The sequence below is a fragment of the Schistocerca nitens genome, chromosome 2, assembly GCF_023898315.1.
Source record: "Schistocerca nitens isolate TAMUIC-IGC-003100 chromosome 2, iqSchNite1.1, whole genome shotgun sequence".
Taxonomy (NCBI): domain Eukaryota; kingdom Metazoa; phylum Arthropoda; class Insecta; order Orthoptera; family Acrididae; genus Schistocerca; species Schistocerca nitens.
Genome location: NC_064615.1, coordinates 677126962 through 677199050, shown reverse-complemented (window position 1 = coordinate 677199050; position 72089 = coordinate 677126962). Strand labels below are relative to the sequence as shown.

General features: G+C 41.4%; 2 protein-coding genes across 2 annotated transcripts in view; both read right to left on the bottom strand.

The window, feature by feature from the left end:
• Positions 1 to 24017, bottom strand: part of LOC126236804 (uncharacterized) — a 27716-nt gene extending 3699 nt beyond the window's left edge. The window contains exons 1-2 of the mRNA XM_049946394.1: positions 23879 to 24017; positions 13835 to 13987 (exon numbers count right to left, since the gene is read on the bottom strand). Coding sequence (XP_049802351.1) covers positions 13835 to 13987; positions 23879 to 23953 — 228 coding nt within the window. The 5' untranslated portion in view covers positions 23954 to 24017. The remainder of the gene's footprint in view (positions 1 to 13834; positions 13988 to 23878) is intronic.
• Positions 24018 to 45403: 21386 nt separating this feature from the next.
• Positions 45404 to 71257, bottom strand: LOC126236801 (uncharacterized). Its single transcript, XM_049946391.1, has 3 exons — positions 71124 to 71257; positions 58170 to 58325; positions 45404 to 46377 (listed from the first exon to the last, which is right to left on the bottom strand). Exons 1-3 carry the CDS (start codon positions 71169 to 71171, stop codon positions 46078 to 46080), a joined length of 504 nt encoding a protein of 167 aa, XP_049802348.1. The 5' UTR covers positions 71172 to 71257; the 3' UTR covers positions 45404 to 46077.
• Between the last annotated feature and the right edge of the window lie 832 nt (positions 71258 to 72089).

The following is a 72089-nucleotide window of genomic DNA, read 5'->3' as shown; positions in this document are numbered from 1 at the left end:
TATCAGTTGAGAAATGAATTATTGCCTGTTATAAAAAAGTTAAGAAAACATATGCCCCAAGGAAAAGGGGGTGGGTTGATTGTTTCCATTCTGCAGAGCCTTCAATGCAACAAACTATTGTGCTGGTAAAACATTTGGTGGAGTGTAGAACAGACAGTGGATATTAATTAGGAGACGTGGCAACCAGTGAGTGAGACTTGCGTGATGGATACTGCTGCACAGTGTGCAGTCTTACTGCATATGGTGACGTGACTGCTGCGGTATGGGGTGATACATCAGCAGGAGGATGAGTAGATGCACGCAATCTTTTAAAATTAATTGAATGTAAATTCAAGAACTGGAGATGATTATAAGTTTTGTTTGATATCGAGTACTTTAGTCCAGTCATTGATCTTTTGAGGATGGAAATGCAATGATAAATGCATGCTTAAACGTAAATGCAGAGGCTAGCCAAGCCTGCAGGTGACATTGTTGTATTTGATCACAAACAGAACTTGCAGTGCCCTGAAGATGTTGCAAGTGTCAGTTGTGGTCAGAAGAGTGTTCTCTGTGGCTGTGAGTGCATTATGTCAGAAGTAACTGAATTTTTTGTCAGGGATACCGAAACAAATTATAAACTGACTCATATTAAGTGGACAAATTATTAGTCAATGTGAACCAAGAGATGCCTTACTCACTGCTGGTCAAAAGTAATGAGGGAATCTTGGCAGTAAGAACAGGAACCATTCCCATTTTGACTGTGGTATTTAGCACTCATATGTATACATCTGAAGATTTTATTGTCATATAGGGTGTACAGAACTGATGAAGTCCATAATGTGGGCAAATTGTTGGTGCTCATATGGTAGGTGCTTCTGTAACAATGTAGCCTAAGTGTTTGGTGTTTTGTTAGGTACTGTATATCAGAGAGTTATACCACAAACAGGGAAAGTGGAAAAACATCATTTGCTAATTCACAATGCTGACAAAATTGTGTGCTGTTGTTGGAGGGAATCAAGACGACAAATAAGAGAATGATAGCTGCAAAAGTCACTGCATAACTGACTGCTGCACTCACGAACCCTGTCAGCACCAAACCGACATAAAGGGAGCTTCATTAACTGGGTATTGCAGGGCGAACTGGAATTCCAAAACCACATACCAGTGATGGAAATGGCTGTAACAAGAAAACATGTTGCCAATGCCATAAAACCTGTATTATGGAACTATGGAAGAAAGTTTTTTGCAGAGTTGAGTCTTGTTTCATGCTGTCCCCAACTGCAGGCTGAGTTTGTCGGGCATATGCGATCCCAAGCCTACAATGCAGATTGCTTGCTGCCAAGAGTGAAACATAATGAGGATTTTGATAATGATATAGACAGCCATATCGTGGCATTCCAAGGTCCCCATGGTGACTACAAGGTAGCATTACTGCCAAGTACAGTGTGACGGTTTTGGCTGTTCATGGTCATCCAGTGGTACAACATTTGTTCCCCAATGCTGATGCTGTGTCCCAAGCCAAGAGCCACGTTTACATGCCTCACATCGTCCAGGACTGGTTTTGTGATGATGAGGATGAATTGTTGCATCTCCCCTGACAACCACAGTCACCAGATCACACATCTTACTCTCCAAAGTAGGCCACAGAGGCTCAGTAGTATTGGGATTGTTATCCACCTCTTTCATCATTGCCTGAGCTTGCCACTATTTTTCAGGAAAAGTGGTATAAGATTCCCTTGAAAACCACATGACGCCTGTATTTGTCCATTCTGAGATAACTTGAAGCTGTTTAGAATGTCAATGGTTTTTCTACACTGTATTAAGCATAGTAATGCATTGTGTTTGTGGTGTTTCCTTATTTTTGTTCACCCCCTGTATACACTGTTATGTGTGAAAGCACTGCAAAGATGTGTAAATGGGTAAGATTTCAGATGGATCAGTAGATACAGAAGGTTGAATTCTCAGTTCATCCTTGGATTTTTTGTAGTTACTTATTATTTCTTTCATCTCTGTCAACAATTTGTTTAAGGGAAAAATGGCAGTTCGCAATGTGGTTTGAAGTTAATGTGAAACTGTTGGTCCTGCTATAACTGACTAATACGCCCATTCAGAAGTCGAAGCAAGACAAGGAAGGAAGATTAGGGTTTAATGTCATGTCGACAATGAGGTGATTCACAGAAAGATAAGGGCACGCCACTTCCATCAGGGCCATTGCTAACAATTCACCATTGTGTTATACTTTATCCTCTTGTTGATGAGAATTTTGGTCATAAAATAGAAAATTTCTGCATCGGGCAATATAGGTGGAAAATTATTTTCTATTTTCCCCTTTTTGGTCAATTAATTTTGTCTGAAGTATTTCAAATGATCGAATTCCATCCATGATGTAAGATTCAGGAAGGTCTGTAAAGCACCCATCGACAATTGCCATAACCACTTAATTGTGATTGAAACTTTCTCCTTGCACAAACTCCTCTATATGTGGGAAAATGTCACTGTGGTGGATGTTCCAGTAATTCACACGTAAGATCCCATAGATTTCCTGTTGCATGCACCCAGACTTGCACAGTATAGTTTGTAGCTAGGCACAGTGGACTTTCAGTTTCATCCACAGTACCAAATCAGCACAAAATAATTTCATTGGATTCTTTGTAAAACAGTCCAAATTTTTGCTAGTAAATTTGTATTTGGATTTTCCTTTGGTACACCCTTAGTGAATGCAGCACCCATATCAAGTGAAGCTTTTTTATAGTCAGTGGTGTGTTTCTTGTTATTCTGCGAAGCTGGTATTTCCATTTTGTGCACAATATGTGGAAGAACGACCCAGTCATCTTATTCAGGTGCTACGAGTTTTTTTTATTATGTGTACTTCCTAATCATTATGTTGGGTGGCTATGGGAGGACCTTTACCTTTGATGAAGTCACTTTTGGTGTTGTTACACTTGACTTTGAGAGCGGGTATCGTGTTACAGCAGAGGTAGTTGGACATATGAGGTGACTTCTACTTTGACAGGTAATGTCAGACACGCGCGTTTTACACACACACACACACACACACACACACACACACACACACACACACACACACACCTCCAGTGCCCTTTGGTCCAGTAAGAAGGCTTAAAAAAAGGTGGGAAACTGTGATAAAACGGAATTGAGCTTCTTCCGTCCCCTCCCCCTTTTATATTAAGAATCCATTTTTGTTTGGATCCTCCTCATTCAAGGACTATTCTGCATAGTAAAAGTATGAAACATTAGCAGAGGGATCAGCCAGAGCCAGCAGGCAGAATAAGAATAGGTGTCTTACATTTGAATGTGAGTAATTGACCTTCCGGTATTATTATTGTTATTTATAATAATAAATTTGTTTATACTTACAGTTTGCTTTTTTTTTTTTTTTTTCAAGCAACCAATGTGCTTATGATAAATAGCAGAACTACTGGACAAGGGCACACAAACTATTGTCTGTGCTGCTGCTGTTGCTGCAGCAGCAGCAGGAGGTTGCCAGCAAGCTTTCTGATTTACTGAACCTGGTGTCGTTCAACTATTTGGTGCTAGTTACATTAGAAGTCACTTCCGGAACTATCACAGCTCAGTGAGCCACAGCTACTTAAAACGTGACAGTGAATGGATATAAGTATGTAAATGGGGGCCTATTACTGGACTGTGACTTTGACGTATGGATACAAGTGAAAAAAACACTGGCACCCATATGTAAGAGGTGCGTACTATGAATTTGTTGAGTATTTTCCCAGTAACAGAATAAGTATGGACCAAGCAGAGCAATGTATCAGTTCTTATATTGCCCACGTATTTAAATGTCAAAGTGGATGATGAGTTCACAAACAGTACTGCATGCATGTGTTCACGCCTGTTGGACAGAATACAGTACAGGCAGAATTTAAGGCTTATAGAAGGCCGCTTTTTACAAAATACTGTGCTACCACTACACAATGAAATTTGTGACAGTGTATAGAAAGTAATGAAATAATTTCTTTCGCCTGAAAAGTTGTTACTTAGCTCCCATGTCCAAGCCATATGGATAGGATGTGGGAGCTAAATAACAAGTTTCTGTAGGAAATACATGTATTTTATTATATTATATATACATTGTCACAAATCTCATGACTAAGTGGCGTGTAAGTCACATAACCAGATAAGTATGCTTGAATGCAAGTATTAAATTATTTAATCATACATTCACACCCAAGTCCAACCGCTACATGTGCAGCGATGTATGTCGTCTGATGACGTCACAAGTTCAACATTTCTCATCCCTTTTTGGGATATTCCCAAAGTATGCGACACCCTTGTGTGTTGTATTAAATTGCTTATCTCGGTGTCGCTTTGGTAGTTTTTAAGCATTAATAAGAAACAGCCCTTATATATACAACTGGTACCAAGAGTTAGCACCACCACTGCGCTCATGATCGTCAAAAGCCTATACTGGAGCACTGTTAGAGATAAAGCTGAGCATGCCCTGTTGCAAAATGCGTGCCTGATAAGCATCTGTCACGTATGCATAGCTTCGCAATGGCTGGACCATACGTGGAGTACTGACTGGTGTGTGTATTGGTTTTATACGTTTCAACAATAGTGCTGCTTCAAATGAAGAAGACCACTATTTCCTCTCGTCAAAAATCGACTAGATTTCCAGTCTGGTGAACAATGTTCAGCTTGAGATTGAGCTAATGTGTGAACAATCACTGGGAGGTATATCAAATTGTTCGGAACTTCAGCGAGTTTGCATCATCTCTCCAAGGTAGGGAAAAATCCGCAGATAGTTTATATTAATTGGTCATTGAAATATGAACTTGTTACAATATTACACTCGACATGGATCGTGCTGACATGTGAAATATCCACTGATCTGATTTGTAAATTTTCTGGATGTTGTTAACCAAACTTGACTCCTCGAGAAACCCAGTATTGATCCTACTGAGCCTTCCTGGCTGAAGTCTATTGTCTGTGTTGTCGTTTTTGTCCCATTTTAAATGTATTAACATTTGTAAGTAAGTCAAACCTTTTTGTAGACACTAGTCGAATTCACCAAAGTATTGTGCAAGATAATAGAACTGAACTTCCACAGTATCTGTAATGCAGATGGTGTGCCCTAACACTGAGAGTGTTCTTAAGGGGGTGGAGGTTTATTTTATTCCCCCTCTGTGCCTCCCCTACACACACACACACACACACACACACACACACACTCTCTCTCTCTCTCTCTCTCTCTCTCTCTCTCTCTCTCTCTCTCTCTCTCTCTGGTGACACATGCACGGCTGTTCTAGTGTTTAACTTTAGGGTTTCATAGCATTCCTTTATGCGAAGTTGGCATCCTGTAAGGTGTTCTTATGACATCTTCAAGTGAAGTTACAGTTGCTTGTTCTGTCTATTCCGCACTGTTGTCAAAGTGCTGAGAGGTGCTAATGACCTAGCTGTACTGGGCCCTCAATACACTATTATTATCACCAAAGTGCTGAATCAGTTGTTCTTGGCTCCCCTCTCATACAGTCTGATGAAATGATCTCACAGCTTGTTCGTACTGTGCGCAATCCACATTCACACTCAATTCAGACACTGTTGTATAGCTGGCAAGTTGCCCCACTTCGCCATCTCCATTGAATTTAACAAAATGTTATTCCTTCTCGTACTTACTATTCTACTGTGTAACAGTATATTGCGTGATGCATATTTGGATGCAGTCATTTTCTCAATCATCAAGGAGAATGGTGACTAAAATTTATGTGTATTTGAGAAAACTGCTTAACCCAGTCACTCTAGATATCCTCGAATACATTATTATTAATCCACTGCAGGACTATCGTTTGCAGGAAGTGGACAATTAACGAGTTACTGCTCATCACATTTTTGAGTGCCTGAAATCAAGAAATGTAGGCAAAGTGTTTCAGTCGTTTATAAGAAACTTGCAGGAAGATGCAGTGGTTTGAATGCTATTGATTATTACCTAGAGAGCTTATTCGCATTCCTTTGCTGTGTATGATTTCAAATAAATTTAAACTGATGCCTCAACTGTTTAAAAAGGATATACTTTCCTTGAAGTATGAGCCGTGCTATAAATATGATGATGAGAATGCACACTGTCAGATTGGCAGGACTCCTGTTAAACTGTACTGTGTTGGTTGTAAAATAGAACTGAATTATTGCTTTTCTTCTCATTAAAAATTATATCTAAAATGACCTAGATTTCCCGCTTTATACGAGGTGTCTCCTTAATCATTTCGGCTATCCGTGCATGACCAACAGCCAAAGCCAAATTTATGTACATTGTCATTCATGCTTCACAACCTGCACTCTATATTACATCATTACTGTACTGGGGGCCCCCACGGGTCTAAAACTCTTTTGTGGATACATGCGTGGCGAGCATGGGACCCCGAGCTCGTGCAGCTCTCTTTGTTTTCCAGGCTGCATACCTTCCCTTTCTACATCCCTCCCTGTCCGCGACCCACCCCACTCCCCCTGCCCCTCCCCCTGCCCCTGTCCCTTCCCTTTCTCTGGGAGTATGATTTGTGCATACATCCAGAGACGGACACTTGTGAATAAATGAAGAGGTTTCTCTTCTTTTATGTCTACCATGTAAAGTACCTATTCGTACTTTGTCCTTCTCTTTCCTTGATTATTCTCTTTACCTTCTTCTCCACTGCAGCATTTGAGAATTCTTCTCTTCTTTCCTTTTCTTTGTTACTCCCTTTTTCTTTCATTCCCCCCTGTGCATGTCTGAAGGCCGACCCATGCATAGTTGGTGATGGGGTAACGCATAATTCTCTGTCCCCAATAGACAAGTAGGACACATATATACCCTCTGGTAAAGGCCAGGCTCAGGGAGAGGTGATCACCCTAGCTGGTACCTTCTGAAAATTCCAATTGGTCCCTCCGTCCGTTTCTTAGGAGATGTGACCTGAGGTGTGGACAATCACCCTCGGAGAGTGCCCCCACAAGGAAGGAGCGCACCATCGGAGATGCCGGTAATCATGGGGGATACTTTCGTGACGGTTTCTTCTACTTCTACAACTTCTGCACACAAGAGAAAGCAAGATGAGTCTCTACCACAGAAAATTCTGCCATTGTCACCAAAGTTACTAGTTGTTTCTTGGTCTGGCGAAGGTCAAGACTTCTCAACAGTCAACCCTTTCATTATTCAGAAAGGTGTCGACACAGTTGCAGGTCCTGTAAAGTCTTGTTCCTGCTTACGAAATGGCACCTTGTTGTTAGAAACAGATAGTGCCCTCCAGGCACAAAAATTGCTTCAAACTACAATTACGCACCTTCCCTGTTCAGGTGGAATTGCACCATACTTAAAACTCCTCACACGGTGTGGTTTATACAAGATCACTCGATGGATTTCCAATGAGGACATTCAAAATTACCTATCTGATCAGGGAGTAACGGCTGTACATCGAGTAATGAAAAGGTTTGAAAAGGAATTGGTACTGACTCACACTCTCTTCTTGACATTTGACAGAATGCAACTTCCATCAAACATTAAAGCGGCATATGAGATCATTTCAGTTCGCCCTTACATCCCCAACCCAACGCGTTACTATCGGTGTCAAAGGTTTAATCGTACCAGCCAGTCGTGTTCCAATATGCCAAATGCGTTAACTGTGGCAGGGATGCCTATGAGGATGATGGTCCACCTCCATCCCCTCGTTGCATCAACTATAAGGGCAACCATGCTGCTTCCTCTAGCAGTTGACCAGTTTTTAAAGATGAAAAAATTATTCAGGAAATCCAAGTGAAAGAAAAGGTGTCTTCACCCACTCACTTATCGGCTCCTGCTAAATCATGAACCCCAAACATTGGACACCCGGACTTCCATAGAAGAGCCTACTCGTGAAGATTGTTTACCTACGTAGACCTCACAACCATGAACTCCTCCTCCATCTCAACGTCCTGCTTCCAAGAAAGCTCATAAGGCAAAAAGTCCCTCTCCTTCTTTGCCATGGCGTGTTTCTTCTACACTGCCACCAAGTGGTAGCTGCCCTCAGCCGTCTTCCGTGTCGCCAAGACACACTGCTGGCAGCCAATCAACTAACTGATCACTGGCGGCAGGAGCTGCCCCCAACCAACCTATGGATCCGGAGCGTCTGCCTCTGGCTGAATGCAGTTCCACGCCGTCGGCCACTGGCTCTCGGCGCTTGCTGAGTTGACAGCAACCGTGGTGAGATTTTTCGTTTTTTCGTCCACCCTATGTCAATGATTCATTTGCGGAATTCGCTTGTCGGGATGAACTGTCAATCCTCTTACAATCCTACTCTCCGGTCAACTTCTATCTTCAGGAAACAAAGCTAAGTTCCCAAAATCGCTTTGTTTTCCCTCATTTCCAATCAGTCCGGTTTGATCTTCCCACAGCTGCTGACATTCTGGCACACGGGGGACTTATGTTTCTTCTCCATGATACTATCCATTATCACACAGTCCTGTTACACAGTTCCTTCTAAGTTGTCGCTGTACGTCTTTTCCTTCCTGGATTCAGCTTCTCTCCTTGTACCATACACATTCTATTGTCTGCACCAATGACAAGAGCCAATCTTCATCCCCTTGGTCAGCTCCCACCCCACTATTTGCTGGTTGGGGACTTCAACGCCCACCACCCGCTTTGGGGATATCCGCGTCCTTGTCCAAGAGGCTCTCTATTGATTGACCTCTTCCACCAAGTGGATCTTGTTTGCCTCAACACTGGGGAACCTATTATTTGTGTCTGCCTCCACATCAACGTACTCTCATTAGGATCTTTCGGTCGGTACTGTTCAGCTAGCTCAACGCTTTGAATGGTTCGCTGTTGCTGATACCAACTCGAGTGACACATTTTCCATGTGTCCTTTGATTACAGCCACAACTGCCATCTATGCGCCAAGATGCTGGAAGTTTTCCCAAGCCGATTGGACACTTTCCTCCTCTCTAGAAACATTTGATGCTCTTTAATTTCCTAGCATCAACGATTAGGTCACTCATGTTACGAAAGTTAGTCTTACAGCCTCGGAATGTTCAATACCACGTACCTCCCCTTTGCCCCGACGTTCCCCAGTCCCTTGGTGGAACGAGGCGAGCCGTGACGCAATACGCGAGTGGAGACGTGCTCTTTGAATTTTCCGCCATCATCCTACGTTGGCCAACTGTATCTTCTATAAGCAGTTTTATGCATGATGCTGTTGCATCATATGCAATATCAAGAAGGCAAGCTGAGATTTCTTTACCAGCTCCTTTAATTCCTTCAGTTCCTCATCAGTAATTTGGATTCAAATCCGACGGATACCCGACACGTCCAGTTTTTCCCCGACCTCTGGGCTAACTGTCACGCAGGATACCTTAGTGGAGCCAGTCGCAATCTCTAACTCACAGGGTCAACACTTTGCTAAGATTTCGAGCTCTTCTAATTACTCACCAGTCTTTCTCCTAAGGAAACAGTTTTTCGGAAGAGTGACCTCTTACCTTTTGCTCTCAAAATCGTGAGAGCTATGATGCCATTTTGTCTATGCGGGAACTCAGCCATGCACTCTCCTCCTATCGCTCTTCTGCTCTGGGACCGGATGGTATTCACATCCAAATGTTGCTGCATCTATCATACCCTAGTCTGTGCTAACACCTTCGCCTTTATAATCGACTTTGGGTCGACAGCACTTTTTCCAGAAGATGGCGGGAAGTTATCGTCATTCCTGTTTCTAAACCTGGAAAGGACAAACATCTCCCCACCAGCTATCGCTCAATCTCTCCCACGAGTAGCATTTGTAAGGTTTTGGAGCGTATGGTAAATTGCCATTTAGGCTGGTGGCTGGAGTCCCGAAACCTTTTAACAGCTGCCCAATACGGTTTCCGAAAGCATCGTTCCACAGTTGACCAGCTTGTTGCTCTCTCCACTTAATTCATGAACAATTTTGTCAAGAAATGCCAAACGGTAACTTTATTTTTTGATCGGGAGAGGGTATACGATACCTATTGGAGGACAGGCACTCTCCGCATACTGTTCTCTTGGGAATTTAGAGGTCGACTACCACTCTTCATCTGTGAATTTATGTCAGAGCGTACATTTAAGGTGGGGGTGAACACTACTCTATGCCATACTTTCTCCTAAAAAAACGGGGTGCACCAGGACTCTGTGCTAGGTGTTGTACTGTTTGCCATCGCCATTAATCCAACTATGGCTTGCCTACTTCCCGATGTCTCGAGCTCCCTCTTTGTCGATTATTTTGCAGTCTACTACAGCTCTCAACAGACCAGCCTCCTTGAACGATGTCTTCAAGAGTGCCTCGATCGCCTCCACTTATGGAGCATTGAAACCGGCTTCAGATTTTCTCCCAGTAAGACCATCCGTGTAAATTTTTGGCATTGTATGGAATTTTATCTACCTTCCCTACATCTAGGCCCTGTTGACCTTCTGTTCGTGCACATTGCCAAATTCTTGGGACTTACGTTTGACAGAAAACTGTGCTGGTGTTCCCACATTTCATATATTTCAGCTAGCTGTCTTCGATCCCTCAACACCCTGCATGATCTGAGTGGTACCTCGTGAGGAGTGGACAGAAAGGTCCTCCTTCGCCTATACCGCTCCTTAGTGTGCTTGAAATTGGAGTATGGAAGCACAGTTCACTCCTCTGCACGGCCGTCTATTCTTCGGTGTCTAGAGTCTGTCCACCACCGTGGATTTCATTTAGCGTCTGGAGCTTTCTACACTAGCCCCATGGAAAGCCTTTACGCTGAGACTGCTGAACCTCTGCTGTCCAATTGGTGAGCTGTCCTTCCGAGTCGTTACACTATTCATCTGTTTACCACGCCTACTCATCTGACGCATGCTCTTTTTTTCAACGCGTCCGTGAAATGTATTTGCAGTTGCTGCTTTCAATTAAAATGTCCACCCCCTGTACGGGAATTACATAAGATGTATGTGTGCAGGTTGTGACGCATGAACAACAACATATGGAAGTTTAGATTTAGCCATAGGTTATGCACAGATAGCCAAAGGGGTTAAGCCAACTGTTCACATAAAGTGGGAAATCTGGGTTTGAGTCCCAAGCTGGCACAAATTTTCATTGTCATCATTCCAATACATTTCATGTATTTCATTACAGCTGTAGTGCTGCAGTGCTGCAGTGCCTGTTACTATGGACATGCATGCATGTCAGAAGGGACATTGGTGAGTACTTCTTAACAACACAGGCCCTGTAGCATCTTAAAAATTATTAGCAAGCTCGCCATGTCTCTCTCTTATTTCGTGCAGTGGCTGCCTGAAAGAGGAAGCACTGTGTGTGTGCGTGTTCGCGTGCGTGTGGGTGTTCATTCTCCAGTCATTGTGAAGCTGTAGCTATGCGTGTATGGGTGGCTGCTTATCGGACCCGCATGTCTCAACGACACTTGCTCAGCCGTATCTGGATCACCGCTCCACTACAGGCTTTGACGATTATGAATGTAGCAACAGGGGCATGCTGACACATTGTATGCAGTTATATAATTTTAATTATAGTTAGCTGGATTGGACAATGGAGTTAAATAATAAGTTTTCGTGCAAAATATACTGTTTCCTTACTTTCCAAGCACATTGTCACATATTTCATTGTGTAGTGGTAGCACAGTATTTTGTAAAAAAACAGCCTTCTATAAGCCTTAAATACTGCCTGTATTGCGTTCTGTCCAACAGGTGTGAACACACAACGCAGGGTACTGTTTGTGAACTCAGTCTCCACGTTGTTGACAGGTTGGACACCTAAACATTTTTGTGTAGGGGCAACACAAGCCATGATATTTTACTCCAGTTGGTGTATATTTACACTGTTGTTGCGCAAATATTCAACAAGTTCATAGTACTCTCCTTTTACATGGGTTCTAACAACACAGTCTGTCTGCGGAAATTGATAGTGCACAATACAGGTGTGTAACATTTCACTATTTTACATATACGTTTGTGTCCCATGGGGATTGGGTCTAACATTGCCTCAACATACATAACTACTATAGACAACTTTTAACAAAATATGTGAACATCAATAGATGTATCGGATGGGTTATACTTGTTTGTCATCTTCCTCTCTTCTCCATAACGCTACAAAGATAATCCCACTCATACCATGAATATTGAAGTTGAGCACCGACACAGTGTGCATTTTCCACTTGTATCCGCCACATCAAAGTCACACCCTGTAGTAGGCCTACATTTACATGTTTGTATCCGCTGCCTGTCACGTTATAAATGTTGGCGAGAAGCAGTACTCTTAAGGGTCTTGGCTGTGACTCTGTGAGCTGTGTTAGCTGCAGAGGTGACTTCTGCTGATGCGACTGTGGCACTGAATAGTTCAGCAACACCAGCTGTAATAAATTACAAAGCTCACCGTCGACCTCCTGCTGCTGCTGCTGCTGACGACGCTGCTGCGGCAGTGCAGACAATACTATGTGTGTGTCCTCGTCCAGCAGTTTTGTTGCTACCAATAAGGAGCGCATTTTGTTGCTGGGAAAAAAATTGCAAATCGTAAGTATGAACGAATGCAAGAATATTATTAGTAATATGATGATGATGATGATGATGATGATGATGATGATGATGATGATGATGAAGAATGGTCAGTTACATTCAAATCCAGCACTCTTACTCTTCTTGTTCTGCCTGCTGGCACTGGCTGGTCCCCTGCTGATGCTTCCTCGCTTCCTCCCTTCCTCCTTTCAGTACAGAGAACAGGAAGACCACACAAAAATGGATTCTTACTAAGAAAATGGGGAGTGGGCGACTTCAATCCTTGTTGGTCCACAGATTTCCTGTCTTTTTTTTAAACCTCCCTGTTGGTCCAGAGAGAACTGGAGGGCAAAGAGTGTGTGGGCACGATGTGTAACATCATACCCCCCCCCCCCTCAAGATCATCTCATATGCCCAGTTGCGTCAGCTGTATCAGGATATCTCCTCTCAAAATCAGGAGTAACCTGACACCAGAAGTGACGTCATGAATGGTCAAGTTCATCTTTTTCCCACCGTGCATAACTCTCACTGACGTTTCTCTAGCCAGGCTGTACGTAGTTCATGAAAAATGTACCACTCGGTTATTTCTGTTACGCCAATGATGTCAGCTTTTTCCGTATGTCTGTAAGTGTGAGTTTCTCATCCAATAGCTCATGATGTATTCCATTGGCAGTGTTATCTGTGCTGTAAATTTTCGGAGGCTTCTTAAGTCCATTTCCTTCAAGAGTTCGAGGGCTTGGTTGAATGGAGCTATACATGTTGTTTAAACTGTTAAAACTGAAGGACCTAACTTGAAGGAAACCTTTATGAATGGTGGAAGGTATTTTGTTGGTAATAAACTATCCAGAACGAAAGATTTGATGATGGTGTAGTACTGCAGTTTTTCCATGTGAACGAAACACAAACAAATGGAAGTTCGATTCTGCTGAAGTGTGAGTGGCCCATTCTGGAAACCACTGGTATGCTGTGGCTAAATGTAAGCTATCTGTCCATAGTCCTTACTTACGGGAGTACTAGTCCAGCAACATATGCAGGAGAACTTCCCTGAAGTTTGGAGAGTGACGTAGAGGGATTGGTAGAAAATCATTGCTGTAAAAGCGGAGCATGAGTTGTGCCTGGATACCTCAGGCGATAAGGGCATTACTTCTTAAACTCGAGGTTCCAGGTTAGAGTCTGGGTCCAGCACATAGTATTAATTTCCTTCTGGGAGAAAGATTGTGACAACATGGCTACTTTGAAAAGCCTCATGGAGGAAAACGAAACACACATCAAATGAATATTTGATTATGTTACTGTGCAACATGTGCCAACATACTCTCTGAGTAATTTTGGCCCTGCTGTAAAATATCCTTTCCAGTTTAGTCAGGAAATACCAGCAGTGCATCAGATACTTACACATATTTTTGGCATTAATGCTCGCCGTACAACGCCAACGATGGAGACTGCACAGATGATGATGTAGCCACCGAACGTGGTGAAGAACAGAGCAGGTTCTGCCGGCTGCTGTGGCGACAGCACCATTCCCACAAAGCAGCCCAATGACAGCACCTGCGGCATTACGAACCACACAACTAATGTGTTACAGACCCGTTACAAATCTCATTTTACTGAGTATATTAACTACGAATATTAAGTGTAATAGGTACAAGGTTACATCTTACTTCAATAACTTTCGTAAATTGTGCGCAGCTGTTGTCATCTGTGCAAGGTAACGAGTCAATGTTAGAAGCACCTGTGAAAAGCTAATAATCACTCGTACTAATGTTGTTGTTATTTATCTCCCGCAAGTGTCGATTCATTCGAATTGGAAAAAGTTACGTAAACAGGAACTGAATAATATAAGCCACTTGTGTTATTTTTAGTGGCAACTTTCTCCAGTTCCACGTTCATGATAAGCACTTTGTGACTTACAGTACAAAGCACCTGAGGGGCTATGGTTCAATCTTAAATTGCTCCTAGGAATTTATCTGTTACTTACCACTTCTTTCACTCCTGGTGACGATTTGTTAAAGTAAAAAATTTCAAATTACAACATTGTTTGGGGTTCACGTTGACATGGAACATCCACCCCTTCCTCTGAACAACTGACAGGGTAAGTCAATTCAGACGGAGGAAGTGAAGAGCATACCACCTCCAGTGGGACCATTCATACGAAAGTACTGTGGTGTTCAGATCAACCTATAGGTTCAGGTCTGAGGACAGCTTTAGTTTGGAACGAAGCAACCATTGTGTTATTGCAGCTGACATATATGATCGTAGTTACTGATGTGTCGACAGAAGTGCCGACACAGTGTGGTTTGAGGAGACCAATATGCACGCTATAAGCTCACGCAGGATGACGTGAGGTCTGAAACAGGATACGTAATGAATGCTATAAAGAAAAGTACATAGCTTCTGGAATACTTAACTTTAATCCATCATTTGTATACATCGTTCTTGATGAGACATGCTTCATACGATAACTATCAATTGCTATGGCGCCTTGCTAGGTCGTAGCCATTGACTTAGCTGAAGGCTATTCTAACTATCTGCTCTGCAAATGAGCGAGGCTTCGTCAGTGTGCATCGCTAGGTAAGTCGTCCGTACAACTGGGGCGAGTGCTAGTCCGTCTCTCGAGACCTGCCGTGTGGTGGCGCTCGGTCTGCGATCACTCAGTGGCGACACGCGGATCCGACATGTACTAATGGACCGCGGCCAATTTAAAGCTACCACCTAGCAAGTGTCGTGTCTGGCGGTGACACCACAGTTACGGTAACACACAGAACCAGTTAATGATACTTGCCACACACTGTTATTCTAATCATCGGATGGTTCGATGTCAACTATGTGAGCCGGCCGGAGTGGCCGTGCGGTTCTAGGCGCTACAGTCTGGAATCGGGCGACCGCTACGGTCGCAGGTTCGAATCCTGCCTCAGGCATGGATGTGTGGTGTCCTTAGGTTAGTTAGGTTAAATTAGTTCTGAGTTCTAGGCGACTGATGACCTCAGAAGTTAAGTCGCATAGTGCTAAGAGCCATTTGAACCAACCGACTATGTGAAGTAGCTACTCAGATGTTGCAATAAATCTGCGTTCTCCCCCCCCCCCCCCCCCACGTCTATACAACGGGGTACATGGTACTGGACAAAGTGTGTTCGCAAAATTGAAAGGAGCCCCAAGGAAGCATAATAGGGCCGCCAATGTTGTTGTTACACACTAACAGAAAGAAATGTGATACCAAAGAGCGCTTGTGCAACATAAACAAAAGTTGATAGGCATGTTCCTTCATCTGAAAGATGTCTATTCAAATTTCGCGCCAGTCGCGTAAGAGTGGCGCTAGTAGCGCCAACATGATGATGCAAATCAGGTTTGCTTTAAATACATGCTGTAAAAGTTGTGAGTGTTAGTTACCTATGAGATCAGACGTGGTGAATTGATGTTCGTCAAGAATGCCTTTAAGGTGACAAAGATGCTATCAGATTGTCACTGAGTTTCAAGGGCTACGAGAAGCTGAATGTTCCTTCTGTGATATTGCAGAACGGCTTGGCAGGAATGTAGCCACTGTACACGATTACTGGCAGCGGTGGTCACGAGAATGTACAGTTGCAAGAAGACTGGGCTCTGGTTGGCCACGTGGCACTAGTGAGAGGGAAAATCATAGTTTTTGGCATGTGGCTGTGGCACATCGTACTGCATCTGCAGCAGCAATCTGAGCAGCAGTTGGCACCACAGTGACACAACAAACTGTTACAAAGGGCTTACTTCAAGGACAGCTCTGAGCCAGACGTCCTGTAACATGCATTCCACTGGCGCCAAACCACCACCATTTGCGACTTCAGTGGTGTCAAGTGAGAGCTCATTGTAGGACATGGTGGGGGTTTGTTGTGTTTTCTGATTATGATAGCCGGCCCTGCCTCGGTGCCAGTAATGGGAGTGTGTTGGTTAGGAGGAGGGCAGTTCAGGGCCTGCAACCTACCTGTCTGCATGCTAGACACAGTAGACCTACACCTGGTGTTACGGTCTGGGGTGCAATTTCTTATGACAGCAGGAGCACTTCCGTGGCCATTCCACGTATCCTGACTGAAAACTTGTATGTCAGTCTGGTGATTTGGCCTGGTGTGCTGCCATTCATGAACAGCATTCCAGGGGTGTTTTACAACAGGATAAAACTTGCCCACATACCGCTTTTGTAACCCAATATCCTCTACAGGTTCCCAATATGTTACCTTGGCCTGCTCGATCAGGACATAATCGGACGACGATTACTGCATCATCCACAACCAGCATTAACTGTCATATATTGACCAACCAAGTGTAACAGGCTTGGAACACTAATCCCACAAACTGACGCCCTGCACCTGTATGACACAATGCATGCACTTTTGCATGCTTGCTTTCAACATTTTCGTGGTTATACCAGTTATTAATGTTTCAGCATTTCACATTTGCATTGGCTTATCTTGCGCTTAAGTTAACATGTCATCATCTTGCGATGTTAATCACTTAAATACGAGGGCTGTCCAGAAAGTAAGTTACGATTGCTCGCGAAATGAAAATCATAGTGAAAATCAGAAATGTTTCTTTTGTAACAGTTAGCTACACCTTTCAGCTACTTCTCTAAGTAGTCGCCGTTCTGACTCAGACATTCGTCGTAGCGTTGTACCAACTTTCCAGTACCCTCATCATAGAAGGCAGCCGCCAGTGCTTTCCGCCAATTCTCTACGCTGGCCTAAAGCTCGTTGTCTGTGCCAAAATGTTGTCTTCATAGCCAGCGGTTCGTTTGAGCAGAGATGAAACTCAGTGGGAGACAATTACGGGCTGTATTGTGGGTAACCAAACATTTCCAATTGAAACGATGCAGGAACATCTTCATTGCCCCTGCAGAATGAGGCTGAGAATTGTCTTGAAGAAGAAACCGCACGACAGTTAGGTAATGTTGGTTGCATAGCTTCAGGTGAAAATTCTCACCAGGCCCTCGTACTTGGCGGGAGACACTATTTTCTATAACATCTTTACGCGCTCACTAAGAGCTCAGGAATGAAAAGAGCGACATAATTCTACCTAGAGTTATACTAGAGACACTGCCCAACACATCTTTGCAAAGCTTTATCGGATTTTCATAGTCGTTTCCATTTCGCGACCGATCGTAACTTACTTTCTGGACAGCCCTCGTATGTTACCTAGACAAATGTATTCCCATTGCTTGTAAAATGACAAATGATATTGCTTCCAAATGAAGTGGTCTTCCACGCAAATACCGCAACATTGAATATAGACCCTGATAGCGGGGTGTGTATTAACAGCCTGAAAGTGCAGGTGCATGTTGCCAGTGGTGTAAGCTCGTAATAAAATCATTATTCTCACAAAATTCAGAAAGTGACTCAGCTAAGGAACACGGTATGAAGCCAATACTTCCAACTCCCTCATGCCACTGCTAGATATTTCCACACTAACAAACAGTATTTGTAACACATTCTATCTTGATACTATGTATTCAATGTAACAGAGGTTAAGCGATATATCCATGGGGCTAGAGGTGCGGTAGGAGAGTTGATTGACTACATACAGTAGATGGTATGCTATGTAAGGAATCATTTAAAAAATGCAATGATAGATTGAAGTCGTAAGAAATGTACAAAATCCTATGACGAATACATTGGCTTTCCAGAGCTACAGTGTTACGCTTTTTGGTATAAGTTCTAACCACACTCTTACATTGGATCCTATAGAGATGTGTTTTAATGATTACAGCCACTGGTGAATCATGTTTCTGGCACTCTCACATCTCATAACGAGTCACCATAATCAAACCTGTGTGCTGAGAACATTGTACAGCAAAACTCCAATGTGGTTTTAGACAGTCCCTCTGCATCACGTAACTGTTCCTCAGTCATGCCTCACCCTTCTTGCAGCTTTGTCTGTGTGATTGCTCCAGTTTAATTCGGAAATGAGCCACTATATCTACCACCCTCCACATCCCATGGAAAAACAGGACAAGCTGATTTAATGCAACAGGGACATCTTTTGACCTCTCTGTGGAAATGGGAACATGTTGTTTTAGCTCTGCCAACCAATTTCAATATGTAGGGCCAGTGGCAAACAGAGCTTTCTACTGCAATACTAGGTAGTACAAAACACAGTATGAGCAGCTATTCTGCTGTTTAATGGGAAAATTAGCAAGACTTCACATCATACGGGAACTGGAAGGAGGAAGAGGATTTTTCAGCTGCATTGTGGTGCATTTCCAAACTACATACAGGTACAGTTTATAAATAAATAGTATATCCTTTGCTGTGTAATTGACATTGATTTGAATTTCGTCATGAGATCCTTCCTCTCCAGCATAGACTGAGTCCTTTTCCTACGAGTTTCCAGATGGGGAATGGGAGAGGGGTCTGTGGCATTTCCCAGAGGGGGGTGGAGTTTAATCAATTAGATACCAAAAGTGTGCTTGTATTGGCGAGGGAGTTTCCCAGCGGGGTGGAGAAGGGTGAGGTGGGTTTCTCAGAAGGACAGATTATCCCTAGGGAATCATAAATCAATTAATAGAACAGTAGGTTAAAGGGGATCATAAATCAATCAAGTTTGCCCCTGAATGTATGCAAGCGACACTAACAAAATGTGCTGACACCCTTGTTGCCCTACTACTTACATGACTTTTGTTCTAAAAGTAATTACAATAAATCATTCCAAGAATGATGTGTTTTTATAAATATCCGATATGTGTGAATGACGTCTTGTGAGAGGCTTGTATCAAACACTAACGAAAATCTATAGGAGTTGCTGCTGACCTCACTATTGTGCGTGACGTCCGTGGCTTAAGATAAATACAGGCCTAAGTGTACGCTGTGTGACGTCAGTAATGGAGCGTTCGTGGGCAACGATTAATACTTATCAAAGCCCTTTGGTTAAATCTTTGACAGTGTAGTAGGGAAGCTTTTAGCCAGGATCTTTGATAAAAGCGAAAGCCAGGACCTAACCCAATTTGCCATCGTACACATGTAACTTTGCTTCCTTTAGTTCATTTAAGCTATAAAATGATGAAGTATATTTGGTGCATGGCTACCACCAGGGTGATAATTGGAAAGTATGGAGAATACGAAATTCGTAATAATACAAAGCACACTAACTACAGAAACCATAATAAGCGTTTGGAATAGCTGGTGGCTACACTGTGGATGATCAGCTTACATTAAGAACAAAGAAAGAAACAATGTGGAAGGAGATGGAGTGTTTTCAGAGCGTACATAAGTTAAATAAATGTTTTTATTTGTACTCTAAATAATCTATCGTAACCTTAATAAATTCCTCTTTAGCTGATTTACATATTGATTCACATGTTTCTGGAATAATACGTAAAATGGTAACTGTGGGATTCGACTGCTACAAGCATATTGCAAACAGGAATAGCTTTCACATGTTGCTAGCAGTCTTAACCTAACCGTTAAACCATCTGTAACAGAAATAACATTCATGATCTAAATAGTGAAATACAGCACCAGACGTACTTTTTCACAATGCTTTGCGACAATTTATTCTCATGATCTCAAGTACAAGTACTGACATACTTATTGTTTTGGATGTTTCGGAAAATCGGACAAAATAAATCTTTCCGACTGCAGTAAACCATAAAAAGTCAACTGCAGGGCAAGAGAGGCAAAACAACACACAATAAACACCTCATAAAATATCATATAAAATACCCACGTAAATATATCCTCTCTATAATGAAAATAAATTCTCGAAACGAGTTCATTGAGCATGAAAAAAGACCTTACTAGTGCAGTGTTTCATTATTTAAATCGTGAATATCAGTTGCAGGCTTTCGAAAAACGTCGATTACGATTAACTGAAAGTAAGAAATGGCATGTCGGGAATGAGTACCATGTATGCGGATATGAGGGGCCACTTTCGTGAGGGCAAACTGAAATGTCTCTTCGCCCATAATAACTAAATTTAGTTGTTTATGCCCTCACACTGTAGTCACAAAGCAAATTCTGGTGAACACTTCGAGCTTCTCTTCTCGCTATCCACGGTTTCACCCGCAATCATTTCCATCCCTCTTCGTTTTCAAGCAATACTGTCGCTACCAATATATGCTGTTGTATAGGCGATTAATTGTTGGGTGTCCATTCCCAAAGAATTACGACGAAATATTTTATGATCGTGTAATAACTCCATTGAAGTAGTCTGGTCGAAGAGGTTTGACGAAAGCTTTGAGAAAGATCATTATTAAAGGTCGTTTACAGTGTAATACGGGCCTCAGGCTTCGTACGTCGGTCGACAGTAACACAAAATTGCTGACGCCAAACTGGCGTGTGCTTAGGCCTGTACCTTAGACCTCAGTGACGTCAAATTGGCTTCGTACCCGGTGGCAAGGCCCCCCCCCCCCCCACCTCCACTGCTCACAGAGAAAGAAAAAAATATAGTGTAGTGAGGTGATTTTCTTTCAAGAAAACGATATAAAAGCCGGTATTAGGATGGTTATTAACGGGATCGGACCTGGAACTTTATCATGGCTTCATGCAAGTCGCCATTCGTCTTCCAAAATATTAAAAATACTCTGTAGCCTTATGTCTAGTTCCCCCCCCCCCCCACGTTTCCCTTCCCCTTCCTCTCCCCTCCCCCCCCCTCCTTTACAAACTTAAATATGTTTGTACATATTCTGAATTTTTCAACCCTTCAGTTGTATATACTCAAAGGTCGCGATGTAACAAATTAAACAATAACAGTAGAGAGAAAACCTATTTTACTTCTAATTTGAACGTTAAACCTTGTCGAATGTATCGAAAAATTATCACTAAATCGTGCGTTAGCGTTTAAATATTAAAGTATTACATCCTCCTGGGTTGTATTGACTCGAAGACGACAGCAGGGTCAAATGATAATGCTAGGAATGGACTAGAACCAACTAAGAATCTATCCCATAGTGACCGCGAAGACAGATTAATTACAGCGCGCAGTCGTTCTTTACACGCTCATCAATGAACTTTCACCTACCCTTGATGAATTTCCGTTGGCGATAAGTAAACCAAAACACTTTTTTTTTTTTTTTTTTTTTTTTTTTTTGCGGCTCTGCATCCAAGTTAATTCATTAATTTACAGAACACGAACAACACCCGTACTTATAAAACCATGTCACATAGTAGAGCTTTCTAAACTCAGCTGAAATTCGTGCACCAAAATTTAGTATGCATGCACGAAGTCTGCCGCATTGAAACCGAGTAAACAGATGTTAAGAAGCCAAAGGCGAACGTACCTACAAGTAAGCAGTTGTTAGATCTACTGTAAAAGGAATATATAATGAGCAGTAGTAAGAGAAAAGGCCACACAGGAAAGTAACTGAGTGATTCTCATGAAGCGACTGATAGCATTACATGAGAAAAATGAGTTTTCCGATTTTCTTGCTATTAACAGTAAAAGCTCATTAAACTGTAGAAAATACTGTATGTTAATGAAACAAAGCTACGTCAACTCCTGTGGTTGGTTTTTCGGAAGAGGTTCTCCCTTTCCTTTTAAAAAAATAAAAAATACTTGTTTCCCATTCGCGCGGCGTGTTCACTGCTAAATGTATCACCTCTCATTCGATCCCGAGAAAAAGACTTGGCATGTAAAATTGATTTGTTTCGCGTCTTACAGTTTCATACCACAGCCTGATGATGAACTGTCCAGTTTTTCGTTGTGGGTCATAGTTACTGTGACACTTAATTTCCAAGTAATGTGTTTCACAAAATTTGAAAGGTTTGCTGTGAAAAATGTGTTCACTGCCTCATTTACATTCGATTCATTTTTAGTTCACGTTGCTGTATACTGAATGTAGCTAACATGTAATTGTTCCTAAAGTTGGAAGGAAAACTAATCTCTCAGTATAGAGAAAATAGAAATTAAAATATTTTATATGAGTGTTCCACGCACAAGTAGACTGCGGTTCACAAGGAGAGCGCGCTTACTCATAATCACCGATTTCATCGGGGTTTGTGATGTACGCAGGGCTTGGCCAGAAATAAAAGGGACACAAGTGGGAACGGCAGGTGGCCAAGGGTTTAAAAGAAAATAGTGTTTTTGGCGCGGCTCGGGTGAGGGCATAGTGGAAGGAGTGTGGAACGGTAAGCTGAGTGTTGAGGTTTCGAGTCCGTCTGTTGAAACTATTGTGCCTTTTCTATTCACAATTTTTACGTTACTTACACTGCAAAATAAACAGAAAAATGTTTAATATATTGTATTTATTAATACTTTCATAAAAAGCCTGAAAAAGAAAGACAAAAAAATTAGGATTACATATAATTTTCCAGGAAACAATTATAAGCTGGACACTAGAATTTCGTATATAAAATTAGAAGCTTTCGTTGTTTTACAATTGATGATTTACACTTGCTCGGGTCATACTCATTGTGAAAACAGTCGTGAACAGTTCGTGGAAGTAAACGCACGTTTCTCAAACTTGTGAGAGATCTATTGTAGTACGTATTACTGGAACAACATGATGAAAAAGAAGAAGAAGACTCTACACCAACAGTTAGATAATAAAGTAGCTGAACACACATTTAGAACAATGTTGGAGACAAAAATTTCCTTACGACAGTTATCAATCGTCATTTATTAAAGGAATATGATTCATATTGCGCAGTATATTAGTGAATTCATGGGTCTATGTGTAATTCAAAACATTTGTGTAAATTAAATGTAAATCAGTCTATTGGCTTCGTTTAAACTAATGCATATGCGTTACTTTCCGGTTGAAAACACAAATGAAAATTCCAGCACTGATGCATACCCTGAAACTCTTGCAGAATGTTCAGTAACAGCTATTTCTGTTGGAAGTGAAGCTAGTTCATAGTCGCAGAAAAGAAAAGAAAAATTAAGGGATAAAATTACTGCAAGGAAAGAACCGATATTTACAAAACAAAGTAGCTTCATTGTCATCTGAAGCTAAAAGCAGTGGCAGCTCATAGATTGTACAAGTGAACAGTTGTTTATTTAGAAGGTCATGTGCTAAGTTTTTAATAAGAGTTTATCACACTATGTTTCGTTAGCGTTTCCTTTCGAAAGAGTTTTTATTTAGTCGGTTGGATTAGTTCTGTTTCGTAATAACGTCCATTTTGTGCCTTAGTAGTTAGAAGCAGCTGTCGTTTCGTGTTTACTATGTTTCAATATGGCGACGAGCGCAACGCTTCTTACAAATCGAAGGAGCCGTCCTCAGCTTTGCTTAATTTATACTCTCTATTCTGTGTCCATGTAATCGAAAGTTTTTTTCACGCACCTCTCTGCCACGTGACTAGCGGTAGTATACCAATCTCATAAGCACAAAATTACATTTACATCAACACCAAGTCTGTGCTGAACCGTAGATTCTTTAACTTCTCATAAACAAGTTGGCAAACAGAAGAATGTAGCGAAGAATAGCACAGAACAGCGATATGGTGGAACTTATGTGGGGGCTGGATTAGGATGTTTGTTGCTCACCAGTTGGCAGGTCTTCAGGCCAAGTTTGATGTTGCGTGAGGCCAGCTCACGGCAGACGCTGGTGTGCTGCATCATGGTGTGCCGGACCAGACTGCGAGAGGCCCGGATACTGCCGTCGGCGGGCGGGAAGTGGCGGTTGGCCGATACCTGGAAGGGAAGTGAGCTCGCGCCCGATTTCTGGTTGCGTCCGCATTTAGAAGATCAACATACGGTGGGTCCTCCTTTATGAAAATGCGACGAAAATAATTTCTCTTTAGACACTAAACTATTAAAAATAACATGGAGTTTTCCCAGTAAGATGGCGCTAGTATCGTAAGCTAAAGGTCGGATATTCAGTACTTACAGGAACTCCGTCCGAACAGCCCTTGGAAGGCCCAACAGTACACGACCGGCCGCCGCGTCATCCTCAACCTCAGTAATCACTGGATGCGGGCGGATATGGAGGGGCAAGAGGTCAGCACACCGCTCTCCCGGCCGTATGTCAGTTTCAGAGACCGGAGCAGCTACTTCTCAATCAAGCAGCTTCTCAGTTTGCCTCACAAGGGCTCAGTGCACCCCGCTTGCTAACAGGGCTTGGCTCTAGCCCAGCTCAACAGTGCTTAACTTTAGTGATCTGACGGGAACCGGTGTTACCACTGTGGCGAGGCCGTTGGCCACACTTGCAGGAGTGTACTTTTTAAAATCCATACAAAACGATTGTGGTCTTCATTTAATCGGTAAATTCGGTTTTGAATGTAATTATTTTTAATTTATAATCCTTGAAGATCTCATTTCAATCGAATTATTCACTTTATTATTGTGCACAAATTTAATCAAGTGAATTATGTAAAAATGGGATTGCAGTAAGGGAGCGTGTATAGTTTCTAGTGATGCGAAAAGGGGTGCTTTAAATGTTGGCATGACAATAATCAAACAAGAAAATTAACATATCGATGTGGGACTAATTCAGGGCAAATATACAGTCTGTAAAACTTTTAGTGAGCCTGGCCGTTCTAGTTCCCTTCGGTAAATGTCGGAAGAATTCCATAGACTCCTGTCACTTCTCATTGTTGCCAGTCTTCATGTTATTGAATTGTACATATATTCAAATTAATTTCATATTAATCATTAGAAATAAGTACCACATGTGAAAGTGGGCCTGTTGCTAATGGGGTGCGCTGATATGAAACTTCCTGGCAGATTAAAACTGTGTGCCCGACCGAGACTCGAACTCGGGTAGAGCACTTGCCCGCGAAAGGCAAAGGTCCCGAGTTCGAGTCTCGGTCCGGCACACAGTTTTAATCTGCCAGGAAGTTTCACGAAATACGTTGTCAGCCTCACCCATTACCCCACAGAAGTTTATGCACATCTCCTCTCCCCACATACCCCTCGGTGCAAGGCTTCCTAGAACTTTTACAGACTGTAAATGGAATGATTCGTCTGCTAAGTATAATCGATATGTCATGATATTCATATTATTAAAAATACCGTATTTATAATGACGCAAGTGAAGATTTCAAAAGAAAAATGAATAAAAAGAAGAAAAAGGCAAAATAAAATAAAAATGACTCGGGCAAGGATTCGAAATTAAATAAAACTTAAATCCAAATTACACGGATAAAAATAAAGACTACAGAAATTTCGATTAAAATAATTAAAAATTTAAGCACGCAACTGGAACAGTACCCATAACCTGTAGTTTGCGATCCTAGAGGTTTCGTCAGTTTTTATGTGAAACTTTTTGGCGCCTGTGTAGAATTTCAAGGCCGTGAATTTTGCCCCACACGCGTTACATGCGGGGTGACATAGCTACCTAACAAGAAATGGTGTTTGTGTGTGAATCGCGCAAGGTAATTATACTCCTATGCTGTCACGGACTGTCATGTAGATGATTCAGTATATAATTTAGTACCTTAGGGAGTACAGCGAATAAGCTGTGAGGATGTAAGGGAATGAATTAGGAGAAAAATTTCCCGCGTGTTTAGTATTTTACCATTTGCTGGCTAAACCCTAGCCAATAACATCAAAATGTCGTCGTACTCAAATGTAGATCGCAAAAATATGGATATAAAACACCGCAGTAGCACATGTTCATCTCATACGGTTCACTCACACTCGTAAGTTCAGTATTCGCTGTGAACAGCGACTTAAAATGTAAACAGGTGTTATCACGACGTTTCATGTACGGTACATCATTTTGGGTACTTGTCAACACAGATATCGTTCTACTAGAACTTTGCAAAGAATGAGTTACTTTCATTTTCACACGCAAAAGAAGAAAATCAAGAAACATAGTAATTTTTGAAAGGTTGCCTTTCCAATTTGTTGAAAAATTATCAGCACTTGGCCTCATAGCATTAAGTGTTTGTTCTTCTGTGGAGAACTTTGTTGATTTTGTGTCTGTGAATGACTGATATGTTTTCCTTACAAGCACATTGTTCAAAAAATTAATTTTCTGGTAGTTTCGCTGCAGTGCACTGTCGTTTCGGAATGAATGGACGCACATTTTCCATGCGCTGCTGTACCACAAAAAATTATTTTTCGCAAACAAGGGCTCACCAAGGTGAAATGCTAAAGACTCTGAAACCTGGGATCCAACCTTACACCATTGCATCAGTGGTTTCGTAAAGTAGATTTCATTTATTTTGCGTTCCATGCAGATCGAGGTAGCCAGCATGAGCAACAGGGCTGGAGACGAGGACTGACACTATCAGTCTGGAAGTGCAGAGCGTAAAGCAAAAGGTGAAAAGGAATACTGTTACATCAAGAACACGTAAGCTGTTTGAGTTTGAAAAGTTATGATTGATTTTCCTAAATCTAAAGAAACTGAAGCAGAAATTCGGCAGTTGCACCTCATTGTATGGATGATGGCAGTAGCCCAACTTTAAAATATTTATATCGATTTGCAAGTATTACCTATGCGCAGCCTTTTTTTCTACAAGTGGTTCTGTAATCGAACGGCCAGCAAGTCCTCGCATTCGGCCACATTTCGTCTTCAAACCAAAGAGAAATTAGAAGCACGCAATCCCTCTTGCCCATGATACGTCTTCTTCAAACCAAAGAGAGGTGGATAGTATTTTAGACGTGAGTTCACATTTTTTTCTTGGCCAGTTTCGGTTGAAAAAAAAGTAGTTTCTTTCGGTGGAAACCCAAAGCATCGCAGGTGTTCATAGGCGCTTGCACAATGTCTCCAGAGACATGGCCATGAACAAAAGCACTGTGAGTCGCTGGGTGAGGCGTCTATCATCATCCCAACGAGGTCGCGGAAACGTGTCCGATCTCCCTCGTGCCGGCCGGGCGCACAAAGGTCTGACTCCTGCAATGTTGGGACGTGCGGACATTCTCATTCGAAATGATCGACAGATCACAAACAAACACCTCGCAGCACAACAAGATGTCTCTGTTGGTAGTACCGACGCATCCGTCCACCAGGGGGTACTCAAAGGTGTGTGGCCGCTGGATTCCTCGCCGTCTTAACAGGAGACCGTAAGGAACAACGAAGGACCATCTGTGCGGAATTACTCGCGCGACACGAGGCTGATTTTGACAATTTTTTGTCAAACATCGTCACAAACAATGAAACACGGGTCCATCACTTCGAACTGGAAACAAGACGGCAATCCCTGGAGTGAGGCCACAGCGCCCATCCTCCGAAGGGAAAGTTCGAAGCCGCACCCTCAGCCAGTAAAGTCACGGCGAAGCTACTCTGGGACTCTCGAGGGGTTATTCTGTACGATGTCTTCCCTCATGGTGCATCGATCATCTCCGAGGTGTAGTGTGATACCCTCAGGAAATTGAAGAAACGACTTGAGCTTGTTCGTCGCCACAAAAATGCAAACGAACTTCTCCTTCTCCATGGCAAAGCAAGACCTCACACACGTCTGCGCACACGAGAGGAGCTCACAAAACTTGGACTGTTCTTCCTCATCCATCCTGTAGCCCGGATCTTGCACCTTCAGACTTCAATCGTTTCGGCCCAATGAAGGATGCACTCTGCAGGAAGCAGTACGTGGATGATGGGGATGTTATTTATGCAGCAACGCGGGCATGCAGGCCCGCCCAATAAGGAGGAGTAAGGCTGTCGCTTTGAACGGAGATTATGTTGAAAAATAGGGTTTTGTAGCCAAAAGAGTGGGGAATAATATAGGGTATGGGGATCCTGAATAAAACCAACCTGCTTTCGGAAAAAAATGGGTTGATACTATTATTTTACAAACCAAAAGCGAAATGGAAGCAAATTGTACTCCAACGGTGTTAGTGAATGGCCGAGCAACTTTGATCGAGATTATTGGATTGCGAATGGAAATAGTGAAGTGCAACGTATGAACAGAAATTCTTTGTCTTCAAAGAAAACGTACGACAAAGGAAACAAATCACGATTCTGTCAAGTGTCAGCTTTCACATAGACATAATCTAATGAGTAAAACAGAGAGATTTGTTGTGTTATTCAGAATCTAAAGGAAAAATTTTCTATTTTATTTTCAGAGTTGCGTATTCAGGCGGTTCGTCACGGTTTACAAAAGATGTATTAGATGACTGGAAGAATGTGAATATTTTGTTGAGAGGTATAAAGAAAGCACATCTCATAGGCGAACGATAATTTCGTTGTTAGTTCGCAAGAACTAGGATGCAATTACCGTTTCTCGACGTGTGAGTCAAACTAAAACCGAACAAAAGTAACACAAAGAAATTACAGACATTGATTTAAATCAATGGGGAAAGTTGAAAATGTGTGTCAGACTGGAAATTCAATCCGAGCTCCTGCTTACCTTTTTGTGGCCTTTTCAGGCGTTGCCCCTAACTATTCCTTCACTTTATTTTTATTTTTTTACATGATTACATTTAGAAAACGTGTACAAATGATGATTGTAGTAACTGAGTGTTACAACAACAATGGTGGCATTCAAAGAGTAAACAAAAAAATAAAAATGTAAATCACTAATGCAATGCCAGCTAAAGTTCTTCAATGAACGTAACTGGTTACATTTCGTACTTCGCCATCGTTATCTGATATCTCCAACAGCGCCTTTGAAGGGTAGTTACTAGGCAGATGCGGTGCCCACTGCGCCAACCGGACACAGTGGTCGTGGCCAATGCCGGAGTACCCTAGCGGACATCCCATCAGACGCAAATTCTCACACACTACTAATATAGTGCCCTGTGCCCATTATTGTCATTACCCGCGGCATTTTGCGGATTCCCGTAGGAATTCGAGCCTCAAGAGACCATCGACCGTCCTCGCTTTAATTATCTGTATGTAGTGTCTGTTCTGTCGGCGACTTAGGCATCGATGAGGATGAAATTAAATGATCAGGACAAAACACTCGGTCCCCGAGCGAAGAAAATCCTCGACCGTGCCGGGAATCGAAACCAGGATCCCGATATCCAGAGGCAGCGACGCTAACCACCAGACCACGAGATGCGGACGAAAATTCCATGAATTTACGAGATGAAATTGATACAGCCGTATTTATAACTCAGGCCATATCACATTTTTGAGAGGCAACGGCTACGTGGCAGGGAGAGTATTTTTGCCTTTTGAACCTTACCTAGTACTTTTAGATGTGGATGTGTGACTTGGCAGGCACTAATTTTTGACACATTAACAATGGTAAACTATGTGCATTTTATTTTAATCTTTGATAATTGAAGACACATTTCGAATTTCAGACCATCTAAGATTCCTAGTATATTAACTAAATTAATTTTAACAGACCTTCAACTAAGTTTGACCTATCAGTGTTGCGTGACGGTATGTAAATTTAGGGCGTTGGAGACATAGTACAAGTGATACATTTATTACTTAAAGAGCGAAAAACAGAACGTTGTTAACTACTACATCATACTCGATAGTCCAAAATGTAGGTTGCAATTATGATACTGTGAGGTGCGTATTATTATGGCCTGAGATTCGGAACAGTTTGTGAGTTCTTAGGTAAGATATAAAAATTAAAAATGCGCAGGTAAGAACTTCACATAATATGCTCATATGAATACGTAACTGTTACCAACGTAAATGAATTTGATTTTCCACTCTTTGCGTGTCTAACATATCCTTGTACTGTACTGTTGCATTGCTATCCCATTACTTTATGTTTTCAGTCTGTTTTGACATTGTCATACTGTGAGTGATAAAACAAAGAAAAAGCCGTTTTGAAAAAAATTGTATGTTAGTATAAAATCTATATACCATATCATCCCTTGGACATTAGCATAATTAGCTATCAAAATGCACAATACTGTTGTCAATGCAGAAAACTATAGGAAACACCGTGAACAAAGTAAAAGCACTGTTTGTAATATTATTGGCTGTCTATTCAGTATGAAATGAAACAAAATACTTGCCATGAACACCAACGTTGCAAATTTTTATCGTTCCTTTCACATCTCTTACGTGTTTTACGTGGCACAATAAAGTGATTTCCTCGGTGCTGTTACTGTTTTCTTTGAAAGGTATAACATCACTGTTCTCCTTTGGACATCCAAAAGTGAGACATTCTCATTTGGATTAGCAGTTCAGCATGTGCTCCATGAGATTAGATTAGATTAGATTCAGTTTTCGTTCCATAGACCCAAAAATAAGATGATTCTCATGTGTGCGGAACGTGTCAGAAAGTATAACATAAAACATTCGGATATAATACTTACTACCCTGATCATTTGTCAGGAGATTGTCAGAATAGGTGAATACATTATAGTAATCTGGAATTGCTAATATTTACAGAATTAATACACTGTCAGAATGAAACATTGTTATGCACTTTTAATAAATTTATCATACACAAAATGCCTAATCTTGACTATTGTGACCAAGTGCTGTCGAAACTGAAATCTATCATACATATTTACGTAAGCTTGTCTAACAGTTCTTGTTAAGATATTCATCTATAGAGTAGGAGTAGTTACCTATCAAAAAGTCTTTCAAACTCTGTTTAAACCGTGCTTTATGTGAAACCAAGTTTTTAATGGTTGCTGGCAATTTATTGAAAACGTGTGTTTCTGAATATTGGACCCCTTTTTCGACCAAGATAAATGATTTTAAGGTTTTATGTAGATTGTTCTTATTCCTGGTATTGATACTATGTAGTGAGCTATTGGTTGGAAACAGAGATACAGTACTTGCAACAGATTTCATTAAGAAATAAATATACTGAGAAGCATTGGTTTCTACATGTTGTCCTTGAATTTATACCACAAATGATTATCATCATAACTTTTGCACACTATGAGGTTTTGCTAGGTTTGACGAGTTACCTCGGAATATAATCCCCTATGACATAACAGAATGAAAGTATGCAAGTTTTTTTATATTTATATCTCCTATATCTGACGTTTTTCTCACTGCAAATGCAGACTTGTCTAGGCACTTCAGTAATTCTGTGGTATGCCCTTCCGAACTGAATTTATTATCGGGTTTAAAACCAGAAATTTAACACTGTCAACGTCTTCGATCTGCATGTCTTCATATGTTATACACATGCTGGAAGGAAATCTATTACAGGTTCTGAACTACATAGAGTTGGTCTTTTCAAAGTTTAATGACAGTGAATTAGTGTTTACCATACTAGTCAGCTGGGTGAATAATGGCCGCCACAACTTCTTTGATCTTAACCTCGTTCTATGATATATATTCAGTGCAGGGTCATAAGGGCATAATCACTTTTTGGTCATTTTTGGTTTGTTAAACGACATTGACAAGAAAACACAAGCTTTAGTGGTGTATAAAGGGCTTATATCAGGATGCAATACAAGGCATACTGAATCAAATGGTCACTGTACCTTGTCATATTTGCTAACATTTGCTTTGTATTAAGGTTTTATGTCGACTTATGCCCTTAGTATCAGCAGTGTGTGATAAACTGAATAAGTTTTGTTGACTTACGCTCTTAGTAACACTTTAACATTTTTAATTTATATTTGTTATTCCGTAATCTTTCATAGGGTTGGCAATACTGTATTATTGAGGAAGCTTGTGCTATAAATATTTGCATTGTTGTTGCGTTGTGAAAGAGGAAAGATTAACATTCAATGATTATTGAACGTGTTTCAAAATGTGTACCTGTGGGAAGGAAATGGTTCATTCACTGCAGAAACAGACTGACATTAACACAAGTGATTGGGTCTTTAAACCAATATAGTAGCTTTCATTTTACAAGACTAAATAAAGTGTAGTCATATAGACCTCTTTATAAAAGTTGTGTGAAATTTCACTTCTTGTAAAACTACAGAGACAATAATTAAGGTTACTGAATACGGAACACTTATTAATTTCTACAAAATATTTTATTGTTTATTTTTAGATGAATGCAGTCATACAATTTAATATTATCTTCACCACTATGTGAACAAGATAAAATACGGGATATATTGGAGGGAGCCCCTGACAAACAATCAGTGAACAAACTAGCATCTTCACTGCCAGATATTTTGGATTGTGATGGTGACAGTAATCGAGACAAGAGGGATGTACTAGGTTCTGAAAGTGAAAGCAGCCTAGTTTATGAAATAAAAACGCGAAGAAAAAGTCACGTTACTAATAAACTAAAAGTTCCTCTTGATAATTCAGATCAGCAGCAAGAATACATTGTGCAGAATGTTCCCGCAGGCCCTGTGGAGACATCTCTTTCAAGAGATGGAATTGAGTAGTCTTCTACAAGCAATGGCAATGGTGAAGATACGGCTGTTCATCAACATTGGGCTAGAGCACTGCGCAAAGAACGAATTGTTCTTTTGCATACTGGACAGTCGTACATTAATGTTAGTGGGAAGGAAGTTCGTGCTAGAAAGATGGAACCTCTTAAGCAGTGCAAAAAGAAATGTTTTCTCGTTCTGGAAAATGATATGAGCAAAACTATTTTTTCGGAATACTGGTTACTCGGTACGCATGATAAAAAGTTTATATCAAAGCATGTCCCTACTGAACATGTGGCAACCAGGAGACCCAGAAGGGACACACATTCTAGAAACAGTAATGTTATCCATGAATACTGTTTTGAAATCAATGCTCAAGGAAACCATATGCAAACACTGTTTCCTCAGCGTACTAGACGAGCATGAGAAATTTGTTAGACACGCCATTAAAAATAAAAAACGAAGCACTACTGGAACCGCCCCCACCCCCAGTGATAGGTGTGGAAAACATACTCCGAAACATAAGAAGAGTGAGGAAGAATTGGATGACGTAAGAGCTCATTTATTGTCTTACCCTTCGTATGAAAGTCATTAAACCAGAATGAGCAATGATAAGAGTTATCTCCCTTCTCATCTGAATTTGAAAATTATGCACCAGTTATTTTATTTTATTTTTTATTTACATGTCAAGTTCCGCAGGACCAAATTGAGGAGCAAATCTCCAAGGTCATGGAACGTGTCAGTACATGAACTTACAACATAAAAGTAATAACAGATAAAAATAAATGTTCATGAACCTGAAAGAAAATCAGTCTATAAGTTTAAGCAAACGCTATCGGCAATACAATGAGAATCAGCTTAATTTTTCAAGGAACTCTTCGACAGAATAGAAGGAGTGACCCATGAGGAAACTCTTCAGTTTCGATTTGAAAGCGCGTGGATTACTGCTAAGATTTTTGAATTCGAGTGGCAGCTTATTGAAAATGGATGCAGCAGTATACTGCACACCTTTTTGCACAAGAGTTAAGGAAGTCCGATCCAAATGGAGGTTTGATTTCTGCCGAGTATTAACCGAGTGAAAGCTGCTTATTGTTGGAAATTAATATTGGTAACAAGAAACGACAATAAGGAATATACATATTGAGAGGCCAATGTCAAAATACCCAGACTCGTGAACAGAGGTCGACAAGAGGTTCGTGAACTCACACCACTTATTGCCCGAACCGCCCGTTTCTGAGCCAAAAAAGACAAAGTTATACACAGAGAACAAATCAAAACCTGTGTCCAGATTTATCTACGAAAGGGAATTTCGTGCCTTGAAACTCTCCTTCAAAAAACCCACCGTAGGCACATGCCACAAATGTGATGGCTTACATATGAAAATAGTAGTTGCAAAAGAAACTGATTATGCAGCAGATCTACAAAATTACTCAGCCGAACAAAAACTGCATAAAAAGGCAGCTGACTGCTTACTTATCAAAAGCAAAAGACAAAGTTATGAGCAAGCAAGATGAATCTAAAAAACTGTTTGTTTGATCTGCAGCAATGCCTTCCTACACCTTGCCTTGGTTCTTTTGTAGCTTTCTACAAACGTCAGCTGTGGACATTTAATTTGACAGTAGATGACGATGGTACAGGATAATCCACCAACTGTATGTGGCATGAAGCTTTAGCTGGTAGGGGAGCAAACTAAATGGCTTCGTGCTTATACATGCATTTGTCTAATATGCCCATACATATTTCAGAAATAACGTTTTATTCTGACACGTGGGGATCAAAATAAAAACTCCTATATTGCAGCAATGTTCATTAAGGCTTTGAGAGACTTCCTTCACATCAGGTTCATCAATCATAAATTCCTAGTTGCTGGACACAAGCACATGTAATGCGACATTGACCATTCCATGATAGAGAAACAGAGGAAAAAATGCAAGGTTCCAATGTACCATCCTCGTGATTGGTACCAGTTGGTGAGGAGCACTGGCAAAAAACAACAAACAGTTTTATGACTTCGCTGGACTGCTCAAATCTAGTTTGATTTCTAGAAAGAAAAGGACAGATGGATAACATTACTCATAGCATGCTCTTCAATGGCTCCAGTATACTAACAATGAAGGAATGGCCAACTGCAAGAATTCCTTGGGTGACGAACCTTTCAAGACGTTGAGTTTTAGAACAAGGGGCAAGCCATCAGTGGATCAAGTGGAAAGAAAATAAAAATCGCTCCTGCCTGTATCCAACGAAAAGGAGGAGGATTTACTTGACCTGCTTCTTATACCACCAGTGTTTCAGGACTCTTATAAGAATCTTCCTACAGATCCTGATGCAATTGCACAAGATCCAGATCTAACTGAAATTGAGTTGGAGTAGCTTTCTTGTTGTATAGTGTTCAATTTATTTATAATATCAGGCTGATTTCTGGAATAACTGAATCCACAATACTGTTCTTGTTCATAACATTCTAAACGTGTTTTTATGGAAATATTTACACATTATCTACTTTCTTGTTTAATATTTAGTGCTACTCATACAATGTTGTTCGAATGTGGTAATTATTTGCAAATAAAATTGTTTCATGACACATTCATGAAGGGCATGAAATTATTATGGGAATGGGCTGGAGCACATATCTACGTTTATGTTTATAGGATGACAAGCGGGGGGGGGGGGGAGGAATAAACTTAAGAGCCCAAGGAAATTTGGGCCATAAAATAGGGAATATTTACTATGCAATAATGTGCTGTTAGTTTAAATATATAGATATTTGGATTTTAGAGAGGATTGTGAACTTTTTGTGGCTCTCTTCAAGCTTGACTTAAGCCCCTTGACTTGACTTAAGCCCCTTTGATCCTGCACCAAAGATATGTTCTTGTACATTACACCAACGCCACGCATATGGGCATTGTATCCTTCAATGAGATTTGGCATTATAACTTGCCCCCTGGGAATCTTTTAGCACAGCTCAAGGGAGTGATGGTACTGTAATTTGTGGCAACACATATTGGTTTGTCGTCGCCACACTTCACTATCATAAGTTCATTCTCTTTGTCAGACTGGTCATAGATTCCTTGTTCATTTCCTTTCGCCATTTTTGTTTCTAATCAACTATGTGGCATGCATTAGTTCGCCTTTATCTTCATCTTGCAACTGCTTTCTTTTTCCTGTTTTCTAATAGGATGTGTCAATACTGGTGAAAAAGTTGTCAAAGAACAGCTCGTGCTTCGGATACTGTGATTGTGAAATCATGCAGATTAGCTCATTTATTATCCATGCACGTAAAGGCTCGTATTTGTTGTCTGTCTCTTACCACAGTAAATTATGAAGAAAACCATTGCAACGCGTAAGAAATCAAATTTTATATCCAAATCTGATAAGCTTTCCCCTCAGAAACTTCATTACTGAATGCATAATAACGGACCATCAGTTCATCAATTGAGAGTTCTGAATGAAATACACCAAATTTACCAAATTCCTTCAGTGTTTCAAAATACAACATCAATTTGTGCATATAGTTACTTCACTCTGTATTTTAGTTGTCATTCAGATGAATGAATTTATTTTCGAAACCTATTTCTCGTCCTGGAGCTGAAGACTAAAGGCACACCAACAGCTGGAGCTTGTTGCCAGTATTCTCATGGGGAAACTTAAGATACCCACCCTAAAGTAGTAGGGCAGTAAAGGACTTTAGTTCTTCTTCGGTTAGAAGAAAATTTGTGCTATTTTGTTAAAACAGTTTGAGAACTGTGGCTGTAATACTATAAGACTTACGATTGGCTGATGGTTATTACTGGTTTCGTTGTTTTCTTGCTGGCACCTCATTTTGTGTCCATTATTGGTTTGCTGCACTAGGATAGACAACGTTTTGGTCACTATTTGGTAAAGTTCGTGTGGGACCTACTTCTTATGACCTCTATAACAGCATTTATGAAAAGGTTTTCACGTTATTTAAAATGTGAAATGTGGTGAAAATTTGGGTGCTGTGTGAAGAAGTCGCCTCGTCTTTAAAGCGCAGTACGAGCAGAAACCTGTTGTGTGTGGCAGTGTCACCGCACGCGCTATCTGCAGGCAAGTTTCCTGTGTTTTCTGGGCGGCCTAGTGGGTTACAATCCGATGGCCAGCAGATACTGCCTGAAGACAGACGCGGCCACACGAATGACGGCACAGAATATGACTAACGTAAGCGGAAAGAAAGGGTTAAATCCGTTTTATAAATTTTTCGGGAGAGAAATTTTGAAGTTTGAAACCTTATAGTTTCAGTGTTTGTTGAAATATGCTTTTGCATTTTTACAGTGCACTTAATGACCATTATTTTGTACTCTTTAAAAGTGTTATTTTTAAAAATTGGATACTATGTATCGATTGGTCTGAATGTCTGTTTTTCAGTTTCTTAGTATAACCCTCAATTCACATTAAGGAAGTCAGAATCTAACGTGGTATTGAAATCATATTTCACTCTATAACCTCAGTGCAACTCCACCGACAAAATTATTTTCATGTCTGAGTCCAGTCATCTGTCATATGGGTGTTCATGACTAATTGGGTTTTAATTATAATATGGCTTATCAATTTTCTGTATTTATTTTGAATGAACGTGAGTGAATTATAATGCTTAATAAATCATTGTGATGCTTTAGTGTCTCAACTTTTTTTATCGTTATTCATCACCTTGTATATAACTCCCAATAATCGTTCAGTCAATTGTTAAAACACATACAATAAAATATAGTTCATGGAACAAAAGTTCATTTATTAAGCACGAGTCACGGTTTTTATGTACTGCAGTGTACATGTTTTACTTTTACTTACACAAAACACACAATACGAAATGGGCTTGATAAAGCAGTAAATTCACTGCCGGAAAGGGATGTCTGTAAAGTATTGTTAGGCCTCTGCATTACAGAGCATCTTCAGTGTCTCACGATAATTTTCTCAGGCTATGGGTAGCAATCCTGAAACATTGGACATGTGATTTCTTATTAGACTTGTATCTCCACACGTTTATTGTTATAAAACAGGAACTGCTATTTCAGACAGTGATACGATATAGTTTAATGAAATTACCCGTGACTAAATTGTGTAACAGCCTACCTCCGTAACATGATGATTGGAACAAGCAAGTTCTGATTCGTCTACCTTTCGTCCAGCAGGAACAGTGAAAAATTATATGATCCAAAGTCTGTTGTGTCACGATGTGTAATAAGCCTTGGATGATGTTCTGCCTCAAACTTAAAAATAATTCGAGATGGAAATGGCTGTTTAGGTCGGTATCTGGGCTGCAAAAAATCAGCCCACTCACGTATCATTGAGCCATCAACTTTAACAAAGTTAAGAGGATTGGGTTTCGCACATGCATGTTTATGTCCATCCAGATCTTCAGAGGCTCAAATTTTGTTATACGTCTGATGAGGCCCATGTCTTTGTCACTTTACAGGTGCTCTAACTGGGAATGTAATACCAATTGATTCAAAATGCTTTCAATGATGAATGAGATACTGGATAAAAATGAAAAGGGTGTAGGTTTTGTTTTGAAACCGACATTTTTAGCCTCTACATCCAGAATCGTTGTTGTGACATGACGATGCAGGGAAGAAACTACTCCATTTAAATCTTTCTTCCCAATTGTTTCATGATAAACATGAAATACTGCATTACTGTCTGAGAGCTGATCTATGTTAAATAGATACAGAGAAAGCTGGCGCTATAATACAGGGTACCCATAAAGTAAAGTATCCATTTTCATTTTTCAGATGTGCTGCAACAAAATAAACGTTATATTTAGAGAGAGTAGCTAATACTGTTCAACATGTCCACGTTTATTGGCAACACACTGTTCCCATCGCCTTGTGGTTGCGTAGAGCACGCGCTGTAACATTTGAGGGGTTATTAGCAAGCATGCCTCTCGTATTCGCCGTTTCAGTTCATTCAGATGTGGCACCCTGGTGGTATAAACTCGGCTCATGATGAAACACCACGCAAGAAAGTCCAGAGGAGTGAGGTCGGGGGAGCAAGCAGCCTAAATGCGACCTGCAGCTCTTCCTATCCACCTGTTAGGAAAGGTCTCGTTCAGGTAGTCCCGGACAATGTATGCATAGCGTGGTGGCGCCCCATCTCGTTGATACATAACTGGAGCAAGGATACCATCCTGTTACAACTGTGGCTCCAATAACAACTGCAGCATGTCCAGGTAGGTTGCTACGGTGATTGTCTTTTCAGCAAATGTAAACGGCCCATAGATCCTATCTTTCATGAGACCAAGCCACACATTGACTTTGGAAGAGTCCGTTTGCCACTCAGTGCATTCATGGGGTTGCTCCTCTGTCCAGATCCGGCAATTGTGTTTGGTGGCGACGCCGCATACATGAAATGTCGCCTCGTCGCTGAACATAACATGTCGCATCAGGTCCTCCCCGGCTACAGCCTCCAACAGATCATGACAGATGGCTGCTCGTGCCGCATTATCTTTATCATCTAGCTGATGAAGCACCTGAGTATGATATGTCCTTCTTTTTAAGGATGTAGTGAAGCATTTTCCACACTGTGGATTTCGGCATGGATAGTTCACATCTCAGACGGCGGGTAGATGCCGTTGGACTTCTTTGGATAGCTTCCCTCACAAGCTGTACAGATTGTGGGCTGACCGGTGGTCGCCCAGCGCGTCTCTCATCAGCTACAGATGCTGTACGCCGGAATTCGTTGACGAGCTTCGGAATGGCAAGTCCAGTAGGGGCATCCTTCCGATACTTTCTCTCAAACAGCCTCTGGACCTCAGCACAGGTTTCGCCACGCAAACGAAGTTACAGAATTGTGGTTCTTTCGACAATTGTTAGCATTGTGAAGTCTCTTCACGGTGCCTGTAACCGAAATAATCCACACATACGTTTTCCGCAAAATGGATACTCACTTTATGGGCATCCTCTATACTCTTCTCTCTCTGGGTATTACGATGGTTATTCGGAAAGTAAGGAACGATCGGTCGCGAAATGGGAACCACAGTGAAAATCCGATGAAGTTTTGCACAGTGTCTCTAGTATGCCCGTCGATCGCGTTACGTCGTTCGTTTTAGTTACGAGTCCACAGGGAGCACATAAAGATATCTAGAACAATATTGTCTCTGCCAAGTACGAGGCCTGGTGAGAAATTTCGCCTGAAGCTACGCAGCCAACATTACATAACTGTCGTGCGTTTTCTTCTTCAAGGCAATTCTGAGCCGCATTCTGCAGGGGTAATGAAGATGCTCCTGCATCGTTTGCAATTGGAAATGTTTGATTACTCACAATATAGTCCCTAATTGTCTCCCTCTGCGTTTAATCTCTGCTCACATGAACCGCTGGATATGAAGACAACATTTTGGCACAGACAACGAGCTGTAGGCCAGCGTAGAGAATTGGCGGAAAGCACTGGTGGCTGCCTTCTATAACAAGGGCGCTGGAAAGTTGGTACAACGCTACGACAAACGTCTTAAGTCGGAACGGCGACTATGGAGACGAGTAGCTGGAAGTTGTGGCTAACTGTTGCAAATAAAACATTTTTGATTTTCACTGTGGTTTCCATTTCGCGACCTATCGTTCCTTACTTTTCGAATAGCGCTCGTATTTTGAACGTCTTATCTTCGGTTTTCATCCGTTGCATGTGCGAGTTGTGCCTCTAAAACTTTGAAATTCCCAGAAAACTAATCGGCAAGTACTGCATGTATCACTTCGAGGGAAACCGGGCAAGATACTAATTTTTATTAATTATTTTACGACAGGTTTCATATGAAGCTGAATAGGTAGAATGTGTCTCTTGAAACGTATAGAACATCATGATGGTTAGTTCTTCAGGCAGATACTCTTTCTGTGTTTTATTTATGCTATATTGGCTGGAACTACCTTTAAATCACATTACGTGAACGAACATATTTTGCTTTGTTTCTACTGAAAGTTTATGAGCTTGGTTTCTGCGTTTCTCTCGTTAGTCAACTGGAGACAGGCTTTCATTTTATAAAGAATTCCAAATAGTTTATAATCTTTTCTTTGAAATCCCATGCAGTGATATAAAGGCCTTTTGATAAACAGTCAATTCTGTTATAGTATTATCTCTCATTATTCTTACCTTGGATGGAATAGTATAATCACACAAAGCAGCTGCTGTCTCGTACTTTCGAGGCCTGACATGTGACAATTTACTCATTCCAGTCCTTTATTAGACTGCAATTAGATTTCAGTTCAGAGTTTTATGCATGTTCTTAGCTTTTTAGGTACTTCAGTTTGTCTGCCATAACTTTGATTTTTTTTTCTAGCCTTAACACTGCTGCTTGATTCTGGATATCCCTTTTCTCAAAACACAGACCGCAGATGGATGTTACATGAAATTCAATTCCACAATAACACAAAGCAAAGAATCGAATCTCGAGTCTGCTCTGAGTGAGCAGAAATCGCGAACTTCTACGATACAAGGAAACCAATAATGACATGGCATTTAACAATATCAACAATAAACTCTCATAAAACCAGATCAAAAATCAATACAGCTCAGTAATCCACACCTGCAGGACTTCACTGTTTCCGTTCGTGTTTAGGATGGACTTGACCCGTATTCTCGTTGTATACCATGTTTTTATCTGAATGTAACTCTGAGAATAAACCCATTACTTTCAGTTAAGGAGACCCATCTGAATGATGAACTACATAATGATGCCTATAAATCATTTTTGTCAAAATTCGCCTCAACCCCTTTTGTAGTCTTCAATTTTTCTTTCGAGCAGGACGGTTAGAAGAGCAGTCGGAACCATTATTTAAATAAACCTGTTTATTATACTGGTCGCCCAACCTGGCGAAAATGACTTTCGTCGTGTGTCTATGTTTGAAAACGTGTTTGTTTGGAAACCGCACATTGAATCCTTTCCAGCAATGGCAACTGGCAGAATCACTGGAGAACACAGTAATGTTAGAACACAGAATGCAAATCTCCCAGGTCCTCTTCAGACGTAAACTTCGCTGCGGCTTCATGGGGCTCACGAACACTCCTTCTCGTTGCTTGCCTGTAAATCACGATAGCGTCTGCTATTAATGTAATATGCTGTAAAATTCTTGCTTCCCGATTGTTAAAGAGCAACTCGGGGATGGCGACTGCATCTTTAAACACGATCGAGCACTTGCTCATAATGCACGGCCTATGGCGGAGTAGTTATACGACTATAACATCCCTGTAATGGACTGGTCTGCACAGACTCCTGACCTGAATCCTATAGAACACCTTTGGGATGTTTGGGAACGCCGACTTCGTGCCAGGCCCCACCGACCGACATCGATACCTCCCTCCGTGCAGCACTCGGTAAAGAATGGGCTACCATTCCCCAAGAAACCTTCCAGCACCTGATTGGACGGATGCCTGCGAGAGCGGAAGCTGTAATCAAGGCTAAGGGTGGGCCAACATCATATTGATTTCCAGCATTACCGATGGAGGGCGCCACGAACTTGTAAGTCATTTTCAGCCATGTGTCCGGATACTTTTGATCACATAGTGTATGCTTCTAGGTCCATTCCAATTAAATTCAATATCTCTTCTGTTACCCAAGAAGTTTTACTAGTCTGTCTCTTTACCTACTTGATCCTCTGCTGCCTTCACTGTTACGTCTCTCAAAACCATCCGTTCTTCGTGTGCTGTATGCCGTTCCCCTTTTATTGTCAATCGTTTCTGCAGTTTTAATCTAGAGTTCATAACCAATAAATTGTGGTCAGATTCCACATCTGCCCATGGAAATCTCTTAAAATTTAAAACCTGGTTCCTAACTCTCTGTCTTACCATTATATAATCTATTTGAAACATTCCAGTGTCTCCAGGACTCTTTCACCTATACAACCTTCTTTCATGATTCTTAAACCAAATGTCAGTTATGATTAAATTATGCTCTGTGCAAAATTTTACCAGGCGGCTTCCTTTTTCATTCCTTACCACCAGTCCATATTCACCTACTACTTTTCCTTCTCTTCCTCTTCCCACTATCGAATTCCAATCCACCATGGCTATTGACACATTTACTAACTACAATAATGCGTTCACTATGCTTTCCGGAGTAGCTTATCTGCGTTCCTCTTTTTTTATTCATTACTAAACCTACTCCTGCATCACCCCTATTTGATTTTGTATTTATAATCCGTTATTCACCAATCCAGAAGCCCTGTTCCTCTTGCCTCCGAACTTCACTAGTTCCCACTATATCCGGCTTTAACCTATCCATTTCCCTTTTTAAATTTTCTTAGGGCTCTGACATTCCACGCTCCGATCTGCAGAATTCCAGTTTCATTTGTCCTGATAACGACAATTTTCTGAATAGTCCCCGCCCGGAGATCCGAATTGGGACCTATTTTACCTCCAGAATATTTTACCCAAGAGGACGCTATCATTTAACCATACAGTAATGGTGGATGCCCTCGGGAAAATTTACGGCTTTAGTTTCCCCTAACTTTCAGCCGTTCGCAGTACCAGCACAACAATACTGTTATGGTTGATGTTACAGGGCGAATTTAATAAATCATCCAGAGTGTAGCTCCTGCAACTAGTAAAAAGGCTCCCGTCCCTCTTCAGGAACCACAGGTTTGTCTTGTTCTCTCAACAGATACCCCTCCGTTGTGGTTCCACCTACAGCTCTACACGGAGTGCCCTCACTAAATTCAGAGCAAAGTAACCTTAAGAAAGAATGAGACACAACGGAAAACATTTCTATAAACCATGGGTACACAGCCAACAATATGTGATAAATCATATCCACAAATACACAGAAACAACAGAACAAGAATACAAATTGTAGTATAGGAAACTGGGAGAAAATATGTGATAGCATCCCATTTCTAGTTAGTATTTCATAAGAAAATTGGTAACTTGATTATAAAAATATCACAAGCGTATTGTCCACCAATTATAGGATGCGATATAATTATTAATTTTATTAGTCCACAACATAAAATCAATCAAAAAATCAGCAACATTGGCGTATATAAAACGTCGTAATTACGAAGCTCATTCAATAATTAGAGATAAGTTGGTCTCGAGAAAAAGCGTTTACTTTTATTAAACAATACGTTTTCTACTTTTTAAAATAATCCACTTGAACATTTAAGAACTTATTCCAAAGGGCTACAAGCTTTTTTATTCCGGCTGCAAAGAACTCTATCGCAATGTTTGAACCAATTTCCCACAACCTTTTTCACGTCCTCGTTGTCCCACGTAATGACTCCTTCAGTGCACTAAACAAATGGAAATCAGTAGGTGCTAAATCGGGACTGTAAGGGGGATGAGGCAGTGCTACTCAGCCCATTTTGTCGATGGTTTCACGGGTTAATTGAGCAATATGAGGACTTGTGCTGTCTTGCTGGAGAATCGCAGCTCTCCTCTGAGATCCGTGACGTCTCTCTTCACCTTGTTTAGAAGCAAATCCGAGTAGTATTGGTTTTTCATTGTACGCTGTTCTTCGAGATAATCACAAAAAAGTGGACCTTCAACATCCCAAAACACCGTTAATATGACTTTTCCTGCTGATGCTTGGGTTTTGAATTTTTTCTTGACAGGTGAGTTGGTGTGCTTCCACTCCATGCTTTGTTTTTTTTATTCTGGGTCATAACAGTGAACCCAAGCTTCATCACAAGTTAAAATTTTGTTGAGAAAATGCTTTCCTTCTCTTTCATAACGTTCCTGTAGCTCTGTGCACATTCTCAACCTTGTTCCGTCGTGTAGCCGCGTCAATTCCTTTGGGACCCATCTTGCACATGTTTTGCGGTACTTCAACTTGTTACAGTTAATGTTATGAACTGTACCGGTACGAACTTGAACCTTACCAACTACCACTTCCACTCTTACACGGCAGTTGGCACGAATAATGTCATCATTTCGACTTTCAAGTGAGGGAGTTGAAACTGCAACTGATCGGCCGGAACGTTGTTCGTTAATCACGGAGTCGTGACCATTTTTGAACTGCTCTACCCACTTGTAAAGATTTGGACGATTCATAAAACCTTCACTATAAACTTTAGACATTCTACAGTATATGTTCACTGGTTTCTCGCCTTCAGCTAGTAAAAAACGAGTAACAGAACGTTGTTCAACTAATGTGGACGTTTCGAGTGCACTCGCAATCTTGAAATGTATTTTTAAGGTTATAAGCAAAACAACAGGTGATCAGGGCTCATCCCAGTGATGCCAAAGTAAAGCCGTAAAAGTACCAAACTTCCCCTATTACAATTTTTTTCCGTAGACCAGTTTGTGTCTCTAATTATTGAATGACACTCCTAGCTTGTCTAGGGAGAAACTTAAAAACCCGATGCCAACAGCGTACGACTGTCTTCAGCTTGAATGACTTCAAAACATCAGAAGTTGCACATCACTTGCTCGACAATAGTCAAATTAACTAAGTTTGTGACCGTAGACCAGTCTTCCTTTCATTTGGGGTCAGACTGACTCAACCATACTAAGTATGAGATTCTACTGACGAAGTATTTTCTGCTATCCTAGTTTGAATGGCGTTTCTTTTTCTTAATATGACAGTAAGCGATCCTAACCACGGTGAATGAGTACGGTCAGTCCTTGATGAAGTAGCGATTGAATTGAACAGCAACAATTACCGACATCTTGATGCCCACTATAAAAGCAAACATGAAAGCGATTCAGAATTAGGGGAGGGTGAGGAAAATGAAAACGAGGTGTGAACTGAAGAGGTTTTAGAGGCAACTAGATTGAAAGGCGAGAAAGCAAGAAGTTTGCTGTATTAATCGTAGGACACCACTACCAAGTAACTGTGCGTAAAGTGTTTGTTGAGGGCTGTGCGTGAAACTCGTGTGACTTGATTTACTCCCTGGTTCAAGTACTGTTGCAGTCCATTAATAATTTCTGAATGTCAACAATTTTGTAATGGTAATGCACACCAATCCTTTGTACACTGTATTTTTGTTACTTCATAATATTTATTTAACAAGAAAATAATTACAATCACTATATTTTCACGTTTTAAACATGTTCATCTTAAAATATTCATAAGAGTGGGTTTTATTTTCATTCCCCTAATTCTGAAATGAAAAACTGAGTGTTTGATTACCCCACGATATTAGCAGTGCTAGAAAAATTTCACCGTATTAGTTACGGGTTAAACAACATTGAATGTTCTCCCGCTTTCTGGTACGTTAGTAAGTTTCTTATCTAAGCCTCATTTTCGTTAGTTTTTTGTGACTCGCTATTTTCAGTGTTCAGCACCCAAACTTTTTGAACAGAAACGTGCATTTCTATGACCTCACCTCACCAGACCATGAGATGTGATGTAAGACTCAAATTTCATCTGCTGATTGACTCACAGGGACCGAAATGCATTGTCCAACGTTTTTTAAAAGCACCAAAATTTGTGACAGGAGGGGTTGGTTTGATGCTCCTCACGTATTCGGTAAAACCACGTCCGCAGCTCTGATTTAAGAATAAAATTAGAGTACGTAGTAACTGTGCTGCTTCTGCATAGTTAATTTGCATTGTGTGTGTTTCGGGTGTTGATAGGCAGGAATAGGAGACACCTTAACTCGCTGTCTGTCGCGCTGGTGTCCAAAACAGTCCGTCGACAGCGGGTTTGAAGCCTACGATGCGACGGCCCTCCTCACACAGTTGCCCTTTTCCTCCAGCAGTGCCTTGTTTTGCTCCTGCTGGACCGACTCTGCGGCGGCTTTTTCTTCCTCGCAGGTAGTCTCTCCCGGGGGTGGCTCCAGCATCCATTCGGGGATGGGGTGGTTGAGGAAGAAGACTGTCTGGTCGAAGAGGAAGATGAACGCGGCGATGAAGCCGAGGCCAGCTCGGTCGAGGTCATGCTTGCACTCCACCACTTGCACCCAGCCGCTCACCGTGTACAGCACCATGCCCGTGCGGGTCCACACCAGGTCCTGCGAGCGAAACACACTATTAGCAGTCTACTACACACACACACACACACACACACACACACACACACACACACACACACACACACACACACTTTCTTGATTGACCTTCGGATCTGCCGTCGTTGTAAACTGCTCGGAAAACATTTAGCGCTATCTGTATACCTGAGAACGCGGGTGAGGAGTTAGAAATGAAAAAATATGCTTTATGAAACTGAAAAAGTAACTTAATTACCCGACAAAGCGAACTGAAGACCTGGCTGGGTGGTAGCACCGTCGGGTCTGCGCCCGACAAACTGGAAGGTGAGATAGCTGTGGCGTACATTCCGGTAGCACTTTCACAACGGGACCAAGTCTTCACGCGCCACTGAATGAAATGCCCATTTAGAACAAGAACAGAAACAGGACGTACAATAGAGCTTGCCCATGACCGCTTACAGCGCTCAACCGGCAGTTATGGGACCATTGCTTTTCACAATATATATAAATGACCTAGTAGATAGTGTCGGAAGTTCCATGCGGCTTTTCGCGGATGATGCTGTAGTATACAGAGAAATTGCAGCATTAGAAAATTGCAGTGAAATGCAGGAAGATCTGCAGGGGATAGGCGCGTGGTGCAGGGAGTGGCAGCTGACCCTTAACATAGACAAATGTAATGTATTGCGAATACATAGAAAGAAGGATCCTTTATTGTATGGTTATATGATAGCGGAACAAACACTGGTAGCAGTTACTTCTGTAAAATATCTGAGAGTATGCGTGCGGAACGATTTGAAGTGGAATTATCATATAAAATTAATTGTTGGTAAGGCGGGTACCAGGTTGAGATTCATTGGGAGAGTCCTTAGAAAATGTACTCGATCAACAAAGGAGGTGGCTTACAAAACACTCGTTCGACCTATACTTGAGTATTGCTCATCAGTGTGGGATCCGTAACAGGTCAGGTTGACAGAGGAGATAGAGAAGATCCAAAGAAGAGCGGCGCGTTTCGTCACAGGGTTATTTGGTAAGCGTGATAGCGTTACGGAGATGTTTAGCAAACTCAAGTGGCAGGCTCTGCAAGAGAGGCGCTCTGCATCGCGGTGTAGCTTGCTCGCCAGGTTTCGAGAGGGTGCGTTTCTGGGTGAGGTATCGAATATATTGCTTCCCCCTACTTACACCTCCCGAGGAGATCACGAATGTAAAATTAAAGAGATTCGAGCACGCACGGAGGCTTTCCGGCAGTCGTTCTCCCCGCGAACCATACGCGACTGGAACAGGAAAGGGAGATAATGACAGTGGCACGTAAAGTGCCCTCCGCCACACACCGTTGGGTGGCTTGCGTAGTATAAATGTAGATGTAGATGTATGCGTAAAACCGACTTCCTTCTGATGTAGCTGCTTTCCTCAGCTGTGTCTCGTGATTCATAGTCTGCTGGTGCAGTCGCGGACAACAGTGTCGATTCTCTGTTCGATTCGATGCCGACTGCTTTTATAGTTCTGGCGAACTATAAATGATTCAGTCGTTTTCAGAGATCTTTATTTCTCGAGGCATTGTATCTACAAATATGACTGCTGCATAATATAACTGCAAACTGAGCGAGTTTGCGTTTTGAAGTCCGCAGTTGTTCAAGGAGTGCCCCTCGTTGTGTAGCAGCTGTCTTGTCATTAGTCATCACAGCAACTTTGATGGGGTCTGTGAGCTGTTCCAGTATTTTTGGCAGTGGGGGGTACATAAAGACAGTCCTTAATGTATCCTCAGTCGAGAAAGTCACAAATTGGAACGGAAAAAACTGACCGATTAAAACCGATACCGGTATTTTCGTTGTCAATAACCGGTATTGTTTGGTCTCGGTTTTTAACACGAGTTTTTTTTATTTTAATTAATAACCGGGTAAAAAACCGAAATAGCGTCTAGTCATAGCAACAGTGCTAAAAATTTTGTAAACCTTTAAAAAAACGAGTAATTTTTGTTCTTAAAATTTCCATTGTTTTGTAACTTTGCGTTATTAATGAAAGTGACCGAAGCGATCAGTGCTGCTTTAATAAAAATGTCGACAGAAACGAACAAGAAACATAGTGCATAAGAATTGGTACAGCATTGCTGATATAGTAATGTACCTACGGTCATGTGGTGTATCGTGAGACGGCACGTGTGCGAGACTTGCCCCATCTGCTCTATAATACAGCGTTATTCTAAATGATGGACCCATTTTCAAAAATTCGTATGTATTCAAGTACAAGCTTTATACTAATGAAAAGAGGAAGTTTCAAAGTTTTTGGCGGGTGGGCGGTGATGGTTTCAGAAGCGGCCGGCAGACCTCGCGCGGCAATAGGGCCGTCATTCCGTATCACTGTGGGTTGAGTGAGAGAGATGGCGACTGTGGAGCACAAGCGTTATTGAGTTCGCGAAAAGTGAGTCGCAAATTGCAGTGCAGCGAGCATTTCGTACTAAATTTGGTATTCAACCACGAACTCGCAAAAGCATTAGCCGTTGGTTTAAGCAATTTAAATAGACTGGGAATGTGTGCAAAGGAAGAAGCACAGGCCAACCGTGTGTGTCAGAGAATGATGTCCGACGAATTCATATTGATATCAAACATTATGAAAAAAACTTTGTAACTTCCTCTTTTCATTGATATAAAGTTTGTTCATTTTGGATTTGTACTTGAATCAAGACGAAGTTTTGAAAACGGGTCCATCATTTAGAATAATCCTGTATATGATGGTTTCACGCTCTCGTCGTTGGACATTAGTTGATTACAGAATGACGCCACCCGTAGTCTAGAAGTATTTTACGAAGTGTGGTATCAATGAAGTATAATGCTCCATTTGCTTTAAATGGTTAAATACTGGAACAGACACAATAAATTTACGACATAATTTAAAACTTAAAACATAATTCATAATTGAAAATAAAAGTACAGAGTAGCTTATCTGCTGCCTATGTCTACATAATATGCCTTTATCTGTTTGTCGCCCGGAAAATTGACAAATAAACACGAAAAAACAGGATTCTTCAACTTCAGATTTCACTTATTTGTAATGTGCAAACAGTGATATGATCCACGATTACAAAATGATTTTTAGCAGAGTTTCAAATAGTTAGGATAAATAGGAGAATACTGGTGATTTTTTGTAGTAGTCAACCATTTACCACTTTTCGAGAAAAGCAGCAAACGGTGGACGAACTTAGTTTTCTCTTATTTGCCCATTTTATTTAATGTTGTAATTCTATGTATTTTGAAACTGAGAAAGCCAAAATTTTTCGGTCTTTGTACGATTTCTAAGTTTATTACAGCAAATAATAGTAATAAAAAACCAAAAATCAGTTATTTCTGAAACCGATTACCTTGGGCGGTTTTAACACATCGGTTAAACTGACGTGAAAAAAACCTAAATAACTGAAAACCTCTTGGTTCAAATGGCTCTGATCACTATGGGACTTAACATCTGAGGTCATCAGTCCTCTAGAACTTAGAACTACTTAAACCTAACTAACGTAAGGACATCACACACATCCATGCCCGAGGCAGGATTCGAACCTGCGACCGTAGCGGTCGCGCGGTTCCCGACTGAAGCGCCTAGAACCGCTCGTCCACATCGGCCGGCGGAAAACCAGTTGCTTCAGTGATAACCGCCATCCCTAGCCACAAAGCGTTAGGTCAGGCGGAGTGGAGCCATTTCACCTTCACCACTATGCCCTGTTAAGCGATGCGGAAGTTCGTCGTTTAGATAGCGACGATCATCGATGCTCCAATGAGGGGTTGCCCCGCTTGTTTGAAGATAAAATCCTCGGAATAAGCTATCAGTTGTGGAAACAACAGCAACTACAACATATCAAGGTAACAGATACCCTCCCAGTCTTCTCACAGAAGAAAAACGACCCATACAGCTTCTTCTTTGACGATACACAGGAAACATTAATTTTCCGCCCATCTCCCTCATCCGCCACAATTCATGGGGATGTTCAGTGATCCACATTGTAGCGATTAACCTTTCCAGATAAATGGAAGGTTGCTTCGTCGCTTCTTAATGTAATACTGGTCGTGTTCGCCTTATGCTACCTATAGTCAGCGCAACAGTGAGTGAGTACATTCGACATACCTAAACTAAAGCGAAAATCAGCACTAAATGTTCTACGCGCACCTCGGAGCTCGCGCTAGAGGTTCACCTACAGTTCACAAGACTTCGCGCAAACGTGACGTCATTTTGACGTCACAATACGGAGATCGCAGTAACTGCTATCGACATTCGTTAGTGTTCGATACTTGATGCTTAGGAGATACCGTATTGGATTCCGAAGTTGGTTTTCGTATCGTACCTTGCACATCATGAAAGTGTGCCGTTTCAAGACAACGGCACGTTGGAGATTTATAAAAATACATCGTTTTTGGTGCGATTTGTTATAATTAAACGTCACATAATGACATATCAGCGGTTAAAACTTACGTGCGATGAATTTACATCTCATAAGTCGGCCTTTGAAAATACAGCGTGGTGTAGTGGTAAAAAGCATGCAGTTATAAAGTAGCGACCTGACAGGTTCCCATCTTGCCATGGGTAGATATTAGTATTATTGTTATTGTCTTCGTGTTTCTAAAACGTAAAGCACCATGACGGCCAAGGCTTATCGTACACTGGTGGTCGACTACATACACTACTTCATGACGATCAAGTTTCCGGACGGCAGAGGCATTTTTCAACAAGATGATGCGTCATGTCACGAGGCCAGGAGTATGATGGGGGGATCTGCACCGTATAGAACATATCTGGAATGTGATCGAACGTGGCGTCCGACCTCATCGCCCCTCGTCCCCAAATTTACGGGAATTAGGTGACTTGTGTGTGCAGATGCGGTGCCTGCTCCCTCCAGTGATTTACCAAGGTCTCATTGCTTCCATGCCACGAAGTGTCGCCGCGTTATCCGTGCCAAAGAGGGACATACCGGCTATTAGGCAGGTGGTCGAAATGTTCTGGCTGATCAGTGTAAGTACGTTCTGTAAATTTCGACGTTACTTACAAATGAGTGCTATTGTCAATAATTTATAAATTAAGCATGAAATCGCAAATATGAATGAATACTTAAAAGACGTTGATCATCTGGTAAAAAAAAACTACCACACATAATAAAAAGCATAGCAAAATTTTTGAAAGTTAACTTAACCTCAGCCATCTGTAAGCACGAGTATAAAGGAAAATTTACGAGTTAGTTCTTTCAGGAAACTTCTTTTCCAAAGAAGGAAGGTCTTCAATTACAGCACATGTTTTATCACCAATATTACGTTTTTCGTCATTTTATTACAACAAATTTTACGATACCGACGCGTTTTCGAGAGACACGTATTTATTCATAGGACATTAGATAAATTAACTGCTGCTTCAATTCGTCTGGTCGAATTGAAGCAGCCCAACCTTTCAAATTAAAGACCAACTCCTGAAACTAGGTTTCAGACTTACGTTGTTCAGGCACCTTAAAAGTATACATTATTGCTGGCTGGTTTCAGATTATTGTTTGTCAGTAAATCAGCAAGGTGTCCCACTTTTGGGAGTGATGAAGAGCTGTTTGGAAAAATAGTTAGTTCAATTTTTTCAGCAAGTATCAGACTTAGTTCTTGCAGACACTTTAATCCCTCCCTTATCTGCTGCCAGTCCATATGACTGCAAAACTTTACAGATTTATAAACAACGTAACTTCGAAATTAACATACCCTGCAGTAAAGAAAAAGCATAACCGCCGGTTCTCTGTATTTGAAGTGAATGGTGTTGTTTCGAAAGTCATGTTCGCCTCACGTATTGTGAACGAACGATCACGAAAGTCGATAGATAGCTCTTTATCGTCTTCAATACAGCGTGTGAACGTCAAAATGCCGTCAACGTTTGCCCAAAGTCTTGGGAACTATAGGTTACCACACGCTACAGTCAGTCACGGCGGAAAGACGACATTGGCTGGAGCGTCACGGGGTACACTGCTCCTTCCAACTGCTACTACGCACGTTCTTACGTACTCGTACATGGGGGAGGGTCAGATAGAAATAATGTAAAATAGTGTTCACTTTTAGAAAAGAAATATGTCATACACAACTGTGACACGAAAATGATGTGCACTGTCCACAATCTGGACGATTACAGTACGTGCATACTTTTCAGTTTTTTGGGAGATATAGAGCAAAATTTTCTAGTTTCCAGCGTATTTCTACCCGATAGTGTTTGTTCCTCTTTTTTTTTATTATCAAGAATCTTCCTGATAGATGATCTCATTTTCTGGCGAACATGAGTATTATGTAATCTCCTCTCTATCTCATCAGTAACTAGTTGTTTCGCAAACTTTTTCGTTAACTGAGGCCTAGCTTCTTGAGATTTTTCAGGTGCAGCCTGAGAAGAATAAATGCATTGACTGCACTGATGTCCAGAATGCGAAATATGATGCCATGGGCCATCTTCTTGTCCTACGACTAGTACTGTATCTCACACATTTTTCACTGCGAACGTCAACTCCAGATTTTGTACTGTTGTAGAAACTAACAATTTCTGGAGTTTTAACTTCTTTATCTTGACCTTGAGAAGCATGTATTGATGACATAAGTTGTACATCTCTGCCCCTCTTTTGTACATCTGATAGGAGTGTTATATCCTTTGAGGAACCGTAAATGCAAATTACTTCTGTATTCTGGAGGGATAAAAATTATGATGGTATTTCCCGGTGACTCTTTTTTACCGACCCAATGTATGCCAGTTTCCTTTGTTTCAGGGTAATCACCAGTTCAACAGATGAAAACGAATTATCAGCCATGATATTCCTATTTCAGCCATGAATCGGAGAAGACAACCTCAGTAATGCTTGAATTGGTTTCTGTACCTTCCTTTTCTGTTCTGAGAGTGTTATACCATCATAATCGCTTCCACAATATATGTATCTATTTCAAAATAATTATTTTTGGCCTCGGTTAAAACCATAACTTTTAGTTCAAATTTGCGTGGCTTATTACGATGGGTGTTCAATAAGTAACGCAACACGTTTTTTATTTGTTGACCGGTATCGGTTGAAAAAAAAAGGAGGAATTTGTTGTGGGACGTCATGGAATATTCCCGCTTCAGCCTCCATAGCTTCACAAAGTGCCTGTTGCTGGCGGCGCTATACGTAGCCGGCGTTCCACAAGGAAGTGTTATAGGCTCTCTATTGTTCCTGATCTATATTGACGACATAGGAGACAAAATCAGTAGCCGTCTTAGATTGTTTGCAGATGATGCTGTCATTTACCGCCTTGTAAAGTCATCATATGACCAAAATGACTTGCAAAATGATTTAGATATCTGTATGGTGCGAAAAGTGGCAGTTGACCCTGAATGAAGAAAAGTGTGAAGTTATTCACACGAGTACTAAAAGAAATCCGCTAAATTTCGATTAAGCGATAAGTCTCACAAATCTGAAAGCTGTAAATTCAACACTTAGGGATTACAATTACAAATACACTAAAGTGGAACGATCACATAGATAATATTATGGTTAGAGCCAACCAAAGACAGCGATTCATTGGCAGAACACGTAGAAGGTGCGACAGGTCTATTAAAGAAACTGCTTACACTACGCTTGTCCGCCCTATTCTGGTGTATTGCTGTGCGGTGTGGGATCCGCATTAGGTGGGACTGACGGATGACATCGAAAAAGTACAAAGAAGGGCGGCTCGTTTTGAATTATCGCGAAATAGGGGAGATAGTGCCACCGACATGATACGTGAATTGGAGTGGCAATCATTAAAACAAAGGCGTTTTTCGTTGCGAGAGGATCTTCTCATGACATTTCAATCACCAGTTTTCTCCTCCGATTGCGAAAACATTCTGTTGGCACCCACCTACATAGGGAGAAATGATCATCACGATAAAATAAGAGAAAGCAGGGCTCGCACAGGAAAATTTAAGTGCTCGTTTTTCCCGCGTGCCGTTCGACAGTGCAACGGTAGAGAGACAGCTTGAAGGTGGTTCATTGAACCCTCTGCCAGGCACTTTATTGTGAATAGCAGAGTAATGACTTAGATGTAGATGTAGCCGTCAAAATGGCGTCTGTAACGGAGCTGCGTTCCGATCAGAGAGCTGTCATTGAGTTTCTTTTCGCGGAAAACCAGAGCATTGCATTCACAGTCGCTTGCAGAATGTGGACATAGACCTGGCTGTAAACAAAAGCACTGTAACTCGTTGGGTGAGGCGTCTGTGATAATCGCAACGAGGTCGCGCAAACCTGTCCGACCTCCTGCGTGCCGGCCGGCCTCACACTGCTGTGACTCCTGCTGGGATGGAACTTGCGGACACTCTCATTCTAGATGTTCGACGGATCACAAACACTTAACTGCTCAGTTGGACGTCTGTGCTGGTAGTGTTGACACTCTCGTCCACCAGTTGGGGTACTGAGAGGTGGGTCCGCCTGCTGGGCTCGTCGTCACCTAACAGAAGACCACGCAAAGAGCAACGAAGGAATTGGCTGCGCGTTACGAGGTTGATTCTGACACTTTTTGTCGAACATCGTCACAGGCCATAAAACACGGGTTCATCAGTTCGAACAGGAAACAAAATGGCAATCCATGGAGCGACGCCATACCAGCTCTCCTCCTAAGAAGGTCAAAGCCACGCGCTCAGCCGGTAAAGTAATGACGACGCTCTTCTGGGACTCTGAAGGAGTTCTTGTGTCTGATGTCTTCCTCATGATGCAACGATCATCTCTGAAGTGTATTGTGCTACCCTCAAGAAATTGAAGAAACGACTTCAGCAAGTTTGCCACTACAAAAATGCAAACGAAATTCTCGATAACAGCACAAGGCCTCACACAAGGTTGCGCCCCCGAGAGGAGCTCACAAAGCTTCATTGGCCTGTTCTTCCTCATAGCCCAGATCTCGCACCTTCCAACATCAATCTGTGTGGCCCAATGAAGGAAGCACTCCGCGGGAAGCTGTATGTGGATGATGAGGAATTTATTGGCGCAGCAAAACGTTGGCTCCGACGTCGATTAGAGCAGGCATTCAGGCCCTTCCAGTAAGGTGGCGTGAGGCCCTTCGAGTACGGTGGCTAAGGCCGTCGCATTGAAAGGAGATTATGTTGAAAAATAGGCTTTTTCTAGCCAAAAGAGTGGGTAATAATAAGGTGTATTAGAATCCTGAATAAAACTAACCTGCTTTCACAAAAACATGTGTTTCAGTACTTACTGAACGCCCGTCGCAATGTTAAATGTACACCTTCCGTTAAAACCTACAAGCATCGCATCTACCACAACCCAAGAACCAATACTGTAGGCTGACTAGCAGTTAGGTACAAATTTGTTGGATACTTGTGGTATCGGTTCTAGGCGCTCAGTCCGGAGCCGCGCGACCGCTACGGTCGCAGGTTCGAATCCTGCCTCGGGCATGGATGTGTGTGATGTCCTTAGGTTAGTTAGGTTTAAGTAGTTCTAAGTTCTAGGGGACTGATGACCACAGATGTTAAGTCCCATAGTGCTCAGAGACATTTTTGAACTTGTGGTATTGGTACCGTAGGATCATCTTTATTTCTTTTCATCTCGTGTATTTATATAATCAAATCTCATGCTCTGAAGTAGAATAGCAAAGCGATTCACGTTAATGTTGCATCGAAATACAACCCTATCAGTTCCACCAGTTGCATCTGTTGCAAATAACCGTCTGATATTTTCCAGGTTTGGCGGAAAAACAGCGATATAAAACAATAAGCCGAGAGAAACGGACACTTTCTTTGCGTTCCCGGGCCAGTCCCCGATTCGAGGATTCCACAGCAGACTCCAAACTGTCTAGAAAAATAAACAGGCCCCAGCTTCCTTTTCATTCATCGGTGGCTTCCTAAATTGTTGTCTAAGTCCAGTTAATTGCACCACTGTATTGTGGCTTTCTAGAACGAAGCCTAACAAACGGATGCGTGGACTATTAGAAACCATTTTTTCCATACCGGAAATCTCTCATATTTTCACCTGATTCTTCTTCTGAACTACCACTTTCCTGATCCCTTTTGCTTAGAATCGTTTTTGCACCACTAAGATCACACTTTCATCATTTGATCTCTCAGTTTTTCAAACCATAGCTTTAAAACTCTTGGAAGTCTGTATCATTAGGCCGAATTTTCTTTCTAGTTTGTAGAGAATTCATCGTACACCGGTACTGAAAGATAAATGTTAACAATAAGACTAGAAGCTTAAAAAACCTTTCGTTGTGTTTAAATAATTAAACACATTTCCCAAGTACATAAATTAACCCACGAGGCTTGCCATTTTTTCTCACGCAGTCACACTCGTGAAGTCAAATAGACTCCGTGATCATCACTAAATTCAGCAACAAGTACCTCACTAAGAAACAAATTTTAGGTCTCGATGCTGCACATGCAGACTGGAGAAAGATTGGTTTGAAGGTACGGTTCGATTACTGTAAGTTCAACATTGTGAAATCGCTGAGCATCTATCAGTGTGGTGTCAATTTGACTCCAGTCTGTAGTGAAGGGTTAATTTCATCGCTTCCAAAGGTGCTACTCTTAGTCTCGTCACTTCAAATGACTAGCCCAGTCTTGCGTCTACTCCATGTGTGCTACAGCCCACTGTGTACGTTTCTTGCTCTGCATTTTGTTCACATAAGGGTTCTCTCTTGGAGTCATCGCTCGCAAAACACTTTCACAAAGTTCTTGTCTGGCCATTCGGTGAGAAACTTCTAATGCAGAAATTTCCAAGATGACATTTACATACGCCGACATTCTTGCAGAGGAAGACGGGAGATTCTGTGACAGTCTTGATCAGTCAGTGTTTGTTTTCTGTCACTCCTTGGAGCAGTTGCGGTTGACCCAGTTTCTTCAGACCGCCTGCAGGCAGACTTCCCTAACACGCAAATCTGTAGCTTCCGCAACCAACGTTTTTGCTATTTATGCGTAAATATAACCTCCTTCATGGAACTTTATAACCGTAGTCCTTTCACGCGATGACCAATCAGAAACTTTCGATACAGAAGACGTTGTTTTCAATACTGTCTTCCGGCTCAACTCAGCTCGCCTTAAGTCAGTCTCACCTCAACAACAGCAACTGTGTGTTGCTGACTACTGCAGTTACAACATTGATCGGAATGATTTTTTTCTCTGTGCTTAAGCAGTAATAATAGTCTACGCATTTATTATTTGGTTTGTCGGAACAAACAAATGAGAAAGTGCACTATCTTGTAAAATATTGAACTTATCAGTTAAATCTATTTATTTTTAATAAAAATATAATGTAAGTGTAATTCATTGATTTAGCATAACACAACCGACGTCCATCTCGTGGTGTTAACAAGAATGAACTCTTCAATAAAGGATCTAGAATAAACGTCACAACTGTAGTTCAAATTTTTCCGCTGTGTGTTTTCGCTGGTTCTTTTTACATCTTTCCTATACGTTCGTAACATGGATGTCGGTAATGAGAACAAACGATTGATACGAACAGGGAGGACTGTATGTTGTAAATAATGTTTTGCTCTTTTTGTTTCATGACGTACGTTGTCCCATACTTATGTATAAGGCTATTCGCAAATTACCATTAATTATACCTTACTACTCTTTGTAACACACAACTTGAATCGATGTTCTATACTCATTTGTTTCTTGTCATGTTTCGAGGTTTTTATTGCCTGCCTGGAAAATGTTTTTCCCCGTTATTCTCATGTTCTGTTAGTTATACGGAATGTTATATAGTCGGGTGTAAGGACATCGAGTTGGATCGCCACAAAAGAAATAAATGAGAAAAGGGAAGATTATCATACGGGTGTTAAAGCTATCGCGGTTGTCACAATGTGAGTTGCACTTACGATGTCATCTGGCACAAATTCTAGGAAGAAAGCGCAGACGAGCCTGGCGGCCTGGATGATAGTGAAGCTGCCGTACGTGACGACCTCAGTGACGCCGAAGTACTGGTACTTGCGTTGGAAGCCCGCCTCCATGCAGAGCAGAACGATGCCGAAAACCTGGAACAGTCATTGGCCGGCAGCTGTCACTCTAGAAGGAGCTGCACATGTTCACAGGCTCTCTCTGGATCATGTCCATGACATCATAAGTGTAAGGAGTTACAGGAACGTCGGTTTTCTCGATAAAAGAACGTCAGATTTACCTTCCAGACCCTCGGTCAGCGATTTTTTTTTTTAAATGATCTGTAATCTTTCTGTTCTGTGTCGGCGCTTGCGATCTAACTGCCATGCTATACATCATTACTTCCCCATTGTGAAAAGGTTATTTTCCGAAGAACTATATGGTTAGAGAATAAAAGAAGAGTGGATAACAGTACGATCTTAATTACAGTAGAATTGGTAGTACATGCGTTGCTTAAGAAAGAAACCAGCTGCCTTTCAGCAAACGCGCAGAACATGGATTATTATTTACCCCACAATGCCGAATGTCGCGAATTCGCTTCATACCAATGCTGTGGTAATAAATGGAAGATCAACTGTTTTTAAGTGCCAGTGCCGGTAGATGCTCTCTCTACACGAAGCTGCCAACGCTTCTGACGTGTGCTGCATTCTCTTCAGTGTTTCGGGTACCTTTAAAACGCTACGACTTTTAATTTTTGTCTTTCATCTAGAAATTTATTTCGGTGTTAAGGGGCTAGCAGAATACGCACCAATCATGGCTGAAGCATTGACTCTCTTCATAGCTGGGGCAAGGCTCCATCTCCAAATTGCGACTGTGGTGCAGCCACGCAAACAGTTCGTCACATAGTTGCAGAATGTCTCAATAGGGCCTATCGTGGTGCTTTCGATGATTTCCTGATGGAAACGAATGACGCAACTGATTATATTAAAAATTTAGGGGTCTGTTTGTAAATTACATGTATTGTATTTAATATTCTACTTAAAAACCATACCATAAATAAATACAGTAGAATGGCACATCTACGGCCCACTTCTCACTTTGGCTTTTATCTCAAACGAGACAACGGAATACCGCCAAGGTATGGCTCAAAACAGAGACACCAGTCTTTGTAGACGGTACTGGATAGCTGGAACACAGCTAAAAGTTTCGCAACCGACAAGCTGATTATTATATAAAGAAATCTGTATATACACTACTGGCCATTAAAATTGCTACACCACGAAGACGACGTGCTACAGACGCGAAATTTAACCGACAGGAAGAAGATGCTCTGATATACAAATGATTAGCTTTTCAGAGCATTCACACAAGGTTGGCGCCGGTGGCGACACCTACAACGAGCTGACATGAGGAAAGTTTCCAACCGATTTCTCTTACACAAACAGCAGTTGACCGGCGTTGCCTGGTGAAACGTTGTTGTGATGCCTCGTGTAAGGAGGAGAAATGCGTACCATCACGTTTCCGACTTTGATAAAGGTCGGCTTGTAGCCTACCGCGATTGCAGTTTATCGTATCGCGACATTGCTGCTCGCGTTGGTCGAGACCCAATGACTGTTAGCAGAATATGGAATCTGTGGATTGAGGAGGGTAATACAGAAAGCCGTGCTGGATCCCAACGGCCTCGTATCACTGTCAGTCGAGATGACAGGCATCTTATCCGCATGGCTGTAACGGATCGTGCAGCCACGTCTCGATCCCTGAGTCAACAGACGGGGACGTTTACAAGACAACAACCATCTGCACGAACAGATTGACGACGTTTGCAGCAGCATGGACTATTATCTCGGAGACCATGGCTGCTTCACAGACAGGAGCGCCTGCAATGGTGTACTCAACGACGAACCTGAGTGCACGAATGGCAAAACGTCATTTTTTCGGATGAATCCAGCTTCTGTTTACAGCATCTTGATGGTCGCATCCGTGTTTGGCGGTATCGCGGTAAACGCACACTGGAAGCGTGTATTCGTCATCGCCATACTGGCGTATCACCCGGCGTGATGGTAAGGGGTGCCATTGGTTACTCGTCTCGGTCACCTCTTGTTCGGATTGATGGCACTTTGAACAGTGGACGTTACATTTCAGATGTGTTGCGACCCGTGGCTCTACCCTTCATTCAATCCCTGCGAAACCCTACATTTCAGTAGGATAATGCCCGACCACATGTTGCAGGTCCTGTACCAGCCTTTCTGGATACAGAAAATGTTCGACTGCTGCCCTGGCCAGCACATTCTCCAGATGTCTCGCCAACTGAAAACGTCTGGTCAATGGTGGCCGAGCAACTGGCTCGTCACAATACACCAGTCACTACTCTTGATGAACTGTGGTATCGTATTGAAGCTGCATGGGCCGTTATTACGGCGAGAGGTGGTGGTTCTAGGTATTGCTTTCTCAGGATCTATGCACCCAAATAGCGTGAAAATAACAATGTAATTACATGTCAGTTCTAGAATAATATATTTGTCCAATGAATACCCATTTATCATCTGCATTTCCTCTTGGTGTAGTAATTTTAATGGCCCGTAGTGTATATACATACACGTTGCGAGCACAACCCAGAGAAACACCTGTATTTTTGATGTGGATTAACGGGGAATGGTTCTGCATCAGTTACAGCACACTTAAAAGCAATTCCAGGTACTTTAAATCATTTAGGTCATATTGTGCCTCAATATTACGATGTTTAATTATACATTCAATCAGACTGCAAATATTTTCGTTCCAGTTGTTTTATTTCCTGTTATGAACGCTTTTGATTCAGTAAATATTGCAACTAGGAAAACTGTCAATCTTTGTGTAGCATGATGAATTGGTTGAACTCGGCTTCGCTGAATATTTTGTTGATGATGCATTGCTGCGATTTAATCACTTTTCTTCCATGCGTCAAGGACTTTTGGAATAAGTTTGATTGGCCCGCCAGACTACGTGAACGGAAAAGCTATGCCAGTGGATTTCTCTTAAGGGTTAAGGTAGCAACTACCACTCGAACCACGCACGTCTATGCATGCCACGTACAGCCCTTCATGACAGCCGGTCGGGGTGGCCGCTGCAGTCTGGAACCGCGCGATTGCTACGGTCGCAGGTTCGAATCCTGCCTCGGGCATGGATGTGTGTGATGTCCTTAGGTTAGTTAGGTTTAAGTAGTTCTAAGTTCTAGGGGACTAATGACCTGAGAAGTTGAGTCCCATAGTGCTCAGAGCCATTTGAACGATTTTTGAACCTTTTTTTGTGCATGCCCATATCCCACTGCTAATAACCGATTCGCAAAAGTTCATGTCTGGGCTCTGTACTGCGGTCGCTGAACCACCTACCATTGCTACCATTACAATACGGCGATCCTGCCGGGCGTATTTGTTGCATGGACGTCCAGAACCTCGTCTTCGGGTGTGAGAATATTCACGTGACCCCTGATACCAGCATCGTTGTACACCTAACGCAGCCCGTCCAACTTTTGTGGCAGTTCTCCGAAAGGGCCATTCCGCCACTCTGAAGGCCATGATTTGACCCCTTCCAAACTCGCTCATTCCGTTGCAGAAAGCACGAGTGCATCTCAGTGGCATGGTTACCTGCTTGTTTTACATAGTTTGCACCACACCGAGCCTTCTGGCTATGAGCATTCCCTGTTAAAGTGTAGACACAGCTGTGCTACTACGCTATCTGTTGGCAGACGATTTGAAACCATTTGATAATGGTACAACTGCTATCCCCCATGTGGCGTACGCCGTCATCGGAACGAAATCATCGTCGTCTTTCGAGATGTACTAATTTTTTTTCGACAGTATATTTATTACTGTTTCCGAGGCGGCATCCTCACGGGTAAAATAGTATTCCCGAGGTAACATAGTCGCCGATTCGGATCTCTGGGCAGAGACTAGTGAGGAGGATGAACAAAACTGGCGTTTCACAGGTCGGAGCGTGGAACGTTGTATACCTTAATCGGACAGACGGACTAGAAAATTTAAAAAGAGAAATGGAAAGGTTGAAGTTGGATACTGTAGTAATTAGTTCGGCAACAGGAGGAACAGCACTGCTGGTCAGTTGAATACTGTATTATAAATACAGAATCAGACGCACCTTTAATAATCAATAAGAAAATAGGAATTCGGGTAAGCTATTATGAACAGCGTAGTGAACGCAATATAGTAGCCAAAAATAGATAATAAGCCAACAACCGCTACAATAGTACAATTTTATATGCCAACTAACTCCGCAGATGAAGAAGAGATCGAGGAAATGTGCGATAACAGAAATTATTCGTATACTTAAGACAGACAAAAATTTAATTGTGATGGGGGACTGGAATTCGATGATAATGAAACGAAGAGAAGAAATAATACTAGATGAATATAGACTCGTAAAGGAATGGAAGAGGAACCGTCCTGGTTGAATTTTGCACAGAGCATAATTGAATAATCAGTAACTCCTGGTTTAAGGATCATGAAAGGCGGTTGTATACTTGAAAATGACCTGGATACAGTGTGAAGTTCGAGATTGATTACATAATGATAAGGCAGAGCTTTCGGTATCAGATTATAGTTCGTAAGACATGTCCAATGTCGGTTGTGGACTCTGATCACAATTTATTGGTTGTGAACTGTGGATTATAACTGACGAAATTGCAGAAAGCTAGGAAAGTAAGGATATGGGACCAGGATTAGTTGAAAGAACAGGAAATTAATGAGTTTCAGAGGGAGCATTAGCAACAACTGATTAGGACGCGGGAAAGGAATATAACAGAAGACGAATGGGCAGGTTTAAGAGATGATATAGTGAAAGCATCAGAGCATCAAATACGCAAAGAAATCCTTGGATAGTAGAAATAGTTTGATATCTCAGAAGATATCGAATGTAATTAATAAAAGGAGAAAATATAAAAATGCAATAAGTGAAACAGGCGAAAGGGAATACGAACATCTAAAAAGTGAGATTGACAAAAGTGCAAAATGGCTAAACAGGAAGAGAAGAGGACAAATGTAAGGATTTGGACGTATATATCACTAGGGGAAAGATAGATGTCGGCTACAGGGAAATTAAAGAGACCTTTGGAGAAAAGAGAGCCACATGTATGAATATCAAGAGCTCATCTGGAAAACCAGTTCTAAGCAAAGAAGGGAAAACTGGAAGGTGGAAGGAGTATGTTGAGCGTCTATACAACGGAAATGAATTTGAAGGCAGTGTAATAGAATGAGGAGAGCAAGTCGATGAAGATGAGGTGGGAGATACGATACTCTGAGAAAGATTTGGCAGAGCACTGAAAGACCTAACTGGAAACAAGACAACTGGAGTAGACGACATTCCCTCAGAACTACTGATAGTCTTGGGACAGGGACAACCAGCCACGACAAAATTATTTCATCTGGTGTGCAGGATATATGAGCTAGGCGAAAAACCTTAGACTTCAAGAAGAATATAAAAATTACAATTTCAAAGAAAGCAAGTGCTGACAGGTGTAAATGTTACCGAATTATTGGTTTAATAAGTTATGGTTGCAAAGTAATAAAACTAATTTTTTTACAGAAGAGTGGAAATCAGGTAGACGCCAACCTCGAGGAAGTCGGTATTGATTTCGGAGAACTGTAGGAACACGTGAGGCAATACTGACACTACGACTTACCTTAGAAGACAGGCTAAGGAAAGGCAAACCTACATTTATAGCATTTGTAGACTTACAAAAAGCTTTTGACAAAGTTGACTGGAATAAACTTTTTGAAATTCTGGGGGTACCAGGTGTAAAATACAGAGAGCGAGAGACTATGGGCAACTTGTATAGAAACTTGATGGCAGTGGTAAGAGTCAATGGGCATGAAAGGCAAGTAGTGGTTGAGAAGGGAGTAAGGCAGGGTTATAGCGTACCCCGATGTTATTCAATCAGCACACTGAACAAGCAGGAAAGGAAACCAAAGAAAATTTGGTATGGGAGTTAAATCTAAGGGAGGAAAAATAAAAACTTTGAGGTTTGCCGATGACATTGCATTTCTGTCAGGGACAGCAAAGGACTTGGAAGACCAGTTGATTGGAATGGACAACGTCTTAAAAGGAAGATATTAGATGAACACTAACAAAAGCAAAACAAAGATACTGGAATGAAGTCGAATTGAGTCACATGATACTGAGGGAATTAGATCAGGACACGAGACAAAGTAGTAGATCTGCTTTGCTCATTGGGTAGCCAAATAACTGATGATGGTCGAATTAGAGAGGATATAAAATGTAGAGAGGCAATGGCTAGAAAAGTATTTCTGAAGAAGAGAAATTTCTTAACATGGAATATAGACTTAAGTGTTAGGAAGTCATTTCTGAAGGTATTTGTCTGGAGTGTAGCCATGTATGGAAGTGAAACATGGGCGATAAACAGTTCAGACAATAAGAGGAATAGAAGGTCTTGAAATGTGGTGCTAGAGAAGAATGCTCGAGATTGGATGGGTAGATTATGTAACTAATTAGGAGGTACTGAATAGAATCGGGAAGAAAAGAAATTTGTGGCACAACTGAAGTAAAAGAAGCGATCGGTTGACGAAACACATTCTGAGACATCAAGGGATCACCAATTTAGTATTGGAGGGAAATGTGAGGGATAAAAATCGTAGAGGGAGACCAAGAGATGAATACAGTAAGCGGATTCAGAAGAATGTAGGCTGCAGTAGTTATTCAGAGATGAAGAGGCTTGTACAGGAGCTTGGAGAGCTGCATCAAACCATTCCTTAGACTGAAAACTGCTGCATCTATACTCCACTGACTGCTTTTTTGTTTCTGATTCGAAATGGTGAAATCTATTGTCACGATAGGGCCAAGAAATGTATTTGCACTACGGTGATACTGTACCAATAATTGTAAACATTCAGCGATTCAATTTTTTTGTGGTCATTAATGAGAGCTCCAGAAATCTTAGTAGTACAGATTTTTTTTCAGCCCCAGCTGTTCAAGTATCTTGCACACGCTTCCTTCTGCGACACCCAGTTCAATTTTTTTCCATCTCACAGATTCCACCAAAATGACATTGTGATCTTATTGACATTCCAGGCTTAAACTCTCAGCCTACTGCCAGGTGCCTGCTTTATTCTTGGCAGAGAATAAATATATTTATTTATTTATTTACACCTTAAGTTCCTTAGGACCAAATTGAGGAGCAAATCTTTAAGGTCATGGAGCATGTCAGTACATGATATTAAAACATAAAAGTAATAACAGATATGTTTATGAACCCGAAAAAAGTCAGGCCATAAGATTAAGTACACGCAATCGACAATACAACAAGGATCAGCTTAATTTTTCAAAGAACTCCTCCACAGAATAGAAGGAGTGATCCATGAGGGAACTTTTCATTTTCGATTTGAAAGCGCATGGATTACTGCTAAGATTTTTGAATTCTTGTGGTAACTTACTGAAAATGGATGCTGCAATATACTGCACACCTTTCTGCACAAGTGTTCAGGAATTCCGATCCAAATGCAGATTTGATTTCTGCCGATTATTAACTGAGTGAAAGCTGCTGATTCTTGGGAATAAACTAATATTGTTAACAAGAAATGACAGTAAGAAAAAATATATATATATTTATAGGCCAATGTCAAAATACCCAGACTCGTGAATAGGGATCGACAAGAGGTTCGTGAACTTACACCACTTATTGCCCGAACGGCCCGTTTCTGAGCCAAAAAGAGTTACCACAAAATATAATACCATACGAAATAAGCGAATTAAAATAAGCAAAGTAGGCTAATTTTCGTGTCGAACGATCATTAACTTTAGATACCGTTCGAATCGTAAAAATGGTAGCATTAAATCTTTGAATAAGATCCTGAACGTGGGCTTTCCACCACTATTTACTATACTATTTGAACCCCTAGAAATTTGAACTGTTCAGTTTCACTAACCATATAATCATTCAGTGAAATTAAAACGTCAGGTTTTGTTGAATTGTGTATTAGAAACTGTAAAAACTGAGTCTTACTGTGGTTTAGCGTTAGTTTATTTTTTACAATCCATGAACTTAGGTCATGAACTGCACTATTTGAAACCGAGCCAATGTTGAACACAACATCCTTTGCTACCAAGCTAGTGTCATCAGCAAACAGAAATATTTTAGAGTTACCCGTAATACTAGAGGACATATCATTTATATAAATGAGGAACGGGAGTGACCCCAACACTGATCCCTGGGGAGCCCACCCCCCTCCCCCCATTTGATCGTACCCCACTCAGACCCCACATCACAGCCACTCTCAACACTGTGAATAATAACCTTTTGTTGTCTGTTGCTGAAGTAAGAGGTGAACCAATTGTGAGCTACGCCCTGTATCCCGTAATGGTCCAACTACTGGAGCAATATTTTGGGATCAAAACAATCAAACGCCTCAGTTAAATAAAAAAAAATATGCCTAGTGTTCGAAACCTTTTGTTTAACCCATCCAGCATCTCACAGAGGAAAGAGAATATAGCATTTTCAGTTGTTAAACGACTCCTAAAGCCGAACTGTTCATTTGATAGCAAATCGTGTGATATAAAATGATCAATTATCCTTACATACACAGCCTTTTCAATAACTTTAGCAAACACTGATGTCACAGAAATAGGTCTACATTATCCCTTTCTTCCTTTTTATAAAGCGGTTTTACTATTGAGTACTCGAATCGTTCAGGAAACTGACCATTCCTAAAGGAAAACTTAAAAAATATGGATAAATACAGGGCTGACAAGTGCAGCACAGTACTTTAATATTCTGCTAGGCAGTTCATCGTATCCAAGAGAGTCCTTAGTCTGCAGTGATTTAATTATTGACTAAATTTCCCCCTTGTCTGTATCACAGAAGAATATTTCTGACATCAATCTCGGAAATGCATTTGCCAAGAGAGTTATGATTCCCTGTAGAAACTAAATTTTTATTTAATTCACCATCAATGCTCAGAAAATGATTGTTAAATACTGGAAATATATCTGATTTATGAGTAACAGAAATATTCTTACTACGAACTGACTTTATATCGTCGACATTGTGGTGCGGAGCAGACACTTCCTTCACAACTGATCATATGCTTTTTTTTTAATCCTGTGAAGTAGCTATCCTATTTGTGTACCACATGCTCTTTACCTTCCTAATACCACTTTCAAGCACCTTACAGTACTGTTTGTAATGGGCTACTGCAGCTTGATTGTGACTACTTGTGACATTTTGAAATAATTCCCATTTTGTCCTACAAGATATCCTTATCCCACTAGTCAGCCACCCGGGCTGCCTTTTACTGCTAGTACCCCGTTCAGAACGTTCTAATGGAAAGAAACTCTCAAAGAGCATGAGAAGTGTGTTTAGGAAAGCATTATATTCGTCATCTATGTTATCGGCACTATAAACATTCTGCCACTCTTGTTCCTTGATGAGGTTTAAAAACACTCTACTGCTGTTGGATTAAATTTCCTACATAGTTTGTAATTATATGTGACATTTGTTTGAGTACAGAACCCTTTTAGTGTTTAAATTTGTGCATTATGGTCTGAAAGGCCACTCACCCTTGTACTAACAGAATGCCCATCTAGTAATGAAGAATGAATGAAAACATTTTGTATGGCTGTGCTACTGTTCCCCTGCAACCTAGTTGGAGAAAACGCAGTCAGCGTCAGATCATATGAATTTAGATCTACCAACATCCTTTTTCTTGCACCAGCATACACAAAATTAATATTGAAGTCACCACATATAACTAATTTCTGGTACTTCCTACAAAATGTGAATCAAGAACCCTCTCCAGCTTGAGCAGAAATGCTCTGACGTCAGAGTTATGGGACGTATAAAGAACAACAATTAGAAAGTTAGTTTCACTAAATTCAGCTGCCCCCTGCACAACATTCAAAAATCTGTTCAGTGCAGTGCTGTGATACGTCTATGGACTCAAATGGAATACTGTTCTTTACGTACATGGCCACTCCACCACCCCACAAGGCGGAACTCCTTGAAAAACAGCCAATTAATCGAATTGTAAAATTATTTATGTGGTGCTCCGATATACCAATAATTTCAGAGTTAACATCTGCAAGCAGTTTACTAACTTTATCTCTAATAACTCTTATACGTTGATGAAATATGCTAATTCCTTCTCTACTTGGAAACATGACGTCCTCTGAAGGTGAGCCCTTAGTGAGAGGGACTTCTAAGCAGGTATACGTAACAACTGACTTCAATCTAAAAAAGGTGCAGCTGTAATACCAACTACTACAGGAATTTTTCCATGAGTGATCCCATCACCACCCACTACACTTGTCACCTATAAGCTTTGCCAGCCTCACCTTCCCGTACCTACCGAGGTGCAGGCCATGCCTAATGAAACCCGATCTACTGATAGATTGAACTGGCACCACTGAAATGTGACCCGTGCCCGATGCCATCAGTGCCTTCTCCAGCCCCTTGTTAACGCGCCTAAGAGCCGCAATAAATGTGTGGCGAACCGAGTTTTGAACCCAGTTTTCTGCCTTTCGACACGAATGATGGTGCTATGGAAACTTTTGATCTCTGTTCTAGTCTTGCAGCCCTCAAGAAAGTTTAATTGTATATCTAGCTGCGCTAGCGCTATGAGGAGAAAGGAGATCATATGATCACCGTCCCTGAAGGACAAATGTCTCGCTTGGACCCCTTATACGGCAAAAGTTTAATGTCAGAAAGCTTCATTACAGAAGACGATCCGCTGCAGAGTGGTGGTTTCTTTCCGGGCACAGTTGCTAGGCTGTGGCGGACGCGTCGTAATCTCTCTGTCCTTGTACTGCTTCCATGAAAAGGCGTAACAGGGTTTGTGGACTGATTTGAATATTTGTCTTGAGAACTAGAAGTAAACACTTGCACTACGGCGTGTCGACACTCTTAACGTTTCACAAATCAGATTACCGTCTGTTCTCGGGAACTGGTGTATTAAGTGGCTGGTCATAATTCTAGCATCGCTTCTTTGAAGAAGTCTACTTCTTCCTCGATTACGACTAGGCATTTATACACTCCATAAAAGTATTGTACGCAAGTACTATTAGATCTAACCTTTAGAGCAGTGGTTCCCTACCTATGCATGGTCGGTCACTGAGGGGTAAAGTGAAATTTTCTGAGAGGTAAAAACAAAAGGATTGGACTGTGTGTCGCTGACAAAGCTAAGTTATGTTAAAAAGGTAAAAATTATCATTTTTTCGTGTGACTGTAACAATGAGTATGTAATTTTCCTGTAGTTGCAGTAATTACAGACTTTTTTTTTCAAATACAAGCATTAACGTATGGCACTACGTGGGTGGTGGAGGTTTCAGCTTGTGAAAGGAATGAATTATCATCATCTTCACACATCCACCCACTATGCAGACACTTTGCACTTTTTACAGTGCCTCTATGAAAGTAAAGGTCAGACACACGCCTAACGCATGTGCTTAAATATGTCATGAAAATGAATTTTCCGAGTTGTAGGTAGTTCCTACAATGCTTCATTATTCACATCGCAACACATAAACATACTAATTGACAGCGCAGCACAACAGTAACTATATAATGGCTACTAAACTGCTGTTATTATTATTATTAGTAGTAGTAGTAGTGGTGGTGGTGTAGCAGCAGTAATGCCCTGGAAAAAAAAAAAAAAAAAACCATTGGCAGGCTGTCTTGCAATTTCTGCCAGTTCAGAAGTAAGGAGTCCAGCAGTCAAGTGATTTACAAACAGTTAAGTATAGTGTACACAATGTAACTTGTTAATTTTAAATGAGGAGTACAGTATGTGGACGAAGCAAGTGTCTCTAGGGAGAGGAATTTTGCGGAGGAAGCATGTTTTGCAACAAGTGTCTTCCCTAGTGTGGGTAGTCAGCTTTCATTTCTTAAAGGAGCTGTAGGTAGCACTCGCGATGCGCTGAGAAATTAATCATCGTTCTATAAAAAAGTTTGTTAGAAACAAGCAGTACCATATGTCTCACAGACTCATTAGTTCATGGTTTAACAAAACATCCACAGAAACAAAGTATCATTTATCTTTCGTAGTTAGAAAAATAAATATGTTTAAAGAAAGTTCTTTCTTATCTTAAAATTTACTTGAGGGTAATGTTGATGTGGTGGGCGGATAGTGGTGGTGGGCGCCGAGGGGAGTGGGGCGGGACGAGAATAAGTGGGTACTAGCTAATTACTGATCACACTCGGGGGTAATGGTTTCAGAAAGACTGGAAACCACTGCTTTAGGGCACGTAGTAGTTCCGCAGCCTAAAAACGAGTAAATTTGCTTGCGCCTTTTTTATCCACGTTGCAAGATTCGAGTAATATTGCGACAGAAGTGAAATGAACGGCCATCTTTAAATTATTGGGAAGAATTTTTCATGAATGTAGTAACAGTGCACTCGAAACTGAAGCAAAAATGTCAGCGCGCGTTGATAATAAATCACCTGGACACATGTCAAAAATTAGACATTATCAGTCTTCTGTACAAACAGTAACGTATGTAAATTTCAAACACTGCCCTACGGGCAGACAGATGCTCAAATTTTAACAGCATTTAAACAGAAACATCTTCGGATCTATAAGAGACCGCGAAACTCGTGAGTAGGAAACAGGCACACTTTGAAACAGATCGTACAGTACCGACACTGTGAATAAAATTAAAGTGAAAGCTCAGCTGCCCAGCTCTCACAATGTGGATGCAAGAAGGCAAAATGTAAGAGAGTAGTCTGTCATAGCGTTAGACGAGAAATGCCGTGCATAATGTGAGTAGACAATTACACTGAAGAGATTGGACTGAGGAAAACTGAATGATAGTAGCGTCAACCGACCGACAGACGTAGAGGAGAAGTTCACAGCAAGCACGTGTGTAGGCCGAAGCGACCAACGAAGGACGATGGCTTAAGTAGGATAAGCCACTGATTTGGGGAGAGGGTAGGTGAGAGGTGGTCTCAGTTGCACGTACCAGCTCGATGGCGCAGAGCCCCAGCCTAAACTTGACGAGTTTCTTCATGGCGGCGCTGGCTGCTGCTACGTTACGATGGAGACTGGCTGTAGGCGGCAAAGTGAACTGTTACCGAGCAGTGCTACACTAGGATGTGTGCGGTCGCCAAACCGCCAGTAACATCCTACTTCCTTAACCTCTCGCAAATCGCCCACATCGCCACTGGCAATTCTCTGACGCTGTGCAACTCTTGATAACAGAGCAAAATAGTTGCGCAATTGCATACGAGCGCGGTAATACCGTGTAGCAGCACCTGTGTCTCCATGTGACACTGACATTAAACTGTTGCGTCCAAACAGCAGCGTAGAGCATGTGTCGCTTCTAGTGTCTTTATGCTTCCATCTCTGATGCCATGCATGTCCTTGCGTCGTGACCTTCTTCTTTGACTTCGTTTCATCATTTTTGCCTCTCTCATGTTGGGAAACTGGCTTCAATAACTTACCATGCTGTTTACTCCTTGCGGTGACACTTTTCAGTGTAGTATATTCTTTCTTCTCTTCTCAACACTCCCGTGTTAGTTACTGCCGTGTTCCCTCTGTCTTCAGCATTCCTTGCAGCTGCGTCTTTAAAACCTATTATTTTTTTCTTTCTATAGTTCTTAACGCCCAATTTACTGAGCCGCAGGTGTCTACATTGCATGTGACTGCTGAGGTAATGCTGATATCCAGGGATATTCTCTTATATATTGTCATTGTTCGCTTCTTTACAATTGATTATCTCGCTTGGTTTATTTCTTTTTACCGTGTTGTAACACAGCCCGTAGTGAAAGTATTGTGTGTAGGTGGATGATCCTTGGTATACGCAAATCAACCTGCCATGGTCTGTAATTGCTGATTGCAGTTCTTGTCACTTGAAGGTACTGGATGGACATTAAGTTAAAATATTCCAGAAAGTTGATCAAACGAAGACCGGAAGTTCTTCGCCATA

Bases quoted from the DNA above. Each gene is read 5' to 3' on its own strand.
- LOC126236801 (XM_049946391.1), bottom strand. From the start codon at position 71,171: ATGAAGAAACTCGTCAAGTTTAGGCTGGGGCTCTGCGCCATCGAGCTG. The intron at 58,326-71,123 runs GTACGTGCAACT...TGACTGTTCCAG, and splicing joins GGCTCTGCGCCATCGAGCTG to GTTTTCGGCATCGTTCTGCT. The intron at 46,378-58,169 runs GTAAGTGCAACT...TTTCGCTCGCAG, and splicing joins AATTTGTGCCAGATGACATC to GACCTGGTGTGGACCCGCAC.